The 71,236-nt window shown below is 39.2% G+C and overlaps 4 protein-coding genes across 8 annotated transcripts in view; 1 reads left to right on the top strand and 3 right to left on the bottom strand.

Moving 5' to 3' along the window:
- Window positions 1–2,649, bottom strand: part of COQ9 (coenzyme Q9) — an 11,169-nt gene extending 8,520 nt beyond the window's left edge. Inside the window, exon 1 of the mRNA XM_001373608.4 lies at window positions 2,527–2,649. Within this exon, the coding sequence (XP_001373645.1) occupies window positions 2,527–2,596 (70 nt within the window). The 5' untranslated portion in view covers window positions 2,597–2,649. The remainder of the gene's footprint in view (window positions 1–2,526) is intronic.
- On the top strand, window positions 2,615–16,822 carry CIAPIN1 (cytokine induced apoptosis inhibitor 1). Of its 5 annotated transcripts, XM_056812347.1 has the most exons (10): window positions 2,953–3,074; window positions 10,001–10,043; window positions 10,536–10,710; window positions 11,234–11,386; window positions 11,653–11,729; window positions 12,373–12,541; window positions 13,343–13,416; window positions 14,479–14,594; window positions 14,908–14,989; window positions 15,563–16,822. In XM_056812347.1, the coding sequence occupies exons 3-10, from the start codon at window positions 10,554–10,556 to the stop codon at window positions 15,671–15,673; spliced, it is 939 nt and encodes a 312-aa protein (XP_056668325.1). In that variant the 5' UTR covers window positions 2,953–3,074; window positions 10,001–10,043; window positions 10,536–10,553; the 3' UTR covers window positions 15,674–16,822. The 5 variants fall into 5 exon arrangements, with proteins under 5 accessions (XP_001365650.1, XP_007474964.1, XP_007474965.1 ...); XM_001365613.5 differs by lacking the exons at window positions 2,953–3,074; window positions 10,001–10,043 and adding an exon at window positions 2,615–2,715; XM_007474902.3 differs by lacking the exon at window positions 10,001–10,043 and having other exon boundaries at window positions 2,839–2,976.
- Window positions 16,823–34,770: 17,948 nt separating this feature from the next.
- Window positions 34,771–39,163, bottom strand: CCL17 (C-C motif chemokine ligand 17). Its single transcript, XM_001373589.4, has 3 exons — window positions 38,732–39,163; window positions 35,604–35,721; window positions 34,771–35,178 (listed from the first exon to the last, which is right to left on the bottom strand). Exons 1-3 carry the CDS (start codon window positions 38,784–38,786, stop codon window positions 34,887–34,889), a joined length of 465 nt encoding a protein of 154 aa, XP_001373626.3. The 5' UTR covers window positions 38,787–39,163; the 3' UTR covers window positions 34,771–34,886.
- Window positions 39,164–44,710: 5,547 nt separating this feature from the next.
- On the bottom strand, window positions 44,711–47,088 carry LOC100021456 (C-C motif chemokine 2-like). The gene is made up of 3 exons (XM_007474901.3): window positions 46,884–47,088; window positions 45,584–45,701; window positions 44,711–45,158 (listed from the first exon to the last, which is right to left on the bottom strand). Exons 1-3 carry the CDS (start codon window positions 47,086–47,088, stop codon window positions 44,867–44,869), a joined length of 615 nt encoding a protein of 204 aa, XP_007474963.2. The 3' UTR covers window positions 44,711–44,866.
- Window positions 47,089–71,236: the final 24,148 nt, after the last annotated feature.

Raw genomic sequence — 71,236 nt, 5'->3', positions numbered from 1 at the left:
CTGCCCTCTGTGCTTCACCCTCATGCAGCATGTGAGTCCCACCCCCCCCACCCCCCAAGCACCTTACTCCAGACAGGGGAGGGAGGAAGTATTCCTATTGACCTGCTGGGTAGAAAGAAGGTCAGGTAAAGTAAGGACTGTCCTTAGGCACAAGAAGACGGGGAGGGGTTTTCTAGTATCCAACTCTGGTGGGTGACTGCAGGTGTGCCCACAGAGAGGGCTTTGTGTGCCCTTTTTGGCATGCATGCCATAAGTTTGCCATCACAGGACTAGGCAATCTTTAAAGCTTCTTCCACTTCTGGTTCCTATGAAGTCTACAGATAACAACATCTGTACTTCCCTACTTAGAAGGGTTTAATGTGAGAATCAAATGAGACTTTTGCTTTTGAAAACATTTTATAAACTGTGGAGCATTATGAGTCAGCTATGATTTTTTTCCTCTGCAAAAGTCCTACTTGGATGGCTTATAGCATAGAAATGACCCTGTATTCTTAAAAGTTCTGTTATGGTCTACCATGTTGGAAAAGCTTTATGTAGTTCTGTAACTGTGTCTTTTTTGAGGAACCTTGGTAAGGAAATTTTTCAATAATAGGCTGGTCTTTTGTCCATGTATTTTTTGGGCTGTGGCAAACAATTAAACAAAAAATATAAAAAATATATATAATAAAAATATAAAATCATTCTCAGTCCTACACAGCTTCCTTCCTCTTCTGTTATGATTGTAAAAGCAACTGGGAAACAAATGATCTATTTAAAGAAGCTACTGATACCATCATGTATTGGGGAGGGGGCTATCCTTGGAGTCAGGATACTTCTAAGTTCAATTCCTACTTCTGATGCATATTATCTGTATAACTATGAGTAATTACTTAACTTCTCAGAGAATCAGACAACTATCTCAAATAAGATAAAGATGAATTGTCAGCCTACACAGTAACTATCATATACTATCCATATATTGCTTATTTTTGTTGAACTTTTTTTTTACTTCTAAAATCTTTATCACAAAGAAAGCTTGAGGAAAATGCTACCCAAAGATATTTTGTCACCATCATGAGCGATATTCAGTACAAAGTCTAAAAGGAAGATTCCTTATAGAAAGGTTCTCTATAGCCTCCTATTTGTGGATGACTTTATATATTGATTGCTTCAAGTTTTAGAACACTGTAGAGCATTTAAAATAAGAACTGGGGTCATGAAAGTTTTCTACCTACATCGGAAAAACCAAGTGGATGAAGAATTTTTTTTGTCTACTTTATGATAAGAAGTTGAATGGTTAGCACATAGACTTCATCAATACAAAGATTCACCAAAGGCAATTTTGTTGTTCAATTGTCTGACTCTTCCTGACCCTCATTTGGGGTTTCTTGGAAAAAAAAATACAGGAAAGATTTGCCATTTTCTTCTCTAGCTCATTTTACAGATAAGGAACTAAGGCAAATAAAGTTAAGTGATTTGGCCAGGGTCACACAGCTAGTGTTTGAGGTCAAATTTAAACTCAGATCTTTCTGATTTTAAGCCTAGTGCTCTATCCATTGAGTCACCTAGCTGCTAAGACAATGGATGGGATCAAGTGTGAAGAGATGGAAATGGTTTTAAAATCCTAAAATTCAACTTTGGGGGATAAAGGTTGTATTTTTAACAAGAATATTCTTCTGATGATGACATTCAGAGGTAAATCATGGATTTTAAGTTTTAGAAGAATTCAAAATCCAGAGAAATGGCAATATAGAAACAAAAGGTGAGTGTAAAGAACCTGGAGCATATTGCCAACCAAGAATTCTCTACCATAAGCTCATAAAGACTATCCTAGAGGAAATGTAAGGAAAAAGTAGAAGGTGGTCAAGTAGTGAGAATGTTAGATAACAAAGGAACAGCCCATATGCTCCAAGTCATGGTATCTTTGCAAGGCTAAGAGACTGGAGAGATGGCCTTCTATAGGTTTTCCTGTGGAGAAACACAGACAAGGTTGCAGATAGCTTGTGATTTGCAGCCTTGGTAGGATTACCTACATTGATGCACCTTTTACTGAAACATAAACAGAAGAACCAAAACAGCAGCTCTGCACACACTCTGACTCCAGTCGAAGTTGGGTTGGAGTTGACTCAAGGACTCAAAGTCCTAGTCAGGTCACACTCAGAGTTTGAGTCAGATTTGGAACTGGGAGTCAGGATGGCAGATCAAGAGTTGGGGACCAGGCCTTGACCATGGATAGAAACGAAGAAAAAGGACACAGGCAAAATTGAAGGCCATGTTTGGGACTGGGTATTCAAAAGTCAGGGTCAAAGTCAAGGGTCGGGGTGCTGTCAAGACTAAGCATTGGTTCTTTGGTCAAGTCAGAGGAATCCAGGTTCAGACCTATTGGAGATAGGGCAAGAAGCAAGACCCCAGTGCCCTTCATTTCACCTTGTCAGCAGCCCAAAACCTGGGTCCCTTCTGCCACAGTCGCAAGGATTCCCTCCAGTTCCCGCCCTCGTGCCCCTCCCAGGCCCCGAGGGTCCCGGCCCCGCCCGGCCGCCCCCTCACCCGGCCTGCACTGCAGCCGCAGGAACTTCCAGCCTGCCCGACGGAGGCACCCAGCCACCGCCGCCGCCATCTTGGAAGTGGGCACGGCCCGTGAAGAGTCTCCACGTGACACTGTCAGATGCCAGTGTGTTCGCGCGCGCGCGCGTGCGCGAAGAGAGGGGGGCGGAGCGTGAAGAACGCCCGAGGACGGTAAGATCCTGTCTCTCCTTAGCGTCTATAGCGGGTGTGCGCACGCAGGTTCCATTCACTCCCTCCTCTCCCCCTTCCCTTTCCCCTTCCCCTTCCCCATCCCCATCCCCTTTTGTCCCCTCCCCTCCCCTCTCCTCCCCTCCCCGTCCCATCTTTCCCCCCGCATCTAAGAGTCTCCTCTGCGTCTCTGGGACGCAAATACCTTATTCTCTCGCGAGAATCCGACGGTGCTGAGCCGGCTGCTGAAGAGTAGGCGCCTGGGTGAGCGTTAGCCGTCCCTCAGTCGGGTTATTCTACTTTCTCTTATCCAATTGCCTCAACACACTTGGGGATCCCAGTTCCTTCTCGGAAGAACTCTGGTATCTTCTATTGTCCTTGATTCCGTTCCTCCGATCCCCGCCAGTATCTTCATCTTTCTTTCACTCCCCTTACTCTCTCACCCCCTCCTTTCTTCCTTCACCTTCTTCCTCTTCTCCCCTCTTTTTCTCCCCCTCTACTCTTCCCTTTCCCTCCCCTTTCCCCTTAACTCCTCTCGCTTCTCTCCCCCATTCTCCTGACCTAACCCCCCTCCCTTTTCCCCTTCTCCCCTCCCCCCCCTTCTCCTTCTCCCCTTGTTTCTAATAGATTCTACTTCATATCTACTTCCCACATGGCCTTTGACAAGTAATTTGACCTCTCGGGGCCTAAGTGCCTCTTCTAGAAAATGGATTCTTGCCTCCTCAGAACTCCGTCTCAGCTCCTTGAGCTCATACATCAGGCTCAGCGTCCAGGGAGCTTAGGTCTGGCTGGAGGGGGGTGGATGGGAGTGGTGGTAGCGGCGGCGCGGGAGGGGGAGGGGGGGAAAGAAGGGGAGCATAACAGAAAAGTATCCAAAATAATCATCATCTTGACTGGGGTGAGAATTCTAACAATTGGAGAGAACCAGAGGGGCCCCTGAGGGTCGTGACACCTGAGCTGGGTCTTGAAGAAAACTGGAGTGGGGTGGGCGGTGGAGCATGGGAATATTCCTCTTTGTACAAAGGCTGAGAGGTGGGATTTGCCCTGTATGGGAAAACAGTAAGTAGGTCAGTTTAGCTGGGATATCTAAATCAGGAGACAAGCCATGAAAAATTGTAAGAGGCTTCACATAGCAAAGAAGTTTGTCTTTCCCAGGCTCTTACATCACACGTCCTTGCCCTAATGGAACACAACTTGACACAGCATCTATTAAATCTGAGGTCCTATACGGTTAAATATGGAGGTTGGTCAGATCTGAGGTTTGTATTTACCACAGATTACGGGTAGACAATCTGCTGAGCATCTTTTGAAGTCCAACAGGTTACTCCTCTGCCACCTACAAAAGGTTGACTATGCACCCTTTGAATTGTGGACTCGCCTGCTAGAGACTAAGCTTGATAGGATGAATTTGTTTTTGTCTATGGGTGATTTCCTCTAGGCAAACTAGAATCTTCTCTCCTCTGTCTCACAGATCTCTGTGAACAGAATTGTTCTGTGTTTTACAGTTATTCAGGGCAAGAATTGTATTATATTTTTGTGGATGAAAATAAAAGGTCTTCCCCTTGTTAGACCAGTAAAAAATAGTAACCAGAGAGAGTAGTATTTTTGAATTCTTAGTTGCTCTCCAAGATGCGGCATCATCACAGTCAGTACTGATCTTTGAAGTTAGAGATCTCAAATTTTGTCTTAGTTGTGTCACATGAATAGACTAGATGGAAACTATACCACATGGATATTATTATTGAAACTGTTTACTTATACCCTCAAACTAGTTCTGACTTCACCTCATTACGTCTGGATGCAAAGATTTTGATTTATTCCTTTGCACTTTCTCTTATCTTTTGATCCCTTTCCCTAACTACTTATTTCTGTCATGTCCCTTAAAAAAAAATCTCTTTCTGCAGTGTAACTGCCATTGTTCTCAGAATTTTTCATCAACCTGGTTTATAGAATTAGGCCTTAGGTTGAAATTGAAAGCCTCTAACTTTTATATGTATTATTTCTTCGTGTCCTCATTGACAAGAGAGGTGTAATAGTTCAGGGTTTGCTGTCCACATGAAAGTAAATATATACTGGGAGGACATGACTTCAGATGCCACCAGCATACCTTGTAGAAGTAACTAGGTAGAGAATGTCAGAATTGGAAGAGAGGTATCTTAATATCCAAGGTCAGTAATGTCAACTTGGAAAAACACAGAACCACTAAAGTAGTCATAAAAACAAAATCTTTAATCAGGATAAGAGACAAGTCCTTAATAATCGGCTGCCACACAGAGCCAAACACTAAATACCACACAGAGCAAAAGCTCTGAGGGTTCTGGGTACAGTGTCTTTGGGAGAACACCAGGACTGGATCATCAGGGAGAGACTGATGCTTTACAGTGGATACAAAAGGAAGATTCCAGCTGGGTTACCTAGGAAGAGGTCTCTGATACAATGGGAGAAACTTCTAAGACAAAAAGAGTACTTAAGATTTGATTCTGGCTACTAGTCCCAATTAAACTGGGATCATTAAGTACTTTATTGGTTAGTTTACTGTCCAGCATGAGTCAAGGTCAGTCTGGGACTTCCTTTAAGATAAGTTTCCAAGGGACAGGGGCAAACTTGGGGTTCCCAAAATAAAGCTGATAGGAACATGACTGTAACTTAGAAATTATAAGAGGTGAAGTGGAAATAATTCAAAGTTAGCTTGAGTTAAAGCTTCTAAGAAAGCTTACTTAGTTATTTGCTTTTTTCCCCCCTATTGTGGGAATGGGTTTTTTGTGCTTTCAGGACAGATTTATCAAACTCAAAACTTTTTGATTGAAAGTATCACATTTTCATATTTGAACTTTTAAGTATTTCCTCTTACTAAGAAAGCTGAGCCTGTGTCCTTCTTTTCTAGGATTGATATTTAGCATGCTTTTTACTGCCATCCTCTAGCCATTAGATATTAATTTGGGAGGTAAGAACACAAAGCACTTTTAATATCTTCTAAATTAGTGACTTGTTCCCTTTGGAACATTGAGACATTGTAAAGTGCAGATCTAATACTCTCATTCTATCGTTAGAGAAGGAAGCTTCAAAGCCAGCTCCATTCTCCACACTAGGGAGGCTTCCCACTAGGCAAAAATGGATATTAAGAACAAAGATTTTATATGCCTGTTTGAAATTGAGAAAGGAGGATAAGCAGTGGCACTCTTAGAATTTTCTACTTTTGTGATGCTGAAAAAGACCTGGCATATTATTTCTACCTTAAAACAGGATACAGTACATACAATAGAATTTAGCAGACTTCCTAGATCTCCTAGTTTTCTTTATGAAAATTATATTGGAATGTAGTTGGTAAAAAAATAGGAGGAAAAAGTCTTTTTCCTGATTTACTGAATAGCCTTTTCCACTGTCCCTGAAAGCAATGAAGCATTTTTAGTATCCCTGAAGATAATCAGTATTAATTTCTAGCAATTTAGTATTTTACCCCGAATACTCTTTCCTGTCTCCATGTAGCAATTCAGTGCTTCTAAATTCTTGATCGATTGGCTTTTATGTGTGAAACAATGATATTGAATTTCTTATTAGCAGCCAGATTTCATTGTTAATCTCTTATTTATTCATGTTCAGGAATATTTAGCCTTAAAATTTCATACATCAAATATGCCCTTTTAGGATAGGAATTTAAAACCTTTTTAGATTAGTGGCTGGCTAAGAATATTCTTTTACTACATATATTTTAGTTGGGAGTTTTGAAAAATGTGGGTCTTTTTTTTGGAGGGTGTTTTTTGGTTTATTTTTTTAAAATTAAAAAAAATATTTATAATATTTTTCCATGGTTACATGATTCATGTTCTTTCCCACCCCTCTTCCCTCCCCCTTCCTGAGCTGATAAACAATTCCACTGGGTTATATATATATCATTGTCAAACCCTGTTTCCATATTATTAATATTTGGAATAGAACGATCATTTAAAGTCAACAGCCTCAATCATATGCCCATTGAACTATGTGATCGATCATATGTTTTTCTTCAGCATTTCTACTCTCACAGTTCTTTGGATGTGGATAGCATTCTTTCTCATAAGTTCCTCTGGATTGTCCTGGGTCATTGCATTGCTACTAATAAAGAAGTTCATTCCATTTGATGGTGCCACAGTGTATCAGTTTCTGCTCTTGGTTCTGCTTCTTTCACTCAGCATCAATTCCTGGAGGTCTTTCTAGTTCACATGGAATTTGGAGGGTAAACTCCTGCTATGTTAATAATACCTCCTACTCGTTTCTTTGCAAAATCCTCACAATGATATAGTAGTATAAGTACTGTTATCCCCATTTTGTAGATAAAGAAATAAGGTTAGAAAAGTTTAATGACTAGGGATCATAGGATCATAAGTTTAGGAATAAATTTCATAAGGAAGGGACCTTAGAGGACATCTTAAGATCACATGGCCAATAAGTGGCAGGATTTAAACACAGGTGTTCCTGACATCAAGCTGCTTCAGGAGCTGGCAAAACCTAGATCTCTTTTCAGCCTTGCTGTTTCTAATCAATCATCAGGAGAGCAGATGAATTTGAATTGTATTTCTAGTAGTGGTCATGTTGTACTAATCTAATCCATATATTCATTTGAATCTACCTCTTTTTAACCTGAGGTTAGTGAACTTGGTTTTTTGTTTTTGATAAAATTATTTGAATATAATTGCTTTCCTTTTTAATCTTAAATATTCTATTTTATGCATTTAAAATATTTTGAGAAGGAATCCATAGGCTTCATCAGACTACCCATGGGGTCAAGTGACTTGCCCAGGGACTCATAGGTAGTGTCTGAAGCTACATTTAAACCTTGGACCTCTCTCAACTTGCCCGACTATCTGTTGAACCACCTAGTTGCCTCTTTTTTTTTTTTTAAAGAGAGAGGCAGGGTTGCTCAGTGAAAAGAGCAATTTAAAGTTGGTGAAAGCCCAAGTTCAAGTCCTGTGACTGCTCCTTATATGTATATGATGAGAATCTTCTTGGCTTCTTTGAGCTTTTGATTCCTTACTTGCATCATTTTCTTTAGAGGATTGTTGTAAAAATTTTTTTTTAAATTTTGAAATATGCTACAATTGAATTGCCATTGTTTATAATAATACCTGGCCTTTCTGTAGGTCAAACCCATCACCTAGTACCTTGCTCTGACCAATTTGACTTTTTTCTCTCTTTATTCGCAAGCAAGTCATAACTTTCCTTTTTTTTTTTGAGTTTATGGTGGTTTAATCACAACGGGAGTAAGAAAGGAGAGGGAGAGAAGGAGAGAGGGGAAAAAGTAACTCAACCTGGCAGAGCCAGAGGGAGTTTAGGCCCGAAGGCCAAGGTAGAAAGGAGAATCAGTCCTTGACTCACGTGATCTCAAGGGAAGCTGTCTGCGGACCTCCTCCCTGCTCAAGTTCCTAGCACGAACTGCCGCCTAGCCCTGTCCACAGGAAGTGAGCGAATTCCAGAGGCTGTTCCCTACCTCACTTCCTGTGCCTCACAAGTGCCAATGGTGACTCAAGCTTGGCTTAGGACAGCCCAGGTGGGCAGTTAGTTATTTCTGATTTGTCATTGACTAGCACATGCCCATGTAGTGTGGGTGTGCACAATTTTGGGTGCTAGACCAAGCAAGATGGAGATTTTAAAATTCACAAGATAAAGTTGTAAAACTCCTTACTGAACAATGAAAAGTACTTAACCCATATTTATAGTAAGGCAAAAGCCCTTAAGCTAGGTCTATTTTTAGATCTAATGCTAAAGGGTTCTAAGTACCTATGAAGGTCAAATTAATCACTAAAAGGTCAGGCAACTTACAAAGGGGCAAGTTTAGCAAAGAGGTGTGAAATACTCAGAAGATATAATCTACCCAGAGAAGGTGAGAACTAAGAATGGGCAGTCCTAGGAAAAGCGTCTACTGTGATTGGTAGATGTGAAAACTTAGGGGAGGTGACACAAGAGAAAAATTCTCTTTGAAAGGAGGTCAGGAGCTGAGAGCTGGGTCTCTCTAGGTGGCTGAACTTAGTTGAGCTCAGGAGCTGAACTGGAGGGCCTCTGAACAATGGAGTTTTGCTTGGAAGAATCTTGTGGTGAATGATTAAAGACTGACTTAGCTTTCTCAAGGAGAAAGGGGGCAGCTGGGTAGCTCAGTGGATCAAGAGCCAGGCCTAGAGATGGGAGGTCCCAATAACTTTCCTACTTCTAACAGGGCAATAACTGCCGAGCATTTGACCAAGATTATAAATTCTTGAATTTGACATGATCAGCAATCTGCTTGACTAGAAGAAAAGATGGTTATTACAGAAGGAGATTTAAAATTACTATTAATTCCTGAGTTGTAGTTCAAAGAATATCTTAAAAAATTAGCTGAAAGCATTTTCAAATATATTTTAAATCTCAATGTACCTTTCCTGTATAGGTTAATAAGTCAGATAATTATCATTTGGAAGAAAAAAGACTAATGGCCAAATTCTTTCCACAGGCCCAGAAGTTTAGGGGGTCTCAAGTATTTTGAGAGATCATAAAGGGAGGAATGTTTTCTTTACTCATCTTTGATTAGAATAACAGATTTAGATCACAGGGGAAAGAAGGAAACAAGCATTATTAGATACTTATATGCCAGGCACTGTACTAAGCCTTGTATATACAAATACAGGCAAAAGAAAGGACAGTGCCCTCAAGATGCTTACTTGGCCTGAATCCTTTCACAAAATAAAGTCTTTAGGAAGAAGTCACCACAAGGAGAAGAGGGTCAGGCCTTGTAGAAGGATATTTCAGGGTAAGTAGGCTGCAAACATAGTAGGATGTTCAAGGTTGAAGAGGCCGCAGGGACTGAGAATTTTTCAGTGAGGCATGATTTTGAAGTTCAGAAAGTCAGGAACAGGGCTGAAAGGACCTAAGTAAGAGATTTTCTAGCCCAAATATCCTTTTTTTACAGCTGAGGAAACTGAGGCCCAAAAGGTTTGTGACTTCCCTAGGGCCAATCAGATAGTAAAAGAGCTGGGATTCAAACTCAGATCTTAAGTTACTCCCAAATTCAGTGCTCTGGGTACTAAATTGACCAGAAAGGTTAAAAATTTTGCCTCTTCCCCCCACTCTATATATTTCTTAGTGGACTACCTAAATCATGTTGAACTTTCTATCTCAATATCTTATTTTTAGGGCCTGGTTTTCAGAAACTTGGCAGCATCCATATTTGAAAAAAGAAAGAGAACACTAGAGTAGCTAGATAAATGTCTCCAATCTCATTTTTGTGTGTGTGTGTATTTTCTCCACTATACTACCACAAAATCTCATGGGACTGTCGAAGATTGACTTTCATGGAAAGAACTTTTTGAATCCTACAATCCTAGGTAAAACCGAGTTTTTGTTATTTGTTTTGATGAAAGGGGGAAAATTATTTCATTAAACGTTTGATCTTAAAAAAATAAGTTTGTGTTCAAGGGAAGTCTGCCAATTTCCTTTGTTTGCTGACTCGTTTATAACTTCTACTTTGTAAACAATGACAAGTGTGTTTTAAGTTCTCTGCTTTTGCTTATGATCCAAAAGGAAATTAATCTTGTCTTCTCATATCCATCTAATTATATTTTTCTTGGCTTTTCTTCTAAAAAGACCAGAGATCTCCCTAGAGAAGTTAGTGCTTAGTTTAGGAATTTGGGATTATGGAAATCTGAAATAATAAGATTATTTAGGCCATCTCATCAACAATATGATTCTCTAATGTCAGCATCCTTGGGTGGCTGGTCTAGACTGCACCGAAATGCTAATTGTGTTTATTTTATTTTTTAGATTAAACTTTTTATCTCTTCTCAGCATTTATTTATCCTTTGGTCATTAATTTTCAGGTTGTTGACATTGCAACAATGGCAGAATATGGAATATCAACTGGGCAGCGTGTGGCAGTCATCTGGGATAGGTCATCTCCAGTAGAGGCTCTAAAAGGTCTGGTGGATAAACTACAGTTACTAGCTGGTGATGAGAGTCACGTGTCTGTGGAAAACATCAACCAACTGTTACAGTGTAAGAATTTACCCTCATCTCTTCTTTAACTGGCAAGGGGAATGGGGAGGCGGGACTTGATAGTTGGGGTTTCATGCTTTGGCTGACAAAAAACTGGTATGCTGTCAGATGATCTGCTCTTTTTCTGTAAAGCAATAATAAGAGTATGTTTACTCATCAAAGTATATCTTATAACTGATATAATAGCAGAGGGTTATATAGCAGAAGAGGATAAAAGCCCTCATAACCACATACTTTCTTTCTAATTTATTCTGTACCTGAGCATATAGGTGGATCTAGGTGCATTGGTGAGAAAAATATCAGGGGGAGCATATATAGAAGAGAGAATAGGATAATAGCTACAGAGAGGAATACAATAACATCTCTAAGATCTACTGAACCACCATCATACTGGGGAAGATAGATGTCTCTTTTTCTATGTGAGGCCTGTGGCCTTTCTAAAGCTCCTGCTGTTTGGAGAAGGGTGCTGCTGCAGGAACTCACATCCTGAGTGATGCCTGATGTCTTCATTTTGTCTTCTCAGCTGCTCACAAAGAATCTAGCTTCGATGTTGTTCTGTCGGGTCTGGTTCCAGGAAGTACAACCGTGCATAGCACTGAGATTTTGGCAGAAATTGCTAGAATCCTTCGACCAGGTGGGCAAGTCCTTCTGAAGGAGCCAGTGGAGACAACCTCAGGTATGGAAACTGTCCCTGTTCCTAGAGTCTTCAATTGAAGCATTAAGCCAGGGTTTGAAAAATAGGAACTCAAGATTTCTGTTGTTCCTCTTGAGATGATATGGAACTGTGAACCTTGAGATGAATTGCAACAGCACTTTGAAAATTTAAAAACATTAGACAAGCATAAAGTACTATTTTAATTGTGCTCCTACTCCACATATGATGTGACTTTTAATCATCATCTTATAAATCTATGATGATTAGATTTCTTTTCTTTTTGACAGTACATGAAAGCAGAGTGAAGACAGCTGCTAAACTGTGCTCAGCTCTGACACTTTCCGGGCTTGTGGAAGTGAAGGAGGTATGGTTATAAGTGAGCTGGAATTTACCTTACCAAAACATAGTATAGAAGGAATCCATGCCTTAGAACTCCCCTCTATGCTTCCATATTGTTTCTACCCCAGTTATAAAAAGTTCCTGAAATGTGTCACTAGAGTGTCTGTTCTTTAAAAATGATATTTCTGTATTTTGTGAGATTTCTCTTAGAGATTATGTGACTAGAACTATACTTTTAAAAATGGTTGTAGGTATGACTTTGATTTCTCACTAAGTCATTGATTTACTTTGTGATAGAGGTCTTTGAGGTTGGATTTGTGTTTATGTTTATGTGTGCATACCCTTTCCCCCCCTTTAAAATGGTAATTCTGTTTTTTGCCAACACGAGAAGAAAAAATGGTAAGAAAAGAGTTAATGTTTGCAAAGCACTCTAAATTTTTAAGGATAGGCATTAGCAGAAAGAAAGTTGAAATCTAGTCATGACTGACCAGAAAAAAGTTAAATATGAAACAAAGAAGTAGATTCAGTTTATAGAGGTTATGTCATTAATTTCTGCATATTCTATCCTTTGGACCTTTGGTATGCTGAAAGATCATACTATAACATTATAAGCATGAGTGAGTTTTGTTCTCAGTGAAGACCAAACCTTTTTGTGCCTTGAATTTCAGTTGCAGAAGGAGTCCTTAACCCCAGAGGAGGTACAGTCAGTACAGGAACACCTGGGTTACCAGAGTGACAGTCTGGTCTCTGTTCAAGTCACTGGCAAAAAACCAAACTTTGAAGTAGGCTCTTCTACTCAACTTAAACTTTCCTTCCCTAAGAAGACTGCTGTTTCAGGTAAGGGTTACCTAGGATTATTACCAACCCAGTACATTTTAATTCCATACTGCACTAGTGTTAAAGACTGAACTAGAGTCCAAATGGAGAAGTAAAGCTTCTAGTAAATTAACCTTTCTAATACTTATGTTTCATTTTTCAATAAAAAGAGCCTAATTAATACTAGTGTACTTAAGAATTCATTCAGTTTCTTTGTATTCTTATATAGGCTAAGAAAGCTAATTTTTCCCATATAATGTTTCCCCTAAGATTATGTCACTTGTAAGATTACATTCATTTACCCAGTTGTATACAAGAAAATATTTCCTTATCCTGCTTCTCTTTCTCCCATCATTACTATTCTTGGGATTTTAACAAAGAAAATTGATGCAGTTGTGCTCATGCTAATTTGGGAATAGGTTACATTTGCCCATCTGAACATTTGTCCCAGAATGAGGAATTAGCTTGTTTTATTCAATTCCTCCTGATCCATATTGTTAATTCTATGGCCTGCCCAAAAGCAGCATTTCTCTGAAAGATTCAGAATCAAAAGCCCTGAGATCTATTTCCAGTTCTGCCATTAACTTGTGCCTTGCATGTTCTATCTTGGGGCAGATCTTTTGGGGTTTTTTTTACCCCTGTTTTTCCATCTGTAAAAAGAGGATGAAGCCTTCCTTGTTCACACTGAGTGATATAAGGGAGGCTGAGTGAGTTGGTATCTATAAATTCATTGTATTGCTAGGAAGAAAGAATTTTCTGGTGTCACATATACTGTTTGGCTGCTCTCTAGATCTTGCTATTTCTTTTGTTGGCTGGTTTTAGAGAAACCTGTTGTGGACCCTACTGCTGCCAAGTTGTGGACACTTTCAGCCAGTGACATGAATGATGATGGCATGGTGAGTTGGTCCCAATGCTGAGCCAAGTGATTGTTTGATTGTACCTCCAGCAAACTTTTCAGGACCTCAGTGCTGGGTATGGACAATCATATATTAGAACCATACCTGCTAGAAGTATCTTTCATGCTTTTGGGTGGAATTTCAGCAGTGAAGTTATCATTATTTTCTACCCTGTTATTTGATATAATAGACCCCAAACAAAATGAGTGTATTCACATATAGACTTTTTGTCACTGAAAAAAATCATTTTGGCTAATTTTTCAAGGGGAAAATTCTGAATTGTGGAAAAGAGTTGCCTTTTTTCCCTTCCATCCTCATTGAATGCTCTTCTTTTAACAAAATAAAACAGGTGACACTACATCTGGCTGTGGAAACAACATCATACACTTAGATTCTAGAAATTCTCAAGTTTTAACTCTTTTTCTGGGCATTTGATTTTACTCATTCTTTAACATAATCATCTGCTTGTGTTTTCCTACTGACAATATGGAAATCATATTATATCTAATCTATGATATGTGCTGATGATTTAGCTATGCTTTAATAAAGTGATCTTTGTTTTTGGAGGCAATTCATGATTATCTTCTGTGACATTCTTTTGGGTATCCTTCCCCTGTTATCAACTTGTGGGTATCAGGAAGTGCATGATAATTTTTTTAATCCTTACCTTTTGTCTTAGAATCAATACTAAGTATATTAGTTCCAAGGCAAAAGAGCAGTAAAGGCTAGGCAATGGGGGTTAAGTAAAGACTTGCCCAGGGTTATATAGCTAGGAAATGTCTGAGATTAGATTTGAACCCAGGACCTCTTATCTCTAGGCCTAGCTCTATCAACTGAGTCACCTAGTTGCCCCCATAATGATTTTTAATGTTAAACTGAATTTAATATAACTAGGAAGATAAACCTATCAAAAAAAGTTACCTGTAAGTTGTATGTGGAAAAGCTAAGTATAAATGATTTTTGTATTTGTATACTACTGCTTCCCTCCTTCAGTATTACTATATGATAGCTTTCTAATTGAGGTTGCTTTTTAGTAATTAGATTAATCTGAACATCTTCTAGGATCTCATTGACTCTGATGAACTCTTGGATCCAGAGGATTTGAAGAAGCCAGATCCAGCTTCCCTACGGGCTGTTTCATGTGGAGAAGGGACAAGAAGGAAGGCCTGTAAAAATTGGTGAGTATTAGGGAAAGATCATTACTTTCTCTCAAGGAATGTCTAAAACAAATAAGAGCTTAACTCTTAGAAGTATTGTCATGTGATGGGGGGAAGGAAACAACATGTAGAGCTTTAAGTCTATCTTACTGGTTCCATTTTTTTATGTCTCCTTCTTTGTGTATTAAAGTAATTCTGTTGGGACCAGTTCTAAATAAAGGATGGCTGGAAAGCTGATGAAAAGAGAGGGACCTTGTATCCACCAAAAGCTGTAGAAGCTATTTTTCAGGATTTGTGGGTTTCTAGTTCTTATAGTATTTTATCTCTTATTCAGCACGTGTGGCCTAGCAGAAGAACTGGAGCAGGAGAAAGCAAAGGAGCAGAAGAAATCCCAACCCAAGTCAGCTTGTGGAAATGTAAATATTTTGGTAGATTTCCAGAATTCAGAGAGTACCTCAATTATATTATTCTTTATCCTAAAGTTGCACATAAACTATTTCTACCTCTAACTATCTTATGATCCAAATAATTACAGGTAAGATAAAGTGAAACAGAACTCTGTTGGGGAAGAAAAGCCCCCTCTCTTGAGGACATTAAGCATTCTCAGAGTCTATTTAACTGTCTTATTATAGGGATTTCTCCTGCCTCTGCCTTTTTTCTTTTCATTTTTTTAATAGACTTGGTATTTCACATGTGCATTTTCTTGCTTATTTTCATTTCATTATTTGAATTATTACCTTTGACTTTGTCTTGAATTTCTAAAAACTATCAGGTCGTGAACTTGTTAATTGCCATTTTATTAGATTTTCCTGGTTTATCATGGGGAGACTATGAAGTTGTGGCTAGTGAGCATGAAATCTTAGCTAGCTGTATTACCTGAGGGCCAATGGGAGGGGAGAAAGGCACAAGTTCAGGGATTACTTCTTGGTCTTTCAGTGTGGATTTCCTTAGTAGACACCTTCAACTTCTACTTCTCTTTCTCTCAACAGTGTTATTTGGGCGATGCCTTCCGCTGTGCCAGCTGCCCCTACCTTGGGATGCCAGCCTTTAAACCTGGGGAGAAAATCCTTTTGAGTGAAAAAAATCTTCATGATTCCTAAAAGGCAAAATCACTGGGACTTGTGGAGATTATTCCATTCCAAAAACTGACTCCAACACTCATTTCAGCAATCCTTCAAGTCCTGCCTGTTTGTCTCCTGCCTCCCTGATTCTGCCTACACTCTGTGTTGGGATCCCAGATGGGGTTGGCTTGATAGACATGCAGAAATTGAGGTATATATGCTGCTACGAACCAAAGGATTGAGATATAATCAGCCAGGTTAATTTGCATTGGGCTGTCTAATTCCTCAGTGGGACTTGAATTGAAGGTATAGGGAGATTCCATCTAATCAGTGGTGGCAGAGAGGAGTTATATACATTGGAGAAGTCACCCTCTCCATGTTAGTATTTGGGAACCTGATCATACGATTTAGATCCTGAGCCCATCCTCTCTCTATGGATCATATTGTCTTTGAACATAGTTATCCCTTAGTGTTAATGCATCTACAGATCCCAGATCTGTCTCCTAAATTTATTGATAACAAACTACTTGTTCTATGAGCAAGCACATTGTTATTATTGAAAAAAATAACCAAGTGGTATATAATCTCCTTGGAGTATCCAACTTCCAGTCCAAATGGATTCTTGAAAGCTTTTGATCCATTCATGTTTTTGAATCAAAGTCAGCCTCACTGCTTCAGACTGTTATTGTAATCTGACCATTTGGCAATTAGCATTGGAATTGTATCCATTTTCCAGATCTCTGAATTTGTAGGTGATAGAATGATTCACTCCTATATACTAGCTCCAGGGTGTGTGTGTGTATATATATATATCTGTAAGAGAAAGAACTGACCCTGCAGAAACCAAGAAAACGCTTTCACCTAAATGAAGGGCCTAAGCTCCCTTCTTTCTTTAGAAGAGTACATTCATACTTATTATCCTAGCTGATGGCATATCAGGGGAGTCAGTGTCATAAACCACCCTTCAGTTATGGAATGGAGTGTCCTTTCTTCATCTCCTCAGAAGTATTCTGTGTGGGGATCTACAGATCAGGACTTAAACTGGCTATAATTTACTTTGTGCAAGACTCACTTTTTGTCTTTCTTGCTATTGATCTGTAAGGACTGGGATCTTGTTTTGACAAATGTGTGGATTTAGGGAACTGAAATTTCAGTTGTGTGACTGATAAATAAAGTATTTTAAGTGGTCTTAGTCTTTGAAATGTATACTGATTCTCTTGCTTACATTCCAGTGTTCTGTACCCTGCATATAGTTCTTTTGTTATGCTCCAAGGAAATTATAGTCCAAGTCAGTCTCACTACATATATAATTTTATTGTCTTCCAGTATTTGATAATGTTGAGAGCAGAATGTTTGTCATTCCATTTGTGCTGAGAAGTCCATTATATAATGGTCTTTATGCTCTGTTGAAGGCTTTCCTCATTTGCTACTTGCATTACGTCAATTAGGAATCAGATAGGTGTGATTTTGCTTTCTGTTGCATTTGGCTTCATTAAGGGTATTTCAAGGGCAATTGCCCAGCCACCCTGTTGGGTTCAGAAGAAAGCAAACTAAATATGGGAGTACCAGTGGGTCAGGGATGCTTGAGAAAAGTCCTCTTAATCTTCAGGGCTAAATTTGTCTTGGGACCTTGTTACATCTCTAGCAGAGAGTAAATGTCTAGAGGAAAGGAGGATGTTTATTAAACTTCAAAACCTGGGAGGCAATGGTATTAGGAGTGGCTTTTGAACTTCAGTTAAACCCTCTTTTTTTCTGATGCTGAATTCTTAATCTTTCCAACCTTGTGATGCTGAAAAGAAGGTATATTTTATATCTTCCTCTTCTTCTAGTACTTTCCCTGTTCCAGCCCCTTCCCTGCTAATCTTCCCATGGAACTTTCAGTTGGTTCCTTTGAATAGGATCAGCATAGGAAGAAATCTTATTGGTCATCTAGTGCAATCTCATTGCAATGGATATCACTTAGGGTAGTGGACAGATGCTAGATGGAAATATGATCTCATCAACATTATAAGAGTCACAGAATTTCACTGTTGGAAGTGACTTCCATGGCAATCTAGCCATCCACACCTGAAAAATTTCTACTACATGCTGACTAATGATTACCTTTGCTTGGAGGCCTCCAAAGAGGAGGAGTCCATACCTTTTGGGGCAGCAGATAACAATTTTGGAAGATTTCAATTTTTTTTCCTTACATCAAGCTTAAATCTGCCTGTGCACTTTCCACCAGTTGCTCCCAGTTCTGCCCTGGGGTGCCAAACAAGTAAAATATATTCTGTTATAACCCCCTTCAAATCTGTGAAGAAGTTATCATATATCCCACCCTCAATTTCCATATCTAAGCTAGACTTCCCTGTTCCTTTAATTGATCTTCACATGGCATGAACTCAAGGCCTTTCATCATTCTAATCGGCCTTTGTATGCTCAGTGGCCTTCCTAAATTGCATTACTCAGATTTCAATAAGATGTCTTAGATTAGCATTGGTGAATCTTTTCCCAATTCTAGTGCCCAGAGAGCAAATTCAAGCTGTCTGTGAGTGTACCCTCCCCCACCCCCCACCATTACCTGGGTGACTGGACACAAGGACAGGGCCTGGGAAAATTGTCCTCAAGCACTGGGAAGAGGGGGATTGGAGCAGCTTCCCCTGTGCCAGCTCTGCATGCATGCCACATCTTTGCCAATGCTGTCCTTGATGTATGGCCAGACTAAAGTACACTAGGATTTTATTACCCTATTCCTGGATTCTAGACTTATCTTAATGCAATAAGGGTGCCATTTCCTTTTTTTGGAAATGTATCTTGTTGACTCCAAGTGAGCTTGCATTCCACTAGGATGCCTGGAGCTTTCTTAGTAAAACTACTGCCTAGCCATGTCTTTCCCAGTTTAACCTTGTGAAACTGATTTTTTTTTGGAAGCTAAGAGTACATTTATTCCTATTTGGTTTTATTTCACTGTATCATCTGAAAATTTGAGAAACATGCCATTGATATCTTTATCCAAGATATTAATAAATGTCAAATAATAAAGGGCCAAGTAAAGGTCATTGGGGACATCACTGAAGACTTTTAAGGTTGGAGTCAAATGATTAATTAAATTTTCAGTACTCAAAATCACCTTGGAGGTCAAGGCTAGCTCACTTCAAGCTGTGTCTCATAGAAATTAAGTGACTTACTTAAGATCATAGCCAGGGGGTAGAGGGGTGGCTCAATGGATAGAGCCAGGCATAGAGATGGGAGGTCTGTAGGCTCAAATCTAGCCTCAGACACTCCCTAGCTGTGTGACCCTGGGCAAGCCTCTTAATCCCCATTGCCTCTTCTGCCTTGGAACCAATACATAGTATTGATTCTAAGGCAGAAGGTGAGGGTTTAAAAAAATAAATAAAAATTTAAGATCATAGCCAGTTGCAAAGCTAAGATTTGAACCTTTGTCCTCTGGCTCCAAATCAAGTGCTTTTCCCACTGTACTATGAATTAGACTGGAATTTGGAGAACCTATGGTTTATTCTTGAATCACAAATCCTTTTTCCTGCTTTAGATTTTTCCTCTGTTGTAGCTTCCAGTAGTGAGAATAGACTCGTTGACCCATGAGTAATTTGTCGAGCAGATCTGACACTGTTAAAGAGAAATGGAATGTGGGACAGGTAAGTGGCTCTGTGGATTAAGAGCCAGGCCTAGAGACAAAATTCTGGGTTCAAATCTGGCCTCACACTTCCTAGCTGTGTGAACCTGGGTAAGTCACTTAACCCCCATTGCCTAGCCCTTACTGCTCTTCTGCCTTGGAAACAATACACAGCATTGATTCTAAGATGTAAGGAAGGATTTTTTTTTTTAATGGGGTGATGTTAGTCATAGAGAAAGAAACATAATAATACTTTCCATCCACCTCAGAGATTGATCTTGAAACTTAAGCTGCACTTCTGAGCGAAGACTGGATAAACCTGAGGTTTAAGTAATGGTGAGAAGGTAGTTTTGCTAGTCCATGGTGTTCCTGCATAAGTGGACTCTAACGAATTTTGATTTATCCCAGTCTAAAATATCTGACCTTTCTTAGATGGAAAATAGAAATTCTCAACATTCTTACCCTTGTTTATTTCATTTTTGCCTCCATAAAATGAAATTAATTAACATGTTATGAGGAAATACCGATAATTTATTCATAAAGGGGTCACATCAGCACACAGGCTGGTTACATGGGGTATTTATAGACATCATCGCCCAGCACACGCAAGACGATGAATTGTTAATGAAGCCACTATTAATGCTCCTTTAGTACCCAGGCAATATGTTAATATCTATAAATTATTGAAATAAGACTGATTATTAAACCCTGAGGTTTATGATTATTTACTTGTTTCCCATTAATACTCTTCAGGTTTTTGTTTTTGTTGTTGTTTTGCCACTGCTTTAATTAGTATCTCTTCAGAGCTGCAGACTGGGTAAGTGTGCTGGGTGGGCTCTGCAGATCTTAGCACTCTCCCTGGGGTTACCTGTCTCTCTAGTAGAAGTTTGACTTCCTGGTTGGTGATGTGGTCCAGTGGCTGATTTGATTGGGGGTTAGTAATCTGGAATCTTAGCCCTCCTCCAAATGGTTCATTTTGTGACACTCAGGTCTTGAATGCTATTCTGCACATTAATCCATTAATCAGGTAGCATCCAGATGGGTTTCTTTATACAGAAAACCCAGATAAAAAGGCTATGCTTTAAGGTGATTGTAAACTACAAGTTTCAGTTCTTCCTCCTCCAAGTAAGGATGCTTTCAGGTTGTTCTCATCATTATGATATATAGGTTGACACTGAAACAATTTCAGTTAGGTTTGAGTTAATTTCATTTTCAACAGCAAGAAATTACTGATTTTCCAAGACTCAATAGTAGGAGTTAAAATATGTATGTGTGTATAACCCAGTGGAATTGCTTGTCAACTCCCATAGTAGGGAGAGAAGAGGGGAGGGAGACAACATGAATCATGTAGTCATGGAAAAAAAATTTAAGTTAAATTTTAAATTAAAAAAAAAATATATATATATATGGGGGGGGTGCGGTGTAGCTGGTGGTTCAGTGGATTGAGAGCCAGGCCTAGAGATGGGAGGTCCTGGGTTTAGATCTGATCTCAGACACTTCTAGTTTGTGACCCTGGGCAAGTCACTTAACCCCCAATAGCCCTTACTGCTCTTCTGCTTTGAACCAACACACAGTATTGATTCTAAGATGGAAGGTAAGGGCTTACAATTTTAAATATTTATATATTTAGGTGCCTACTATGTGCAAACACAGCTAGGGCCTGGAAGAAAAATTATTCCTGCATTCTGGAAACTTACATGTGGGGACCTTTATTCTTTGTATGTGTATCTTCAGTGTCTATACATATGGAAATAAATCACATCTTATACCTGATTCTTATTGTACAATGTACCATTCTTCTACTCCTTTTTGTGGAATTCTTAAAATGTTAAATACAACCCAACTTGTAAATAAATTTGTACCTAGAGCCCAAGGATGGGGATATAACAAGTTTGAGTGCAGCAAACCCAACGCCTGTTCTCCCTGGGTCTGAACCCAGAACAGACCTCGTGCTGGGGCCCAGAACCAGGAGCAGGAGAAGTACCCCCAGCTCTAGGGGGCCCTGCAGAAGTTTCTCAAGGTCAGAAAAGTAATTATGATTTCAAGAGGGAAAATATGCTAAGAACTAGGAAAATCAGGAGAGGTATCATGGAGGAGGTGTCCCCTGGCCATGCCTTGAAAGAAGCTGGCAATTCTTTGAGATAGGAATTGAGGAACAGGGAAATAAAAAGTGAGGAACAGCAAATGGGCCTATCTGATTAGAATAGAGACTTCATGAAAGGAAGTAATATGAAAGTAGACTAGAAAGAAGGGTGAGGGGCCTAATTGTGAGGGAGTGTTGGGTTCTGCAGAGCTCCCTCTTCTGAAGAAATGGGCAGTTGGAATTGGATTTGGGGATGCTCAGCAGCTTCAAGAGTTCTGGGTCATCAGGTCTTAGATAGGTTTTCAGCTTCATGGTCACAGCATCTATAGGCAGGAGTGCCCTCTGGTGCTTTGTTAAAAATCAGCTTAGTTTTCATTTCTGCTGCTGAGGCTTCAATTGGTGATTATAGCAGAGTTGGTCTTGTCTTTAAATTAAATTCAATAAATATTAAGCACCTACTATGGGTCAGGCACTGGGCTAAGCCCTAGAGACACAAAAAAGAGGCAAAAGACTGTCCCTAACCTCAAGATGCTTACAGTGTAATGGAGGAGAAGGAGACAACGTGCAAACGAAAATATACAAATATTCAGGATAAATAGGAAATAATGAACAGGGGGGGGGCAAGGGAATTAAGAGAGTTGGGGAAAGCTTCCTTTAGGACTTGGGATTTTAATTGGAACTTAAAGGAAGCCAGGGAGGCCAGTAGTTGGAGTGGGGGCCCTGGGGGCCGGCCAGAGAGAATGCGTTTCTGTGGAGGCGTGAAATGTCTTCTTCATGGAAGAGCCAAGAGACCAGTGTCTCTGGATGGAAGAATATATGCTGGGGAGTCAGGAATAAGAAGACTGGAAAGGGAGGAAGGGACCAGGTTGTGCTGGACCTTGAATACCAATAAGAAAGGAGTCAGTAGAGAGGGAGAGATTGAGGTTAAATAGCAGAGTGGGGATGACAGAGGGGGCAATTTGTTGGAGGAGACAGGATGGAATAGGATCACTTGAACAGGCAGAAGGGTTAGCTTTGGGAAGGAGTAAGAGCCATTTCATGTGAGATGAGGAAGGAGGAATGAGTGATGGGAGATGAGGAAGAGGGGAGAAGGAGCTTTTCCTGTAAAATATGAGGCAAGATCCTCAGATTAGATAGTGGAAAGTGGGGGAGCCAAGGAAAGTGTGTGGAGAGATGAAAAGGTTTGGAAGAGCTACTGTGGAGACTGGGATAGTGAATTGATAAAGGAGGTATAGTCAGATTTCCTAGCAGCAGTGAGGACCCAGTTGAGGTTAAAATGAGAGTGCTGGACTTGGAATCAGAAAGACTTGACTTTGAATTCTTCCTAAGACATCTACTAGCTGTGGTACCTTGGACAAGTCACTTAATCTCTCAGCTTCAGCCTCCTTATTTGTAAAGTGGGGATGATAATAGAATTTACCTCCCAGGGTTATAGTGTGATTTTATTAGACTAAGTAGGGTGGAGTAATTTAAAGTTCACAATAGTTAGTTTCAAAAGAGATAACTTACATAAAGTACTTTGCAAATCTTAAAGAACTATATAAATGCTAGTTATTATTATCAATAAAAATGGTAATTTCCATAGAAATTGTGTTATGCAACCTTTATATTTGCTCTCCATTTTTTATCTTTGGGAGATCCATACTGTAAAGGATTGCTTAGGTAGCCCCGAGCTTAACTCTCATTTCAGTTATTTCCTGACCTGGGGAAGTACAGAGAGGAACTGAGCCCCATTGGTAATCCTGCCTATAAACAGAAGAGCAATCAGGGGAGATGAATTGTAGAAAATGTGTCAGACAGTTTTTAGCATTAATAAGCTCAGATTGCTGTATCTCCTTAGGTTGATAAAGTGTTTTCTTCACAACAGTCCCATGACTCAGATGTGGTAAATGTTTTCACTTGCATTTTAAAGATGAGGAAACTGAGGCTCAGAGACATTAAGTCCACTGTCACACAGCCAGTAAGCAATGAAACAGGATTCATATCCAATTCCACTCTTTTTTTCTACTCTATCAGGCTACTTCCTGGTTGGTATGTCAAAATGTCAAACCCTAGGACCAACTACATACTGGAAGAATGAGAACTGGAACCTAATTGTGGTTGCATCTAGAAAAGGCACCTCCTCACAGTGAGAAATCACATAGTCTTGGGAGATAATGTCATGGCACAAAAAGGCGTCTGCATGTGCCAGCAAACACAGATTCAAAAGCAACATTTCTTAACCACAGGAGCACTCCAGCCCCTCTCTTACTCTGTTTTGAAAAGAACAGTACTGAAGGTTTTTTACTGTCAGTTAGAGTTTTGCCCTTTGCTGGGAGCACACAGTTGACCTAACAAAGACCCATCATTTCTGACCTCAAAAAAGGTCATGAAAAGTATATTTGATTTTGATTTCCTATCTTTCAGACATATACCTCAACACAAATGTCCTTTGCAGACCCATTTTCCCCCTGTGTATATCTGAATTTGCACCTTTAGTCCATACTTATCTGTCATGAAGTAAGTTACTTGCTTTATCATCAGTTAGTGAGCTAGTTAATATAATAATTATTAGAGCATTAATGCAATTTTTGCAGATAGTTTAGGATTAGTTATTTGCAGAAATTAGAAAAAATATTCTTTGAATGCTTTATGGAGTTTACTTGTAAATCTTGGGGGTCCTGGATTCTTTTTTGCTTTATAGCTCATTAAATTTATTTTTCTGAGATTATTTAAATTTTAAATTTCTTATTCTCTTTAGTCTGAGAACATATCTTATATTTTTATAAATATATTTCATTTATTCATTTTCTTGTGATATAATTGAACAAATTGAACAAATATGTCTAATATTTTCTGTTACATCCTCTTCATTTGTCGTGGATTCTCTTATATTGACAATTTGACTATCTTCTCTCTGAAAAACTATATTGGCTAAATGATTTATTTATTTTATTAGTTATTTTAATAAACTAGCTCCTAATGTTTTAAAAATCTGTTCAATAGATTTTTGCTTTCAATTGTGTTGATTTTTTAATTTTCAGAATTTTAATTTTGGTGTTCAGTTGAGATCTTTTTATTTGTTGGTTTTCTATTTTTATTTAGTCGCAGCTACAATTCACTGATATATTTTATCTTTTGTTAATGAGTGTGTACACACATATATGTACACATACTTACATTTAAATATATGTATACATTGTAAAAATGGATATTCTTGATGTTACAATGTATGTATCAGTAAGGGGAGAAATGGGCTTTAGGAACAGGAACAGTGTGAGAGAGAAGGCACCCAAGCTAATGTAGATATGGCTGCTGTCTCTCTCCCTCTCCCCTGTGATAAAGGTTGTCAGTTATCACACTGTGCCCCTCGAGGAAGTGGCTGAGGGGCATTTGATGACAAACTCCCCTTTCAGCTCCACTTGTGGGTGTCTTCAATGCCTCTGCCTCTCCCTCAGAGAGGATGTGGAGGTAGGCCCCAGCATGAGGCCTTGTTTCAGAGGGATTGGCCTCAGATACTCTTATTGAGATCTGACCCTAGTTCTAGAAGTATCCCCTTTAGCTTGTGTTGAGAACCTTGATCAGAATCTGACTGCTTTTATGAAAGGGTTTAATAACAAGTCTTAGGGAAGATGGGTGAAGGAAGGAGGGATATAGGTTGTCCTGGTGCTCCTACACGGTCCTTGATCTATATGGGGAAAAGTTTCCTTTTTACATGCAGTGTTCTCTGTCCCTTCCCAGCTAAAATAACCCCTCATTTAACTTATTTATCTATTTGACCTAAAAGATTGCAGAAGGAATAGGTCCAGGTAAGCAGGAAAGGACAAGGGAGTTATGCTGTCCTTTTCTGAGAGTCCACAGTCCCCCTTAAGGGTCTCAGATGTTTTTCCCTCATATTGAGAGAGGTTGGAGATACCTTGTTTGAAGGAAGGTCAGTTAAAAGCTTTGAAGGTAGAAACAGGATCCTCTCAGGTGGCTTCGGTGATTCCTCAGCCCCCCGAACCAGTCCTCTCAGGTCTATGTCTCAGACCAGAAGTCCAGAGGCTCCTCAGAATCCACTCAGATCCATTTTTTTCTTCCCAGAAACTTTTGCTCTCTCCCTGTTAGGATTCCAAATCTTTCCCTGCCCCCATCCTTACAACATACACAGACATGCATAGATACATGTGTGTATGTGTATACCCCCCCCCCCCCAAAAGATTACTTTGATTACATGAGGCAGGGAGTTCTTTGAGCCATGCCTGCTTTTAGAATTGATACAGTGGGATGCTATAAAGGTTGGGCAATTTGTAAACTTGCCAGGAGCAAAGAGGTGAAAACTTACTGGTTCAGACTTACTGAGGGGATTAGTCGACCCAGCAGTGTTTTTAGAATGGGCAGTCCTTTGGAAAACGTCTACTGTGATTGGTAGATGTAAGGACTTAGGGGAGGTGACATAGGAGAAAACCCCCTATATAAGAAAAAGCAGAATCTCTTGAAAGACAATCCTTTTGGAGGATCTCTGATGAGGATCGCTTGGGAAGAAGCTCTTGAGAGAGGCTCTGGAGAAGGGAAGCTCTTGGAGGACAATCTCTAAGGAGGTCTCGCTGGAGCTCCTCTGAGGGGACTCTGTCCCTCTGGAGGCTCTTGAGAGAGGCCCTTTGAAACAATCTCTGGCTGGAAGGCTCTTTGAAGAGGACTCTGGCTGGAACTCTCTGGGGTGAAGTCAGCTGAGATGGAGCTGGCCTGGTGTCACTAGAATCCTTGCTTAGACAGACCTTGTGGTGAGTAATAAAAGACTGACTGACTGATCTCTCTCTCTTAAGACTCAGGTCTAGGCCATGTTGGCTTAAGGCCCTTCATACTTATTTCCTTTTTCTCTCTTTCCTTTAATTACTCATTGTATTATTAATTAAAATCTCTATAAAACCCAGTTGACTTGGGTATATTGAATAATTGGGAATATTTCCCTGGCAACCACTTTATATATTGATTTAAAAACAAGACACTGTAGTGGAAACATAATTTCTGCGGTCACAAATTTACTCACCCACTCTTATATTTATCATAATTTATATCTTCCACTATTTTAACTCACTACAGTTTACAACCTCAACAATTTTAATTATTACACATTCCAAAAGTTTGAGCATGTTGTCTTATTATTTTTTAAATGAAATACTCTGTCGTTACTGTGTTTTGATTTTTGACTCACCAGTTCTTTAGGATTAGAATTATTTAATCTCCATTAAGTTTAAATACTTTCTTCAAAGACCTTTTTTTGGTGATACTTGTTATTGTATTATATTCAGTAGAGGATATATTTAATATTTGTTTTTCTGTATTTATATCCTAGGCATAGTCAATTTTTAAAAGGTGCTATGTGAAGTTATAAAATATGTATAGTTTTTATTTCCATTTAGTAGTCATAAAAATTTATCATATCTGATTCTCTTCCTTCTCTTTCCCCTACTTTCCATAATAGAATCAAAACCATATACCATGTATTGGTTCTAAGGCAGAAGAGCAGTAAGGGCTAGTCATTGGCAGTTAAATGGCCCAGGGCCACACAGCTAGGGAATATCTGAGGTCAAATTTGAACCCAAGACCTCTCATTTTCAGGCCTAGATCTCTATCCACTGAGCCACCTAATCCTTCTAAAATATTATTGCCACTTAACTTCTTTTTTGTTTAACTTTTCATTAGATTTGTCTAGCCTCAAAAGAGGTACATTGAAATTTCCAAGTATTATAGTTTTGCAATTTGTTTCTCTTTGCAATTTAATTAATATTTCCCTTAAGTACTAAAATGGCATTCTATTCAGTACATATCTCTTAAATATTGATAGTATTTCATTGTCTATTATATATTTAAGAATAATATAGGTTTTTATTTGAGGGAAGAGGGAAGTCAACATGGCAGAGCAAGAAGACATATTTTTGTCAAACTTGCCCAACCTCTTTTCTTTTTTTCTTTTTAAACCCTTACCTTCCATCTTGGAATCAATACTGTATATTGGTTCCAAATCAGAAGAGTGGTAAGGACTAGGCAATGGGGGTCAAGTGACTTGCCCAGGGTCACACAGCTGGGAAGTGTCTGAGGCCAGATTTGAACCTAGGACCTCTTATCTCCAGGCCTGGCTCTTATTCCACTAAGCCTCCTAGCTGCCCCCTATCTTCTGACTTCTTGGTGGGGGAAAATTGGCTGTGTTTGGGCATAAAACCACAAATCATTGCATAAAAGCAGAAATATTAAATGAATATTTCCCCAGCCATAATGCAATATATTTATATTCAATATGAGACTTTTGAAGAAAAGATTAAAAATTAATTGGAAGCTAAATAATTTAATTCTAAAGGATGGTTAAGGTAAAAGAACAAACTATAGCAAGAAATATTCCCATCATAGATAAATTATAGCAAAGGACAACTAGGTGACTCAGTGGATAAAGAGCCAGGCTTAAAGACAGGAGGTCCTACATTCAAATCTGACCTCAGACACTTCAGAACCATGTGACTCTGGGCTAGTTGTTTGGCCCCCATTGCCTAGCTCTCACTATTTTTCTGCCTTGGAACTAATACACAGTATTGATTTTAAGGGAAGGTAAATGATAACAATGAGACAACATACCAAAATTTCTTGGATATAATCAAAGTAGTACTTAGGGGAAATTTTTTATGTCTTTAAATATCAAGAAAGAACAGATCAATAAGTAGGCCTTGCACCTAAAAAACACACACATACTAGAAAACCAGAAAATTAAAAAACAAATGAACACCAAAATAGAAATCTTTATAAAATTAACAGTAGTAAAAATAAAAATGAATTCACAACCAATGAAAAAGAAAAGTAATTATAAGGAGCAATTTTGTCTAACTTTATGTTAATAAGCCTGATAATATAAATAAAATGGATGAATATTTACAAAAATATAAACTGCCCAGCTTAGGAGAACATGAAATGGAATACTAAAATAACTTTATCTTTGAAAAATAAATCAAACAAAACATAAATGGACTCCCAAGGGGGGTGGGGATCTAGGACTGTGTGGAATTACAAGAAATTCTACCAAACGTTTAAAGAACAATTCCAGTATTACATAAATGTTTTGAGAAAAATAGGTAAAGAAGGGGTCCTAACAAATTCTTTCTGTAGCACAAATATGACCTTGATACCTAAATCAGGGAGAGTCTAAACAGAGTAAGAAAACTATAGGCTTTAATGAATAATGATGCAAAAATTTTAAATAAAATACTAGCAAGGAGCTTATAACAATAAATCACAAAGATCATAACCAGATGGGATTTAACGTAGGAAGGCAAGGCTAGTTTGATATTAGGAAAACTATAAACAGAACTGTGCATATTAATAATAAAAACAACAAACATGATTATTTCATTAGATGCAGAAAAAACCTTTGACAATACAACAATGTTTTTTGTTATAAAAATCAGAGAGCATAGGAATCATTGGAGCTTTCTTTAAAATAATAAAAGTATCACTCTAAAACCAAGAGCAAATATTATTTGTAATGGGGCTAAGCTAGAAACCTTTCTAATAAGATCAGGAATGAAACAAGAGTTTCCATTATAACCATTATTATTCAATATTATACTAGAAATGCTGGCTATAGCAATTAGAAAGAAAAAAGAATTTAGAAAGAAATTTAAAGGAATAAGCAAAGGCAAAGCGGAGGGGTGTGTGTGTGTAGGAAACCTATTACTTTTTTCAGATTATTTGATAGTTGATTTCAATAATCCTAAAGATTCAACTAAAAAACTAATGGGAACAATGAATAACTTTGGCAAATTTTCAGGATATAAAATAGACCCACACAAATTATCCATGTTTCTGTATTTTGGCAACAAAATCCAGTAGGAAGAAATGTAGAAACAGACAATAGAAAATATTTAGGAATCTACCTGCCAAGACACATACCCTTTGACCCAGCAATGCCTCTTCTAGGCCTAAGGACCCATATATTGAAAAAATATTTATAGCAGCTTTTTTTATGCTAACAAAGAATTAGAAACTAAAGGGCTGCCCTTAACTTTTTTTTTTTTGAGCACTTAGAAAACTTGCTAAATGCTATCTTGTTATGCAATGAGAGGTCAGTTCTGTTTCCAAGGTGGCCCTCCAGGACTGTCATATCTTCAAACCTCTCAAATTGCATCGAGGAGAAGATTGCTTTGATCAGCATTTTGTGCAGTACCTATGTTAACAACTCTGGACATATTGCAAATGAAATTGGCATAAACAAAGGGAACTGGTTCTTTTCTCTCCCTGCTGGATCTGAAACTTACTCCAGTTGGTTATAATAATTTTAACTTCTTGTATTATATATTCTCTTTAAAACATTTATTGGTCATATCCTCAGATTCTAAGCCTCCCTCCTACCATCAGATGATCCTTCAGATAAAGTAAGCCAATAATCATTGTCTTGCCTGGGACAAAAGGTGGAACTGAAAAGGAAGAAGAACATTGACTCCATCTTGGAGCAACCTTGACAATTAGAAATGATATGAGGAGCACATTTTTATGAAATCACAAGACACAGGAGGAAAAATGTCTTAGGAGGTATTGGAATTTGAGGATATTAATATAGAAACCACAAAATATTATTTCCATAACATTTTCCCACTCCAGCTGAATTCATTCCCCTTTTAAACTCTATGATAATATCTAGCAGTGTAGACCTGGAGCTGTAGTCAGAGCAAGATTTCTCCTTGTTTAAACAAGTAAAGTCTTGTTTGACTTGCATAACTGAAGTTGGTGCCTGGTTTATGGCCTTTCTTAGTCCCCTACTAGATATAAACATCGAAGGCAGTGATTGCGTGAATTCATTGAACACAAGAAATGCGAAACTCTTCAACTATTTTGAATGTCTAAGTTAGACGATAAAGAACAGAAAAAAACCTAATAATTCAATAGAGCAAATGTTTCTTAAGTGCTTACTCTGCTGGCGTGATGGGTGCGTGCGGGATGGGTATGAGGAACTGCAGCATTCAGATGAAGAACAATCCCAGGAAGGCAGCACCATATTCATCAGCAAATAACAAATGTTCATTAAACTACTCCTTTCTGCCAGTACTGTGCTAGACACTGGAGATACACAGGCAAAAGTGAAGTGCTGTAGTTCCTGCCTTCAAAAAGTTTACAATAGAGTTGGAAGAGGAAAACACACACACACACACACACACACACACACACAGAGGTATATTCCAAATATATAGAATAAAGACAAGATAATTTTTTGGGGAAGCATCTAATAGGAACACGAGAAGCTTCATGCACAAGGCGATGTGAGATAAGCCTTGAAGGAAAATGAGGATTCTAAGAGGCAGAGATGAGAAGAAATACGAGTTGGGCATGTAGGACAGACAATGTCAAATCTTTGTGACTTTAGGCAAGCCATTTAACCTTCATGGGCTTCAGTTTTCTCCTATGTAAAATGGACTAGATGGCCTCTAATGTACTGTCCAGTTCCAAATCTCTGCCTATATTCAAAGAAATTAATATCTCTCTAGGAAGGAGATAAAACACCCCCCCCCCCAAAATCAACAAATAAAAAACCCAAACAAGGAATGTCTACGACCTAAAGAGGAATAATTATCCTTCCGCACCACAACTTTCTCCATCTCCATTTTGATGTATCACAGCCCAGCAGAAGAATTTAAATTAGAAATTACTTTTTTCATTCTGTAACTTTTAAAAATTTGGATTTTTTATTTTAATAGCAAATTTCTGCAAAAGTTTTCTGAAGTTATATGATCCAAATTGTCTTCCCTCCCTGATTCCCTCTTCCCTCCTGGATCTGACAAGCAATTCAATCTGGATTATACATGTATGATCACACAAAACACATTTTCATACTATTCATTTTGTAAATGAATAATATTACAAAACCAAAATCTCAAAACATATACCTGAATAAACAAGTGATTTTCATCTACATTTGTACCCCAACAATTCTTTCTCTGGGGGTGGATAGAATTCTGTTTCTCAAGTCCCTCAGAATTGTCCTGGATCACTGTATTGCTGTTAGTGTCAAAGTCCATCCCAGTTGGGAGTCCCAGGATATTGCAGTTACTGTACATAATGTTCTCCTGGCTCTGTCTGAAATCCTCCCAGTCATCACTCCTTATAGCACAAAAGTATTCCATCACCATCATATACCACAATTTGTTCAGCCATTTCCCAGTTGAGGGACATTCCTTTAATTTCCAATTCTTTGCCACCACAAAAATCGCAGCTATAAATATTTTTGCACAAATGGATCTTTTCTAAATGGGAATTTGGGGGGAGTTTTGCAGAAGCTGCAGACGGAAATTTTTTAGAAACTCAGAAATGCATACTTAACCGGAAATATACTCAGATTTCTTTTCTGGTATGAAGGCAGAGCCCAAAACTTTTCCATGGACTTTGCAGGTCCGAATCCTGCAATGTGGAAGGAATATCTGCTTTGCTTTTGCTTTGAGGTAAGAAGGGGTGCTTGGCTGCAATCTCGAGGAGAACCAGCAGAGGGAGCTCCTAGACCAAGCTGGAGCAGCTATTTCCCTTTGCCCAGGGCAGATGGAGCCTGTAAGCACAACGCATGCCGACCCTCAGTGCTAACTCCTGGGCTCACCTTCGCTCCCAGCCTACCAACAGTCACTATGAACGCCGACCCCAAACGAGCGCTCCTTTGCGTGCAGGTTAGGGAATATTGACTGGATGAAATCCAAAGCAGAACATGAAATCGCTGAAGTAGCTGAGCCCCGCGGCGCCCCCCAGAATGCTTTGCATGTTGGACCTGGTCCCTTCTATCTTCATCCCATTTTCTATGTTCCTCAAGGTACAGCCCAAACGACTTTGTAAGGAAGAGGAAAAGAGCAGAGCTATTAATATAGTGCCCTGTGCTAAGTACTTTACAAGTATCTCATTTACTCCTAACTGCAATTCTGGGAGGGAAATACTGTTGTTATCCTCATCTTACAAGTGAGGAAGCTGAGGTAAAATAACTTGTCCAGGGTCACATGGCTAGCAAGTTATCTGAGGCTGGATTTGAACTAGGGTCTTCTAGGCTCTAGGCCCAGTACCTTAGCCATTGCACCACCTAATTGATGTGAGACAACGTGCACCTCTGACACAGCCTTGATATCTTTTCCCTTCTAATGGCTTTCTTATTTGGTTCTCCCTGAATTCCCTGTCTCTGCTAAGCATGCCATTCCACTGGGATCCCTGGGTCAGGTCCCCTCTTCATCTCTGTTTGCCTAGAGCTGACACTGTTTACTCCTAGGACTATCTCTACTGATGGACAGAACTTCTGCTTCAACTGATTCCAGAATTAAGAAGCTTGCTTTTCATTTTTAATTTAAAAATAATTATACTATTTATTAAATTTAATATTAATTATTTTAAAAATCTTACCTCCTGTCTTAGAATCAATACTGTGCATTGGTTCTTAGGCAGAAGAGTGGGAAGGGCTAGGCAATGGGGGTTAAGTGACTTGCCCAGGGTCACACAGCTGGGAAGTGTCTGAGGCCAGATTTGATCCTAGGACCTCATCTCTGGGTCTGGCTTTAAATCCACTGAGCTTCCTAGCTGCCCCCTGCCTTCTGACTTCCTGGTGGGGGAAATCATAGTATAGGAGTTACTAATAGGATAAATCTAAATCTTTCTTACCACTGGTGACCATTACTAAAACACACACACACTCTCTCTTCTCTCTCCTTTCTTCTCTTCTCCTCTTGTTTCCCCCATCCAATTTATTTTTTAGAGCTCTGATTTCAAAGAGATATATTCTCCAGAGATATCATTTCCCACCAGTAGCCTGTCCATCCCCAGCCCCACTGCAAACCCCCTTTCATTTGTACTGCTATTAAGTCTATAAGGTGCCTCTCTGCTGCCAGGACATAACCATTAAAAAATACGATTTCTGTCTCTGGTTGCTGAATGTTTACAGATGATTTTTTTTTCCTTTTTCTGTACTGGCAATCTAGATTTTCTAGGCTCATTAATATTAACCAAGAAATATTTAATCTGGTATCACCATTATTCCCTATGTCGATCCTGGTTAGCACCCATTGGGCTAATTCCATCAAATGAATAGGGGTCTCCTCTTTGTCTTATTGAACAGACTCCCCACATAAGTCTAGAAAGGCAATGGCCACAGGGTGCCAAGCTGACATATCTGGCCATTTGAGATGCTTCCTCTCCCTCAATTCAACCATGATGTGAGCCATGAGGTCATTCTATTCTAGTTCAATTCTACTAATACCAAATATTTTAGACAGGTTTTGGCTTCAGGTTTGGGATTGTGTTAAAATTAAATACTTCTAGACCATCTGACATCTATCAAAATTTTACTTAACAGTACTATGAAGGAACAGCTGGGTGGTTCAGTGGATAGAGAGCAAGGCCTAGAGATGGGAGGTCCTGGGTTGGAATCTGGCTTCATACCCTTCCTGGCTGTGTGACCCTGGGCAAGTCACTTAACCCCCATTGCCTAGCCCTTACCCTCTTCTGTCTTGGAACCAACATGTAGTTGTGATTCTAAGATGGAAGGTAAGAGTTTTAAAAAATCAATACCATGGAGAGAATATCATGTAGGGATATAATACTAGTTCAGTGGCAACCACACCCCAATAAAACTGTCCCAGCAGACAGGCTAAACCAGTTTGAGGATAACCAAGAGGCCTCAAACACGGAGGTGAGTTAGTGGGATGTCTTACCTCAGACATTCCCTGGCCAAATGGGTGGATGAGAATAGTTTGTTCCAATGGCCCTAAAGGCAGCTGAAGCAGGCACTGTGGAGCTTAGAGCTCGGTCAGACATGGAAGAAGGCAAGATCATCCACTGCCTCCTGGGCCATCACTGGTCATCCTGACTTTTGTCCTGCCACTGGACTTGGATGACTGGAAGAATTAGTGAGGTCGGTGACTTTGGGCAGCTCTGTTTCTCATAAATCCAATTCACATACAAGTCAAGGCACCCCTTGTGACATGATCGGATCTCTTCGAAAACAAAGGATGAACAATAACAATAACCATCCTTCATGACTCAGGACACCTTCTACTTCCTCTGGGAAGTCTTCCCTAATGACAAAGCCCTTGTTGTACTTCCAAAGGTAGTACCACAAACTCTTCACTATCTCATGTCTGTGAAGCCTGACTCCCTCAAGTCTTCTCCTTTCGCAGTGCTAGGAACACTGCATGGTCAGCTGCACTAAGAACAATGGACATTTAAAGAATGCTCTAAAGTTTGCAAAATTCTTTACATGCAAAATTACTCCCTGCTTTGTTGCTCTTTAATGGAGAGTTCAATATCTCTGAATCTCACCCGAGTTCCTTCCCACATGCCAATCCTGTCTCACGAACCTTCTCAGTCTTCATTCTTCCAGACCAGCCCTTTCTAAACCAAGGTCTCCTTTAGCTGGTTCTTCGGCTGTTTAGTGATTATTCGAACACAAGAGAGATTGAACACAGATAATTTGTTGAAAGAAACAAAACTTTAATATGTAGAGAAGAGAGGGTCCCTCCCCCTCCCCACAAATCTCCCCTGTCCCTATAGACCCCAACTCATTTAGATTTAATACAATAGTTAAGGTGTTGAGTTTAGTTTTTGAGATGACTAGAGCTAGTGAGAGATGTTGAGTTGACGTGTTGAGTTGAATTGGTTTGCCAAGTGGAGTTAAGTTGGCTTCCTGAAGGGAGCTGAGCTGAGTTGTTGAATGGTGTTTGGGAGCTGGCTGGAGTTGGGTTGAATAGACTCAAGTTTTGTGGATCTGAGTTAGTTTCAGGATTAGAGTCAGCCCTCTTCTTGCCTTTGGCCAAGAAGCTGATGGCCTTCTTCACCCACTTTTCATTGGGGTTTGCACAGATGGATTTCTTTAGAACAGTAACAAACCTGTGTGAAGAGGATCATAGAATCACAGAATTTTGAGCTGGAAGAGACCTCAGAGAACATTTATTCCAACACTTCCATTCTACAAGAGGTGATAAGTTTTTTGATCTCTTCCTCTGGTCCAGGGCCAGAGATGTAAATTGGGTTGGGGGGAAGTCTGACAGGATTAGGCTGGAAACTGTGCCAGAAGAGGGAGGGTTTGGGAGTCAAAGGGGCAGGGCCTCTTCTTTTTATATTAGGGATGTACCTGTGAACCTCTGAGATGCAACTGCAAACAATCCCCTCCCCTCAGAAAAAGCTCCCTGTCTGCTTCCTCCCTAACCCTGAGATTGAGTGACAGCTCATGGCTGGTCTTCCCAGTTTTGCCTTTCCCACTTTATCTGCCCCCCATCCCTGGAGCTGAAGTTCAGGAGAGAGTATGAACTTACACAATGGCCTCCTTGCGACAATCTGTTGGAGTCTTGAACCATGCCACCAACTTAGAGAAGGGAATGGCTGCCTTTGTATAGGTGATACAGCAATCGTGTCCCAAATGTGGTGTTCCAGCTGAGGAGAGCAAGGGAAGGAAACTTAGCAAACTGAGGTGGCCTGAGGCCCCAGAGTGCAAGTGTTTTTCCCTCTTGCTTTTTCTTTTTCTAAAATGTCTATCCTGAAATCATAACCCTCTCTGGCTTACCATTCAGTATAAAAAAGAAGATGAATTAATAACAATATATAAGTGGTTGAGATCTTTTTTATTTAATTAAAATTTTTCCAGATTACATGTCAATGCAATCTTCAATAATTGTTTTCTGACATTATGTGATCCATGTTCTCTCTTTCCCTTCCCCCTTCCCTAAGATAGCAGTTAATATGATACAGGTTGTATATGTGTTATTATGCAATATATATTTCCATGTTCGTCATGTTAAGAAAGAAGATGCCTATTGCTTATACTAGAAAAAATTTCATGGAGGAAGTGTTTGAGATCTTAATATCTCTGGGTTCCCAAAAGGTGATATGAAATCAAGTTTGACTACAGGGCAACCCTAAGAATCTGGTAAGGTCAAGGTTTAGCAGGAAGATGACTTTAGTACCTTAATCAATGATTTCCAATTTATCCTCTTTTTTTTAACATTCATTTTTAAAAGAAAAATCCTTATTTTCCACCTTAGAAGCAATACTAAATATTCGTTCCAAGGCAGAAGAGTGGTAAGGGCTAGGCAATGGGGATTAAGTGACTTGCCCAGGATCACACAGCTGGGAAGTGTCTGAGGTCAGATTTGAACCCAGGACCTCCCATCTCTAGGCCTGGCTCTCAATCCACTGAGCTACCCAGCTGCCCCCTCACTTACATATTATGACTAATTAAACTTATTTTTGTTTCATATTGGGGTTAACTAAGTTGCCCAGGGTCTCATAGCCAGGAAGTATTTGAGGCCAGATTTGAACTCTCATCTCTGGGTCTGGCTTTGTATCCATAGAGATACCTAGATGTTTCCTTTAACATACATTTTTAAAATTGGAGTTTCAAAGTCTCTCCATGAAATGCAAATTAAAACAGTTCTGAGGTACCACTTCATACCTGTCAGATTGGACAAAATAACAGTAAAGGTTAGTGATAAATGTTGGAGGGCATGTGGCAAAATTGGGACACTAATGCATTGTTGGTGAAGTTGTGAATTGATCAAACCATTCTGGAGAACAATTTGGAACTCTGCCCAAAGAGCTAAAAACTCCGCATAGTCTTTGATCCTATAGTACCATTAATGGGGCTGTATTCCAAAGGGATAATAAAAGAGGGGAAAGGACCTACTTGTACAAAAATATTTATAGCAGCAATTTTTGTAGTTGCAAAGAATTGGAAATTGGGGGGATGTTGAACATTTGGGAATGATTGAACAAATTCTGGTACATGTTGGTGATGGAATAGTATAAGGAATGCTAAGCAAGATAATTTCAGAAAAAGCTGGAAAGATCTGCAGAAACTGATGCAGAGTGAAACAGGAAAACATTGTAGACAGGAACAGTAATATTCTATGATGATCAACTCTGAAAACTTGACTACTCTCTGTAATGCAATGATCTGAGACAATGCTGAAAGATTTATGGCAGGAAATGCTATATACCTCCAGAGTAAGAATTGTTGGAGTTGTTTGAATGTGGATCAAAGTATACTGTCTTTCACAATGGTGTAGTTACAGTTTTATTTTGGGGTTTTGGTTTTGTATGAATGTGCTCTTACAATAATGACCGATATGGAAGTGTGTTTTGCATGATAATAAAATAAAATAAAAATTTTAAAAAGTCTCTCTGGCTGTCCAGTCCTTCCTTGACCCATTGAAAAGGCAAGCAATATGATACTCATTTTATCTGTGAAATAATTCAAAACATATTTTCCATATTAGTCCATGTTGCAAAAAAAAAAAGCAAGAAAAATATACATTAATCTGCCCTCAAGTTCATCAGTTTTTTCTCTGGAGGTGAATAGAATTTTTCATCATAAGTCCTTTGGAACTGTCATTCATCATTATATTGATCAGAATAGCTGAGTTTTTCACATTTGGTTATATATTGCTATTTACTTTAATTAGTGTATCATTGTAATATTGCTATTATTGGGTCTGTTCACTTAACTTTGCATCAGTTCATTCAAGTCTTCCCAGGTTTTTCTGAAACTATCCCCTTCATCATTTCTTATTCCATTACAATCATATATACCAAAACTTATTCATTTTCTCAATTGATGGGCATCCCATAAGTTTCCAGTTCTTTGCCACCACAAAAAGAAGTTATAAATACATTATATATAGATATATCTGTATATACATACATACATACACATTTATTTATTTAACCTATAGGACCTTTGGTCCTTTCCCTTTTTTCTTTGATGCTTTTGGGATATAAACCTAGTTAGTGGTATTTCTGGGTCAAAGGGTCCCATTTTATGGTCCTTTGGTTATGCTTCCAAATTGTTCTCCAGAAATGATTGAATCAGTTTACAACTTCATCAATAGTGTTTTAGTATACCTATTTTTCCATATCCCTTTCAGCATTTGTCATCTTCCTTTCCTGTCATCTTAGCCAATCTGATAGGAATAAGTATAAGGTGTTTTAATTTGCATTTCTCTAATTATTAGTGATTTAGAGCATTTTTATGTGACTATCGATAGCTTTGATTTCTCCTGAAAACTGCCTATTCTTACCGTCTGATGTACAATTAGACAATGGCTTTTCTTTTCTAAGTTTGTAAAATTACCTAAATATCTGAGAAAAGCTTTAGGAAAAAGTTTCAGCCTCCATCTCATTATCCATTTTACGTCCCATTATCTTATCTTGTTTGGTCACAAAGTCTTCTTTTATTTATAGATCTGGCAGATAATTTTTGTATACTTGTCTCTGCTTATGCGATTACCCTTTATGTGTAAATCATGTACCCATTTAGACCAATCTTGTTATACAACGTGAGATGTTTTTTTTTTTTATTTGATTGCTGCTGATGTCCAACATCCCCAGCCCTTTCTTAGTCCTAAGGGCCTGGCACCCCACTTTCATTTTCCTCTTAGTTCCTTACCTGAGTGGTTGTGCTGAAGAAACATCCCTAGGAGAAAGATGATAAAAAGAGCCATCTTCAGGGTTTTCTTTAACCTGCTCCTGGAGTTGGAGTTGAGAATTAAGAGGTAGAGCTAGCTTACTTAACCTGTTTGGTAGACTATTCCACCCTTTTCCTACCTCCTACGCTGTCCCAGTCACTTGCAATGGAGCAAAATTGATATCAATATGCTCTATTTCAGTTTTTTTCTCCATAAAAATTTGGGAATTGAACTAAATGATTTCCAAAGCCTTTTCCACTCTAATAATCTCTATTTAATGTCTCTTTCAGAGACTATAACATGCTTTTCACCCCCAGACCAAATCTGGAAGGTTATGCAGAGCTGAAATGATTTTATTTATTTTGTGGATGAGCCAAACAAGAGAGTGAGAAATTAAGCCACTTGCCCAAATCATGTAGTAAATCTTGGGATCTGTCTAGAAGGCCAATCTATTACACATTTGTGGTTGTAAGCCACTCTTCTAGTACATAGAAAGAATGTACCAACCTCTGCCTTTTAACTACAGCTCTATTTTGTTTGCATAATAGATACTTGCTATTCTTTGCCTCTGTACTACAAAGAGGATATTATCAATTGTTGTCCAGAAAGCAATCCAACTCAACTGGTTAGATTACTAGAATTTTAATTATGTTCATGAATATGCTAGAACTTCTAGCTTCTCTTCTCTGGGGTAATGCCCTTTTGTGATGCTACCCCAAATAGAACTAGAATTAGTATGTCTGGTCCCCAGAGGTTGACTGCTAACCTTCAATTCTAGGTATAACCCTGTGAATCAACTGTACTTCAAACACTTGAATTCATGAGCTCCCACTAGTGTGCTTAATCAGTTGGTACACTCAGTTCCCTTTTAGCAAAGCCTTTTACTGCAATGGCATAGCAAGAACAGTAGTTCTAAAACATCCCCCACCAAATCTCCCACAAGTATACATTATATCCATGGGAAGAGTGGAATCAAACTTATTGTACAATGGTAGTAAGACACACATGTAGGGTATACACACGACAAAGGCATATTATTGCCCATTTCAAGAGCATTTGTCACTGAAGGGTGAAGTACCATGCAAGTAGAGAGAATTTGTTATTGAGTCATAGAGAGAGACTTATTACTCCTCTGGCCCCCCAAAATAAGGTCCTCAAATCAAAAACAGTGACGGGAAAAGAAGTGGAATAATGTATGAAAGGAGGTTGGGAATGTGCTATATGTTAGAAAAAAGAGAGGAACACTGACACATTATTAAATGCAGAGAACAAAAGGATATAAATTCAGAAAGACGTCTATACATGCTGGACAATTTTGAAAATACAGAATGAAAGTAAAGAAAGTATAGAATATACACACATACATGTATGTATATATACATACATATATATATACATATTTAATTAAACCCTTACCTTATGTCTTAGAATTGATAATAGGTATTGGTTCTAAAACAGAAGAGCAGTAAGGGCCAAGCAATTGGAGTTTAAAAGACGGGCCCAGGATCACACAGCTAGGAGGTTTCAGGGTCAAATATGAACTCAGAACCTCCCACCCCTAAGCCTGGATCTATATCCACTGATTCACCTAGCTGCCCCTTCTATATATAAGAAAGCAGGTTGAAAAGGAGATTCATGGTTTTTATGGTTTCATATTTTTGTGTTCTGCTATCTGCATAGAATTTGTATATATGTATACATTCAGAACTTTTTTAAAGTTAAGAAAAAGAAAAGGGTAGATGCAAGAGATATTATGGAGATAGAATCAGCAAAAGTGTGCAGTCAATTGTATGGGGAGGGAGTATTTATGTGGGGATAGCAATAGAGAAAGAATGCCATTTTTTCCCTCATTTATGATTTCTAACTCTGTATTTCTCTCAATCCCATTTCCCCCCAGTTTATCCTAGTCTTTTGCCACTTTCACCCAATCCATTTTCAGGATTTTTGCTTCTGACTACTACCTCTCCCAATCTACTCTCCCTTCTATTAGAACCTACCCCAGTTCCCCCTCCCTTTCTCCTATTCCCTTTCCTTCCTACTTTCCTGTAGGGTAAGATAGATTTCTATGCCCAATTAAGCACATATGTTATTCCCTCTCTGATAATTTTGATGAGAATAAATTCAAGCACTCCCATTTCTCTCTCCCCATCTTCTCCTTCACTATAAAAGTTCTTTCATACCTCTTTTTTTGTGAGATAATTTACCCCTTCTAGCATTCTCTTCTCCTCCCAATGCATTCTTTTTCTCTTCCCTTTATAAAACATGTTTAGATATCATCATTTTAGATACCATTATATTCAACTCATATCCATGCCTCTGTTTATGTATATTTCTTCTAACTGTTCAAATAATAATAAAGTTCTTATTAGCATATAGCATCTTTCCATATGAGAATGTAAACAATTTAACCTTGTCAATTCCCTTATGATTTCTTTTTCCTGTTTTCCTTTTTTATGCCTCTATTCTGTCTTATATTTGAAAGTCAATTTCTCTATTCATACCTGGTCTTTTCATTAGGGGAATATGTATAGGTTTCTATTTCACTGAATGCCCTTTCTTTTCCCATGGAGGATTATACTCAGTTTTGCTATGTAGGTGATTGTTGGTTATAATCCTAGCTTCTTGGTCTTTGAGAATATCATATGCTAAACCGTCCAGTTTTTAAATGTAGAAGCTGCTAAATCTTGTGTTATCCTGATTGTGGCTCCACAATATTTGACTTGTTTCTTTCTGGCTGTTGACAATATTTTCTCCATGACCTGGGAGCCCTGGAATTTGTCTATAATTTTCCTGGGAGTTTTCATTTGGAGATCTCATGCAAGTGGTGATCATTGAGTTACTTCAATTTCTATTTTGTTCTCTTTAATAATTTATTTTTTATTTAAACCCTTACTTTGTCTTAGAATTGCAATGGCTACACAATCAGGGTTAAGTGACTTCCCAGGGTCACACAGTTAGGAAGTGTCTGAGGTCCAGTTTGAATCCAGGTGAGACCTGACTCTCCAATCCATTGAATCACCACATTGCTCTGATAATTTTTTGAAGTTGATGTTTAGGATTTTTTAAAAAATCATGGCTTTCAGGTAGTCCAAAAATTTTTTAATTCTCTCTCCTTGATCTATTATTTTCTAAATCAATATTTTCCCAGTGAGATATTTCACATTTCCTTCTATTTTTCCTTCTTTTGATTTTGTTTTATTGCTTCCTGATGTCTCTATGGAATCATTAGCTTCCACTTGCCCAGTATAATTTTTATGAAGTTATTTTCTTTAGCAAACTTGTGTACCCCCTTTTCTATTTGGTCAATTTTACTACTCATAAACCCTTGACAGAAGGTAATTCTGTGAGGAAATATCATCCTCTTTATCTAAGTTTTGGAGGGAGTTTACTGTGTTATACATGATGAACAGGAATAATACAGAGAATCATGGAAAATTTTATATGAATTGATGCAGAGCGAAGCAAGCAGAACCAAGAAAACAATATACACAGTGACTACAACCATGTAAATGGAAAGAACAACCACAAAACAACAATTAAATTGTAATGTTGCCACATTACAAAGAAAGATATTTGTAAAGATGAGAGGTTCACACTGCAGATATTTCCAGACTTTTAAAAAATATATTGATCAGTTTTGATGACATTTTCACCTTTTTTGTTGTTTAAAAATATTATTTGTTATATTGAATAGTTATCTGTGGGGAGGAAGGAGGAGGGAGAATTTTGGGAATGAAAAAAACCAAGAACCATCAATGAAAATTGTATTTTTTAAAAGAAATAATATGATAAAAAGGAGCTATCCAGAGTAAAGTGCCAAGGATGGTGAGAGTCCTCAAAATTGTCTCATACAAGGGTTAGTCAAAGGATTAGAGGAGGTTTACAGTAGCTAAAAGGAGATTTAGGAAGAACAGGATAGCAGCCATCAAGCACTTGAAGGCCTGGCATGTAGAAGAAATAGAATTGTTCTGTTTGGCCCCAGAGGAATGAAATAGGAACAAAATGAATTAAAGCAACAGAGTTAGATTTAGACTCCTTTACTTTCCATCTCAACCAAAATTATACCTGACTCCTAGAGGATCAAGCCATGCATGGCTGTCCTTTTGGATTCCTCTAGGTCTTTGGAAACTCTTCTTGGCATTATCATTAGAAATGGGAAAGTGTTGAAATGATTATTTGTGAGTGGATTTCAAAGTCAAGGATAATCATGCTCATTTCTCTGCTGGAGATTCCTAAACTCTCAAACTATAGTTTCCCAGGAAATCTCCTTTGTTTGACTAGAAACCTCATTTCTAGGTTCATGTTAATCCTTCAGGATTAAAAATGTTCCTTCCTGATTGCTGATGGTTGGAGTTCAGGAACATTATCTACTAACTATCTTTTTCAGCTGTTTGCAAGTTCATCTCTACCTTCACCATATATTTCTCTCACAAATTTTCATGAATAGCCCTTGAAAAGCACTTCAAATGGAAACAAGTTTAACCCTTATTGAAGATTGAGGAAGACTTAGGGACATCATCTCTCAACTTGTTTTTGTAGACCTAAGGGAGGGACAGCTTTTCTGGTAAGTTTCAGTCATTTGGAGTTTCCTGTGATCTAGCAGCAAGGCAATAATGAGTATGCCTAATCTCCACAAGGAGGTGCCCTTTAAATGCCTCCACCAAAATGTTTGCATCCTACATGTAGTATCATTGAGTTGATTAGAGGATTCAGTAAATTGATCAAGAACTCCTTCAATTGACTCTTTCTCTCTTTACAAGTCAAGAAAAAGGAGGAGGAAGAAGAGGTGGGGAAGAGGAGGAAGAAGAGGAGCAGAAGCAGATGGAGGAGGAAGAGGAGCACTGTTTTGTTGCTTTCTAAAGGGAAGTTCAGAATGGTAAAAGACTTGTCCATGAGAATGGATATTTCTTGCCAATCAGCATCCCTTCATCTCATATGAGTGTTCCTTCCCACATACCTATCTTGTCCCTAGGGCCCCCTCAGTCCCTATTCTTCCAAACTGTAAAAGGATATTTGTTAATTAAGAGTTGATTAGGAAATAGAGTTGATTGCAATAGATAAAGATAGAAATTTGAGAAAGCTGGATTTCTTTAGGCCAAAATAGAATTTTCAAGAGAGGATCATGGGAAATAAAAAGAATTTCTCAGAGGTTCTTGAAAGGGACAGTTGAGACTAAGGAATTCTCACTCACTCTCTCTTGGTCCATCCTGACTCAAGGAAGGAGGTCCAAGCGGTTTTGGCTTGGAGAGTTGGAAGTTGAAGAAGATCTGGTGAATTTTCTACTTGAGAAATATTTAAGTAAGAAGGAAGGAGATTGTGGTGCAATATCACTGCTTTGCCAGTGGTGGTAGAAGGGAGCAAAGCTGTGAGGATTCTGACTGGCTGGTTTTTCCCATCTAAACAGCAGGAAAAGAAATTCAATCTTTCTCATTGTGATAAGTTATATATATATATATGTTTTACTTTTAGGGTAGTAAGTTAGAATTGGGTTAATAGAATAACAGAATAGGGTTAATAGGAAGATGCATTAGCCTTGATTTCTATCAAGGGGAAGAAATTCTTTTGAACCCAGAAATTTGGGGTTTGGGTACAGTTAGACATTTAGATTTAGGGTAAATATTATTCTTACTTGTTTCCTTTTTCTTAACCTGTTTCCTTTTTCTTAACCTTTTTCCTAAATTTTAATGCTTCCAATAAATAGTTTTTTGTATAAACCTGGCCTGAGCTGGAATCTTTTAGACTGCTTGGGAAGCCATCTTTTCCAATAGTCAAAATAACAGCCTGTCCTCTCAGGACACAATTATTGGTAATACTATACCAATACCAACAATTTATAAGGGTTAAGAAACCCTCACAACAAAACCTAGGCTTTTCCAAATTGGAGTTTCCGTTTGCCTTGCTCTTGGTTATTTTATGAGCATTTTAAAACAAGGGGAATAGAATACATGCAACATGTTGAGAGATAAAACTTTAATACAGAGAGAAGAAAGGGCCTATGGCCAGAACAATAATAATAAATGAAACGGTTATTTCCCCCATCCCTCTCCCCACAAATCTCCCCTGTCCCTATAGACCCCAACTCATTTAGATTTAATACAATAGTTAAGGTGTTGAGTTTAGTTTTTGAGATGACTAGAGCTAGTGAGAGATGTTGAGTTGACGTGTTGAGTTGAATTGGTTTGCCAAGTGGAGTTAAGTTGGCTTCCTGAAGGGAGTTGAGCTGAGTTGTTGAATGGTGTTTGGGAGCTGGCTGGAGTTGGGTTGAATAGTCTCAAGTTTTGTGGATCTGAGTTAGTTTCAGGATTAGAGTCAGCCCTCTTCTTGCCTTTGGCCAAGAAGCTGATGGCCTTCTTCACCCACTTTTCATTGGGGTTTGCACAGATGGATTTCTTTAGAACAGTAACAAACCTGTGTGAAGAGGATCATAGAATCACAGAATTTTGAGCTGGAAGAGACCTCAGAGAACATTTATTCCAACACTTCCATTCTACAAGAGGTGATAAGTTTTTTGATCTCTTCCTCTGGTCCAGGGCCAGGGATGTAAATTGGGTTGGGGGGAAGTCTGACAGGATTAGGCTGGAAACTGTGCCAGAAGAGGGAGGGTTTGGGAGTCAAAGGGGCAGGGCCTCTTCTTTTTATATTAGGGATGTACCTGTGAACCTCTGAGATGCAACTGCAAACAATCCCCTCCCCTCAGAAAAAGCTCCCTGTCTGCTTCCTCCCTAACCCTGAGATTGAGTGACAGCTCATGGCTGGTCTTCCCAGTTTTGCCTTTCCCACTTTATCTGCCCCCCATCCCTGGAGCTGAAGTTCAGGAGAGAGTATGAACTTACACAATGGCCTCCTTGCGACAATCTGTTGGAGTCTTGAACCATGCCACCAACTTAGAGAAGGGAATGGCTGCCTTTGTATAGGTTATACAGCAATCGTGTCCTAAATTTGGTGCTCGAGCTGAGGAGAGCAAGGAAAAGAAAACTGTTCTTAGCAGATTGAAGTGGAATGAGGCTTCGGTAAGCTTCAAAGGTGGCATGTTTCTCTCATTGACTTTTTTCCTTTTCTGGAAGATTTCTTTCTAGCCCACTACTCCATCCAACCCTGCACAGTGCCTGGCACATATTAATAAATGCTTGTTTCCTCCCCCTCCCCAAAGCATTGCCTTCTTTGACTTGGGAATCAACAGATACAAGGGACATAAATGGCTGAGGTCTCAGTTTCTCTGGGATCTCAAAGGGTGACATGATCATCCATAAACTTAGATGATATTGAATCCAACCCCCTTTTTATTTTATTTTTTAAAATAAAACCCCTACCTTCCGTCTTGGAATCAATACTGTGTATTGGTTCCAAGGCAGAAGAGTGGTAAGGGCTAGGCAATGGGGGTTAAGTGACTTGTCTAGGGTCACACAGCTGGGAAGTGTCTGAGGCCAGATTTGAACCCGGGACCTCCTGTCTCTAGTCCTGGCTCTCAATCCACTGAACCACCTAGGTGCCCCACAACCCCTTTATTTTACAAATGAAGAAACTGAGATTTGGAAAAGTTAAGTGACCTGTCTAAAGTCACACAACAAATAGCAGAGCCAGGATTTGAAGCCAAGTGCTCACTCTCATATCCATCACACATTTTGCTGTATCAGGCTTACTAGACTGGTATACCTTCCTTTCTATTGAATGGAGCTGAGCCATTGGGTCATAGATAAAGCCCACCTGTACCCCACAGATCTAGACTTGTCATCTCCATTTGATGCAGAGCATTATTGAGACCAAAACTGAGAACAGTAATACAGACTAGATTCCTCCAATGGAATCTATGGAAAGAAACACAAACCTTTCTATAGAAGCAGAGGCATGGATGAGATACGGATGCCTTGATTGATGATGAGGAACTTCATAGACTAGCACCTAAACACTCAGCTGCTGGCACTTTGTCCCTCACCTAGAGCTTTCCCTCTCCCCATATATCAATAAACAGTCCACTCATTTGGACATCTTGACTAGCCCCCAAATTTCCCCTGCTGCTGTTTTCTCACTACTCGTCCCCCTCCTCCCAACACGTATCCATCCATCCTCTGTCCTATGCTTGATAGTGCACAATATACCCCTTTCAGTTTTTTCCTTGGGCTGCTAGTTCCTCACCTGAGTGGCTGTGCTGAAGAAGTATCCCTAGGAAAAGGGCCACCAGGAGAGACATCTTCAAGTCTTTCATCATCCCAGTGTCCAGAAGATGCTCGTGCTCTCTCTCTTGCTTGTGCCCTTCCAGCTGTGGCTGAGAGCTGAGAGGCAGAGCTGGCTTATTTATCTTCTCAGGTGGACTACTTCCCACTTTCAACTCCCACCACATCTGGGGTAATTCAAAGAACTTGCAGACAGATTCAGGAAAAGTCTGGAATTGGAATATTTGCGGCTTTCTAGAGAATGGGCTGAATGCAGAAGACAGGGTAGGAAAGAAATGACAAAGATGACACACTTCTCCTTTTGAAAGGGAGGCTCTTGATGCTTCATTAGCAGAACTGAAAGTCTATGTCTAAACTCCGTGGGGTTAATATAGTTTTAAAATCTGCAGTTAGACTCAGCAGGGGATAACGATGAAGGAAGCACAACCTCGGGATGTCAAATCATGATTCCATTTAATCTAGTAAGTATTGAATGACTAATCATCTGGCCCTGTTTTGAACAGGGGAAATAATTTGAACAACCCAATTTGAGGGCACGCAAATCAAGGAAGCCTAACGGAATTGACTCCCTATCTATCAGCAGAGCAAAGAGTATCTCAAGTCACACCTGTCTTTTAGATTGTTTTATTTTCCCCTTAGCAGACACACCCCAAATCTACTTGAGGGTGTGTGGAACAGGGGTGGAGAGCACCCCTCACAGAGGTCCCCTTTCCACAATGAAAGTTCAGTCACAAGTTATGAGCAGAAAAGGACAGTTTATTTCTCTTTCATGAAAGAGGGCAAGGCCCCTAATCACAGGGCAAATGCACCCTCTTCTGGTTGAACCTAGCCTTTTATTGACTGTAACCACAAGCCCCCCACTCCTCTTCTCTGTCTGTCCCCCTGAAATCGGAGAGCCAAAACTTACAGGCTAAAGTTTTACTCAGTCAGACAATAGTACAACCACAGCTTTGGCCCCTATAGCTTGGCCTAGAAGCTTTTGATCCCGATGCCTATAGCCCACTGGAACCTACTTGGGGGCACAGCTTAATAGAAGCAGGGGGTCACAGTTAGACTGATACACTTATCAGCAGGTTTTGAAACTTGTCAGGGACTTTCAGAAAGTCTATTTTGAGAGCGACACAGAGTCCACTCTTCACAAGAGTAAGGCTCCCCTCAAGTGATTCCCTTTCAATCCCATCATGCTTTTGGCCAGTGGGGCTATGCAGATGGGCTTGGAGCTTCATTCAGCCACCCTGGAGGGGCCAGGTGGAGCTGCAGACCTTTGACCTGCATTCCTGCAGCTCTCCTCAAATCACAGGTGCTCCCTCAAAGGTAAGAACTACAGGTTTGCCCACTGCCTTCCAGCCAACCATCTGATGACGTTGAGGAGAATGGAATCCCCTTAAGAAGAAAAAGCATTTGCATCCAGCTCACCCACTAGATAATGATGTTCTGGCTTAGCCCTTCTCTCTGCAGCACTAAATATCCCTCTCACTGTCTAGGGGTTGCTGATGAAACTATTGTTAATATTATTTCCTTCTGGAGAGGCTCATCGTCTTCACCAATAGAGGCCTGCCTGAGTGTCATGAGAAAACCTCGGTAGAGTCTGTAGACTATGAATGGAGTCTAACCCTGCTTGGCCTAGTGAGTTTAAGCAGTAGAGTCAGAACTAGTCATTTGGCATCTGGGCAGGTCAGCAAGAACCCACGAATGAACTTTGTCATTTGTGATAAAAAATAATGAAAATGTAAAAGACAAATTTGGGAGCAGGGGATGAGTTACTGTGGTGGTTTCTATGCGGCTGAAGAAGTGTGTACTTCCATTTTGGTATCCTCTAATTTTGTCCCTGGGGACAAAGCACCCCCTACCACTCCCTAATTACAGCTCTGCTGAGCAGCATCCCTGGAGGGTGCCAGTAAGCCTAAAGTATAGGTGGAAAAGAAATAAGTGATGAAGTGGTTAATTGAGTTTTTTTAAACCTTTACCTTCTGTCTTAGAATTAATGCTAAGTACTGGTTCCAAGGCAGAAGAAAGGTAAGGGCTAGGCAATGGGGGTTAAGTGACTTGTCTAGTCACTTAGCTAGGAAGTGTCTGAGGTCCCATTTGAACCCGGGACCTCCCATCTCTAGGCCTGGCTCTCTATCTAATGAGCTACCTAGCTGCCCACTTTAGACTGAAATTTAATTGAAGATGGAGCAAGATTGAAGAAACTTACTCTTGGTTGGGGTGGGGGGAGAGGGAACAAGATCATTAGACTGGAATCCAAGAGTCTTTGGTTCTAGCTCCAGGTCAGCCAATGTTGCTGTGTGAACTTGGGTCAGTTAATGCCCTCCCTGGGCTTCAGGGCCCCCTTCTGTAAAATAAAAAGGTTATCTCAAAGGTCCCTTCCAGCTCAAATATTCCATGATTCTATAACAAATATAGAAGCTGACCTGGCTCTACTGAGCTGTATGCTTTCTCAGGTTCAGTCTCACCCTCTATCTATTTTCAGTCAAAAGCAAAGTAGATGAAGTAGATGAAGGACATCCCCTCTCTTATTCCTGGCTTCCCTTTGAACATAACAAAAACCCATTGCATATAAGCCTCTGTTTAGGTGCTAGGAACACACATTTGGAAAATGAAATGGTCCCTGACATTAAGAAATTTATAATCCTTATTCCCTAACATGTACTTTTCAATCCAGTAACATGGACCTCCTGGCTATTCCATCATACCAAGATTCCAAGATACTCCATCTCTTGGTTCTGGGCATTTTCTCTGGCTGTCCCCATGTGCCCAGAAAGCTCTCCTTCCTCTGCTCCAACCAATGACCTCCTTGGCTTCCTTTGAGTCCCAACTAAAATCCTACTTTCCATAGGAAGACTTCTCCAACCTCTCTTAATTGCAAGTTAGTTATTCTCCATTAACTACCTCCTTATCTCTCTCTGTTAATTATGTCCTATTTATCCCGCCTATAGCTTGTTTTTTTTTTTTTTTGCATATTTGCTTGCTTGCTTTCTCCCCCATTAGATTGTAAGCTCCTTGAAGGTTGGGACTGTTTTTTTGTATCTTTTTTGTATCTCTAGGGCAATGAGAATACATAATGCATATCAGGTATTTACATTCCGAATCATAACTGTAGCAAAATTACAGTTTTGAAGTAACCACCAAAATAATTTTTTGGTTCGGGGTCACTGTAACATGAGGAACTATATTGTGGGGTCACGGCATTAGAAAAGTTGAGAACCACTGGTCTAGGGCTTAGTACCATGCTTGGCACATGGTAGATGCCTAATAAATGTTTGATTTGATTAATACACACATAATGTCAGGAAATGTTTCCATGCTTTAGAGTAGGGAGATGGGGAGAAGAGAAAGGGAAGGGGTGGTGGTAGGGGGGATCTCAACGAATGATCACTTCTGGTTGGGGTGTCAGGAGAAGCTTCATGAAGAAGGTGGCACCTGAGTGAAGTCTTGAAGGAGAAGACTATTAAGAGGGTGAGATATGGAGAAAGTTTGTTCCAGGCATGAGGAGGCATTGGTATATTTGAGAGTTCTAGCTACATGTTCCATGGGACATTTATATGGGAGATGTCAGGATAAGATGGGGAGACCATGACTAATATAGTTTGATTGGAGCAGAGCATGCCCCAAAGAGAGGAGTTGGAGCCATGTTGTAGACAGCCTTTAGTGCCTGGCTTCCAACTTTCTATTTGGTTCTGAGGCAATAAAGAACTACTGGGATGATTTTTGAATAAGCAGTGATATCACAAGATTGGACACTTAGTGATGATGACCTTGGTCACTGTGTGAAGAGGGGACTGGAGAGAAGAGTGGAGGCAAGGGGTCCATCAGAAGGCTATTAGAATGTGTGTGTGTGTTTTTGGTGGGGACAGCAAGGTGGCTCAGGGGATTGAGAGCCAGGACTAGAGATGGGAGGTCCTGGGTTCAAATCTGGATCAGACACTTCCCAGCTGTATGGCCCTGGGCAAGTCACTTAACCCCCATTGCCTAGCCCTTACCACTCTTCTGCCTTGGAACCAAGACACAGTTTTGATTTTAATATAGAACATAAGAGTTAAACAAGAAAAGAAAGACTATTGTAGGTAGAAGGGGATGAGTACCTGAATATGAGTGATAGATGTGTGATTTGAAAAGCAGGGCGGGATGAGAAATATTGACCAGGCTTGATAGACAGGATTTGGTAAAAATAGATGTGGGGAATAAGAGACAAGAATCAAGGCTAACAGAATTTTTTAAGCCTGGGTGCCTGGGAGGTATGTTTATCATAGATGAGGAATTCATTCATTCATTCATTCATTAATCACCTATTATTAGTGCACCTACATTAGAGAAATGGATTGAATCTGGACTTGGAGTCAGGAAGACCGGATTTTAAATCCTGCCTCAGATACTTCTTAGCTGCTTGATCCTGGGCATGTCATTCAATCTCTGTCAACTTCAGTTTTTTCTCATCTGCAAAATGGGGATAACAATAGCACAAGGCTATTGTGAAGGTCAAAGGAAATAACATGTAGAATTCTTTATAAACTTTAAGCACTACAGAAACATTAGCTGGTAATTTTATGTGCTGGAGATACAAAGATGAAAATTAAATAGTTTCTGCCCTTTAAGAGCCAGGAGAACAATTTGTGCTCTGCAAAGAAAAAGTAAAGGCAAGGTATTTTCCAGGGGAAAGTAACTGGGGAATCAGGATTGTTTTCCTGTTAAGTCCATGAGCTAAACTTTGAAGGAAGCTAGAGATTCTAAGAAGAGGCCTTGAGAAAAGTGGGGAATATTCAAACAATGGCAGCCTATCTATGCAAAGGTATGGAAATGGGAGACAGAATGTTGGATCTGTCACATGTACAAAAGAGCCAGTAGTCCAGCTGTGCTGGAATATACTTCCTTAGCTTCAAATGGCACTAAGATTTTTGGGACACTTGGCATAGTACATGAAGGAAATGAATGTCTAATGAATCTAGAAAGGTAGGCTAGAGTCAGATTAGGAAAGAATTTCCATTTTATCTCAAAGGAAAGAGGGACCCAAAAAAGCTTCTTGAGTAGAACAGTGACCTGGCTAGACCTTAAAAATATTAATTTTGCATCTGTATTGAGGCAGATTGGAGAAGGGAGAAACTAGAGGAAGAGAGGAAAATTAAGAGGCTTTTGATATGGTTCAGGCAAGAGGAGATGAGGGCTTGAACTTGAGGGTCAACTGTGGGGATGGAGTGACTAGAAGAGGTACAAGAGATATTGTACAACTGACAAGACCTGGCAAATAATTAGATATAGAGGGTGAGGGAGAGGGAGAAATCAAGGATGATACTCAGGTTGTGAACCTGGGTGATGAGAGGAGTAGTAGTGACTTCAGCAGAAATAGGAAAATTAAGAAGATGGAAGGGTTTGAGGGGACATATTTGGATGTTGGACATGCTGAATATGAGATGGATATGGGACATATAGTTAGAGATGTCCAATATGTATTTGGTGATATGGAACCCAGGTTCAGGAGACTAGGGCTAGATAGATCTCTCTCTCTTTATATTTATCTCCAACTCACCTATATCTATATTTATATCTGTCTTCATATGAAAATAATAATCACTAACATGTATATTGCACCTATTATGTGCCAGGCACTGTGCTAAGGGCTTTACACATATCTTATTTGATCTTACAACAATCATGGGAGGTAGATGCTATTGTTCTCTATTTCTAGATGAAAAAATGGAGCTAAACAGGGATTAAGTAGCTTACCCAAAGTCACACAGCTACTAAGTGTCTGAAGCTGGATTTGAACCTAGGACTTCCTGACCCCAGATCCAGTACTTTACTCACTGTGCCATCTATCTCTCCCTTATCACCTGTATTTCTATATGTAGATCTATCCTCTCTCTAGTTCTCTATTTTTATTTCGATATAATATCTATCCCTATATGTTATCTATAGCTATTCTTATCTATATATGTATTATTGTGTATTGATAATAATACATATGTATATATTATATATTCACATACACATTTCTCTCTGTCTCTGTCTCTGTCTCTCGGCATTGCTGGGGAGCCTCTCTGATCTTGTGCTTCACAAGAGCAATATATAAAGAGTCTTTTGCTTAGAAGTGATAGTTCAATCCATAAGATATAAGATTCCCAAGAGAGAAAGTTGAGAGACAGAAAAGGACTCAAGACAGAAACCTGGAGTCCACCCCTGAAAAGGGGGTATCACCTGGATGAAGATCAAACAAAGGAAATGGAAGAGTAGCCAAACAGGTAGGAACTGAACCAGGAGAAAGCAATGTTGCACACACACAAAGGTGCACACACACAAAGGCGCGCGCACACACACACACACACACACACACACACACACACAACCAGAGGAGAGAGAATCTAGGAGGAGGAGGAGTAACCAATGGTGTCAAATGAAGTGGATCCAAAAGGATCAGGACTAAGAAAAGATCATCAAGATCTGTCAACTAAGAAATAGTGCATAACCTTAGCAAAAACACTTTTAAAATCCATATTATGAGAGCCTGAGGCGTGGTAGATGAGAAAGTAGAAGAGACAATTATAGATGGTATCACTTTCTCTGGGTCCAATATAGGGCTTCCTGTCCCCTATCTTTATAATAAGCAATCGTGTGTGAGGGAACAATCACCATCACCCTCCACTTTACCTGTGGGTGAGGACACACACACGTGCATACATACATTGTATGCAGTATGCAGATATATAATATTTATGTATAATTAAAGACATTTTGAGTTTGAGGCATCAGTAGGACAAGCAGACAGCAAGAAGTCCTCCAGTGATACTTAATCTTGTTTTTGGTTGTCCAGTCAAAGGAGGATCATCTGCAGATAGCTGTTAGACTCAGGGGTCAATGGAGATGGGTGACTGCCAGGCTCCATCAGAGCTATCCTCAGGACTTCCATTCCTCTTCCAGTTAAGAGTGTGAGGAGACCAGGCTGTGCTAGAGGGTACCAGATGACCCTGGTGATCACTACAGCCTTTGGGGGACCATGGCCTGAGCTGGATGCCCCTAGTAGGTGGCAACAGACCCTTGGATGAACATCCACAGTGCTGGAGCTTTTGCAGGATTAGAGCAAAAGTTGTAAGCCCTGGTTTATACACACACACTTCCTCCTTGTTTTCCATAGTGAAAATTCCAATACTCCTAGTACACTATGCCTGCTGTCTATAGGCAGGGACCATCTATTCTTGCTTAGGCAACTATCCTGCAAGGGGCTTATTGTGCAAGGAGAGTCCTTTTCTCCCTTCAGGTCAGTGGATACAGGGGTTGCCATCTCCAGAGGGGGGGAAGTTTGAAGAAGACTTTAGTGAGTTCCAGACTGTCTCCATGTGAAAGTACATGGGGGGAAAGTATAAATTCTCTACAAATGAAAGATATTATTATTTTTAGCAGTATTACTATTAGCATTCTGAAGGGACCACAGTGTCCTCCAGTTCTAGGGAAACTCCCCAAGTTTAAGTTCCCCTTCATTCTCATAACTTAAAGTCTTTTCACTAGAAAGACCCAAAATTCCCCAGTAGTTCTACCAAATTTTTTTTCACAAGAGAGGGGAGATTCTGGACCAACCTGGGGTTGGGAGGTTGGGGGGTGGGCACAGAGGGAAGAAGGCAATTCATCATCATAAAACAAACCTCTTTTGAGCACCGACCTTGTATAAGGTTCCATTACAGACCTCACCAATATGACCAGAGGAAAGGAGGGTTGGGAAGATGTGGGAAAGAGGCAAAGAAGTTGGAGACTTGGTGTCCGCCCTCAAGGGGCTTGTCATCAGCCCTCCAAACCTCCAGCTCATCCAAGGCACCAAATTATCTTTAGCCAGTGTAGAGGAGGGATAGTGTTTTCCACTTTCAATTCAAAGGAGAAAGTTCATTGTACATAAAAGGCACTTAATCCTGTTTGCTGAATGAAGGAAATGAGTCCAGGAGAGTGAGGAATTTGCTACAAATGGGATGGAGTGGGTGTTGAACACTGTCTTGGTGACTAAATCAGGCCAGACAAATTGTACCTCTGCTGGTTCCTTCCCCAACCCACAAGCTATTTTTATTAAATCTGACTAGTTTTAGGAGCTACTGTCACTCTAGTGACCAACCCTGGGGGCAAAGAGACCACTTCAACTTGAAATAGTCCAGAAGAAAAATTCTTGCCTCACCCAGAAAGGCTGAAGTCAATAAATACTTATCTGGCAGACATGAGACTGGCTGCTTCTCCTGGCTTTGTATGTAGAATTCAGGACCCACAGGCCCTAGGACCGTAGGTTTCCAAGTTAGACTGCAAAGCACCTTAGAGGTCATTTAGTCCAACCCTTTTGTTTTATAGATGAAGAAACTGAGGCCCAGTGAGGTTTAAGTGACTTTTTAAAATTACATAGTCTAACCCTTTTGTTTTACAGATGAGGAAACTGAGGCCCAGTGAGGTTTAAGTGACTTTTTAAAATTACCTAGTCTAACCCTTTTGTTTTACAGATGAGGAAACTGAGGCCCAGTGAGGTTTAAGTGACTTGCCTTTTGTCACATAGTCTAACCCTTTCTTTTTACAGATGAGGAAACTGAGGCCCAGTGAGGTTTAAGTGACTTTCTTTTGGTAGCTGTGAGAAGCTGATCTTTCTGACCTAAGCCTAGCACTCTATCTACTATGCTAGATGCCTCCAGACAGGGCTACCCATCAAGCATTTTTTCCTCTTGACTTGCGATCCATTGGTATGAGAAACTGAAGAGGAGGAAAGCTCTTTTGAGATGCAAGTCAGCAGGTTCTCAGTATTAAAGTGTTGTCTAGAGCACTATGATTAAAGTGATGAGTTCAAAGGATAATATGAGTCAGGGGCAGGACTTGAATCTAAATAGCCCTGACACCAAGTCCAGACACTTCACAAGAACTGTCTATAATTCTGCTATCTTCTTTATTTCTCATCTCCTCAGACTCCTCCTGGGTTCTAATTGATAGCTAGATTTCCAAGCCACTTCGGGGCTATCTCATATTGTGCCACTCACTGCACGATTGCTCCCTTCCTCCTGTCCCAGTTCCCTTTTCTCTGTTGCCTTTCCCTGTCTTGCTTACTTCCATTTGCATCCTCAGGACTCAGATAGTTAGTGTCTATCTACCAGTCGGACTGTTTGTCTGTCCTTTTCAGTCAGACCCTTTTGTTTGTTTCCATAGAAATGTTTGAGTATCTTTTCATGGTTTCCAATGGGGGAATCTGGTTCATGTCATCACTGCCACTTCTATTCTTATGTATGAAAAAGGAAGTTCTAGAGAGCTCTGGGTTCCTCATGATCTCAAGCTATCTATAGATCAGTGACCCAGCTCCATGTTTATTTATTCATTTATTTTTTACACTCTTACTTCTTGCCTTAATAACAACTCTAAGGCAGAAGGACAAGGACTAGGCAAATGTGGCTAAGTGTCTTGCATGGATTGCACAGCGAGGAAAGTCTGAGGCTAGATTTGAACCCAGGTTCTGCAAACACCAGGCCTAAGGATCTATCTACTGTGTCACCTTGCTGTCCCAGCCCAGCTCCATTTTTAAGAAGGAGAAAGTGTTTATTATTATCCTATGATACTTCTGGTCAGCATAAAGATGTATGATTAACCTGTGGCTTAAACACTTGCTCAAGGATTTCGAGTCAATTTGAGGTCCAGCCTGGGTCTTCCTTCCCATTTGAGGAGGAATGACAGATAGATAGAATAGAACAACTTGATTCATTTGTTTTTTTTTATCCAGCTCTCTTGAAAATAATATGGAATAACAGCAGAATTAGAGAGCACTTTAGTGGCTTAACTCCTTTTCTCCACCTTTATTTACAAATGGGGAAATTGTGATTTAGGGAGGGGAAGGGACTTGCCCATGTTCACAGTCAACTGATGACAGAGCCAGGGCTAGAAATCTTATTTCCTCCTACTTCAATGCTCTTGTCCCTGTGATGGGTCCTAGATCTCCACACTACTACTGAACTTGAATCCTTCTGCCCCTCCTAAACACAGGTGGTCCCAAGATCCTAGGAGTAGCCCAACTTTTACTGGTGTGTTTAGAAATATGTCAGGAATGCCTCTTTATCCCAAAAGAATATTTTCTACCCACCTGGGCTGTTTATAAAGTTCCCACTGAAAGCTACTAGTCCTTCTAGGAAGTATATCCTTTAATAGGGCAGAAGCTTCATATATATGGGAAGAGACATTTCCTGATTATATGAGAGCAAGTATTAGTTTATCTGGTTTAGATAAGTGCTTAGAACACTTCATTTCTGAGAAGCCAGAACATCATAAGGTTTTTTAGGGAAAGGAATAAAGAAAGCTCTTTTGGGAGGATGACTGGCTAATTAGGGGGCATTGTGAAGGGTGCAGTAAGGGTGCCAGAGATAGTGAAGGACATGCCTACCAAAAATCGACCAGATTATTAATTCCATGGGTAGGGATTGGGGTCCCTTCTCTAAAGCTCCATTCCTTCACCTGGGCCTTTCATCTCATCAGTTTCAGATGTCTGAGGAATCTTGATGTCCTGATTATTCTCTACCCAGCATCTTCATTCTCTGTCACCTTGTCTTCAAAGTTCAACTCAAATATCACATCTTCCATGAAGCAGTCCAGAGCAGGAAGAATCCTATCCGTAATAACTAGCTGACAGATTGAGAGACTAGCTCCTTTTTTCTGAGTCCCAGTTCATCTCTCTACCTTTCCAATAGTCATTACCCTGATCTCCTTGCCCCACCCCCCCAAAATCACATACTTTTTTTTTAACCCTTACCTTCTGTCTTAGAATCAATACTGGGCATTTGTTCTAAGGAAGAAGAGCCCTAAGGGCTAGGCAATGGAGGTTAAGTGAATTGCCCAGGGTCACACAGCTAAGGAAGTATCTGAGGCCAGATTTGAACCCAGGACCTCCCATCTCTAGGCCTGGCTCTCAATCCACTGAGCCACCCAGCTGCCCCCGACATGCTTTTATTGTTCTTTTGTGCTTAGTATCATATCCTTGAAGAAGAACAATGATTTCTTTGCTACTGGGAAATCAAGGCAAAGCACGGCTCCCATTGATTTGCATGGACCAAGGCCAGTGACCTAGAGCCTGATAGGAGCTGAAATGGTCCCAGTTCAAAGAGTAGACTGGATTCAAAGAGTGGCAGCTGGGACAGAAGAAAAGCAGCTTTAGAAAACAAACTAGATTTAACGCATAAGGGCTTCTGATTGGTTAGCTGGCCGTGGCTGGCTATAGTTTTCAGTGTGAATCATAAATTAACTGGAAAAGAGGAAAGGCAGCAGCAATTCATTGGAGAACAAGAACTTCCACACAGCAGAGTCCAGTAGAGGGCAATTTGTCAGTAACACATACAAATGGTAGCACTGGAGAAAGAACAGACCCATAGAGGACTTGGAGTAGCTTTCACCCATAGAGAAAGCAGCTTGCAGGCAAATGACATCTCTGGACCAGCAGATGTTATCTATCAATGGCTTTGTGGGAACGTCTAATATCTACAGGAGATGCTGACATAAGAACATGAGTTGCTTTGGCTCCATATATTCTCTGGCCATATGTATTCTTATGTATGTGCCCCCTCTCATATGTATTCCCTGGACAATATTATCCTTATATGTTTCCCATTCCCAGATAATTATGTGGTAACCAGTGAGACCGAATACTCTGGGGGATGGATATAGATTCTCTTATTTTTAATTAATTTAATTAATTTTTAAAAATTTTATTGTTAATTACTAATTCATTTTATCATTCATGTATTATTCATTATTAATTCATTATTATTATTTATTAATAAATTTAATTTAATGTTTAATTAAATGATATTTGCTTTAAACTCTTGGTTGGTCTGATAAAAGGAAAGACATTGAAGAATCAGCTTTGGTTTTTCCATAGATAGATGCTAATGCAGGATTGGCCTTGAAACTGGAGTAGCCTTTGTGGGCCGTTGTAGAAGAAAAACCTGGAAAAATATATATATTACAATAATTTGTGTTATGTCTTACTCAAGAATTCTTTCCCTGGGGTTCATGAACTTTTAAAATTTTAACCCTTACCTTCCATCTTAGAATTGATATTGTCTATTAGTTCCAAGGCAGAGGAATGGTAAGAGGTAAGAAATTGGAGTTAAGTGACTTGCCCAGGTCACACAGCTAGGAAGTATCTGAGACAAGATTTGAACTCAAGACCTTTGGTCTCCAGACCTGGCTCTCAGTCCACTGAGCCACCTTGCTGATCTCTCAAGAACCTTTTAAAAACTATATTTTGACAACTATATTTTCCTTTTTTAAAAAAAGTTCTTATCTTCTGTGTTAAAATCAATATTAAATATCAGGTCCAAGGCAGAAGAGTGGTAAGGGCTAGGCAATGAGGACCTATGAGTTGCATAATTAGGAAGTATCTGAGGTCACATTTGAATCCAGGTCATCCTGTCTCCAAGCTTGGCTCTCTATCCACTAAGCCACCTCACTGCCTTGACAACAATATAATTGATTCCCTTTGTGATCCTACGTATTTTATTTTATTCATTTACAAACATTATTCTGAGAATTGATCCATAGGTTCTTCCTGACTGCCAAAGTGACAATCTGTAGATAGCCTCATGACACCAAAAAGATTAAGAACCCTTGATTAAAACCATAATCCCCCATGAAGTTAAGGACATCTTAAACAAACTTTATGCCAAAATCTGGGCCCACACCTACTACAATATTGGGTACTTTTCTTCTCAAAATCTGGACTTGTAATTTCCATAACACAGGGACTTCCCTGTCTGGAACTTTCCCTCCCATTGATGTAGATTGGAAATTCCTCTGCAACTTCTGGGATAATACTATATTAAGTGAGTTGTCCATTGTCACACAGTTAATTGAAGGTCTTAAGCCTTGGGCTTCCTAACTCCAAGTTCAGCCTTCTTTCCACTCCAATGCAATGCTCCTTTTAGCAGATGAACCGATTTTGAATTTAATGTGAATTGAATTCCTCCAGTCCCTTCAATGGACCTAGATGACTGCTAAAACCCTTTCCAGCTCTAGCAGTCTGTTACTCTTCAAACACACAAATTTCTCCTATTTCAAAATAACCTTCGTTTGACCCTGCAATACCCACCAGTTCTCGTCTTGTGCCTTTCCTTCCTTTTGCAGTCAAGCTCCTCAAACTGTGGTCTAGAACCACAGCTTCCATTTCCTCTTCACTCACCCACACCTTAACCCTCTGCACTCTGGCTCTCTCCACACCGCTGTTTGACTGAAGCCACTCACTCCAAGGGCACTGATGTTCTCCTAAATGCCCAAACCAATGACCTTTTCTGTCTTCATCCTCTGGCTTCTCTGTAGTATTTGACACTGGTGACTTGAACCTTTTCTTTCTTGGTTTCAAGGACACTGGACATTCTCTTCTGATTCTCTTCCTACCTCTCTGACAAAAGTCAGATTTACTCTGCTTGCTTTCAGCCCATGTGAACAGGATCAAAGAAGCCAGATCTAGGATTGGGAATGGGTAAGGCTTGACATAGCATAGAACAAGGAAGGGGACAAGGGATTCAGGAACAGAGGCTATGAGAGTGCAGCAGTGTTGCCTGGAAAAGAACTGAGGAGTAGAGAGAATAGGAGTTATTACAAGGAAGTTAAACAGGGTTAGACGTCATAAGGCATAGGCAAAGGCATGGTAAAAGATTATCAAAGAAACGAATATCAGTTTATGAACAAGGAAGTAGGATACTCGTGGGTGATGGCATCATTATGTGGGTGGCCATAATGGATAGCTGAGGTGGGAGTTCATAGAGGATCTGGGAAGTTAGTTACTTATTGAATATATTCTCCTAATATGTCCAAAATCACTACTGATTAGAGAAATGTAAATTAAAACAACTCTGAGGTACCACTTTGAATCTATCAGTTTGGTTAATATGACAGAAAGGAAAATGATTAATGTTGGAAGGGATGTGGGAAAATTGGGATACTAGTGCCCTGTTGGTGGAGTTGGGAACTGACCTGGAGAGCAATTTGGAACTGTGCCCAAAGGCCTATAGAACGGTGCCTATCCTTTGGTCTATCAATGTCATTTCTTGGTCTGTATCTGAAAGAGCTGAAACAGAAGGGAAAAAGACCTATTTGTACAAAAATGTGTATAGTTGCTCTTTTTGTGGTGGCAAAGAATTGGAAATTGAAGGAATGTCCATAATTTGAATGGCTGAACAAATTGTAGTTTACCATTATAATAGAACTATTGTGCTGTGAGAAAGGATGAACAGGAGATTTCAGAAAAACCTGAGAAGAATTTCCTGAACTGATGTAAAGTAAAGTGAACAGAACCAGAAGAACATTATACATAGCCAGAGCAATACTGTAAGATGGTGAACTGTGAATGGCTTCACTATTCTCGGCAGTAAAATGTTCTAAGACAATTCCAAAGGACTTTTGATGAAAAAGGATATCTACCTCTTCAGAAAGAACTGATGGAGTCTGAATGCAGATCAAAATATATTATTTTTCTGGGTTTTTTGTTTTGCTTTTGTTTTATTCTTCACAACATGACCAATATGGAAGTAAGTTTTGCAGGATCACAGATGTCACCTAGATCATATTGTTTACCATCTTAGGTAGGGGAGGGGTTGGAATGATGGAGAGAATTTAGAACTCAACATTTTAGAAAAAATTCTTGAAATGTAAACACAGAATTTATTCAACAACTACTTCTTAGATGTATATAAGATATTAAGTTGCTGAGTTCTTGTAGAAGAAATTCAAAATGGGACTTCATTTTATTTGAAAACAAATGGGACCAGCAATCTTGTCTCAGAGGACTTGGGCTGAAGACAGCCCCCAGGGCTCCCAACAGTGGTGGACCAGCAGCATGAAGCAATTGTGGGCCAGCCTAGAAGAAATCTTTTTCTGGGCCATGAATATATATTAAGTTTTGTATCCTTTTTTGTCTATTTTTTTCAGAGATAAATATTTGGTTTTTGAAATTCATGGCTAAATCACAGGCAGGTACAATCAAGACATAAAACCACCCCCTGATAAATGCCCATCTGATTGATTCTCCAACTTCTTGATGACCAGGAAAGATGAAGAGAAGACTTTCTTAGGCAGCACCATTACAAATCCAAGGGGCATAGAAAGGAGGAGGAAGGAGCCCCATTTGCACCCTTCCTGTTTCAGATTTCCTTTCAGCTAGGATGGCATGCTGCCAAGGACGTTACTTGTTCCAGTCTCCTGGTCACTGACTGAAATGATTGATCAGCCCTGCTCGAGGAGGGACAATCCCTCTCAGCTGAAATGAAAAATCTCATTTCCTCTTTTTGCCCTAAACCTCAAGGGCTTGTCCCCTTTGCTTTAGTGTCTAGGATTCTTGTGGCCCTTCAGAGGCTGGGATCCTATTTTGTCTATCAGAGATTGCTGTTCCAGTTCATGAGATGTATATTCAGGAAACCACCAGGTTGCCTGATATAATGTAGAAACAAATCTTGCTGTTTCTACTGACAAAAACCAAAAACAAATGAAAAATCCAACAAACAACAACCTAGATATGTAGAGGTGATGGACAAGAGAAAGATGGGAAGATTTTCTGTCCTGGTAGATAACTTTGCTTTCAAATAGAATAAAGTCCCATTTTGAATTTTTTTCTATAAGAACTCAGCAACTTAATATCTTATATATATCTAAGTAGTAATTGTTGAATAAATTCTGTGTTTACATTTCAGGAGAAATTAAGTTCATTTTAGGAAGCCCTGTTCTGGGGAGGGGGCAGAGGTGGGAATGAAATTTGGAGACTTCTTTCTGCCCATTTCTGTTTGGGTAAGCAGTGTGGTGGGTAGAGAGTAGGGAGGGTGTTGTTACTCCAAAGAGGGTAGCCTGAGAGAAGAAAAGCAGAAATTTTCAAAAGCAAAAGGTTGGGGAGGGGATTGGAAGGGAAATTACTAGTCTATAAAGAAATATTTAAAATATTATGTAATGAAAATATGTACATCTATGGGCAGCTAGATAGTACAGTGGATATAGCCAGACCTGGAATCAGGAAGACCCATCTTCCTGAGTTCATACTTATTAGTTATGTGACCCTGGGCAAGTCACTTAACCCTGCTTGTCTCCGTTTCCTCATCTGTAAAGTGAGCTGGAGAAGTATATGGCAAACCACTTCAGTATCTTCGCCAAGAAAACCCCAAATGGAGTCATGAAGAGTTGGACTTGACTGAGCCATATACACACACCTGTGTGTGTATATGTATATACCCACATATATGTATACGTATACAAACACACTTGTCAAATCATTATCAGAACAAGGAGAGAAATGAGGCATGTTCTGTCCTGAACTGTTACCTAAAGTGAGATATGGAAAGTCAAGTCCAGAATTCAGATTTTCATGTCCCTATAAAAGTTGCATCAAGTCTTTGACTACAAGTACAGGAAGTCCTGATTTGTCTACTTGAGGGAAAAAAAAAAACACTTACAAAATAACTAGACAGAGAAAAGATTTGGGTAACCTTGGTAACCATTTATTCAAGCCTACCAGGAAGGGGAACTGCACCACAGTTCCTCCCTCCCTCCCTTCCTTCCTCCCTTCCTTCCTTCCTTCCTTCCTTTCTTCCTTCCTTCCTTCCTTCCTTCCTTCCTTCCTTCCTTCCTTCCTTCCTTCCTTCCTTCCTTCCTTCCTTCCTCCCTTCCTTCCTTCCTCCCTTCCTTCCTCCCTCCCTCCCTCCCTCCCTCCCTCCCTCTCTCCCTCCCTCCCTCCCTCCCTCCCTCCCTCTCTCTCTCTCTCTCTCTCTCTCTCTCTCTCTCTCTCTCTCTCTCTCTTTCTTTCTTTCTTTCTTTCTTTCTTTCTTTCTTTCTTTCTTTCTTTCTTTCTTTCTTTCTTTCTTTCTTTCTTTCTTTCTTTCTTTCTTTCTTTCTTTCTTTCTTTCTTTCTTTCTTTCTTTCTTTCATTTTATTTCTTCCTTTCCTATTACAATGAAAAGACATTTAAACATTAAAAAAATAAGATTAGGTGTAAATTCCATCCCTCCAAAAGAAACAATTCATTCCTTTATAGGAAATGTCTAATGAAGTACAGACTAGTGTTTGAGCTATGGTTGGGCATCTAGGGAAGCATTACAGCAGCCTCCTGCTGTATTGATATAGACCATAATAATATAGCAGCTCTTTACTGGCTTTGCTGTCCCTCGAGACAGTGAAGATGAGATGAGGCATGCTGTCAATGACTTGGCATTTGGTTTAGCAATTACCACCCTTGCTGTGATTGATCAGTCTGCTGAGAAAAATTTCTTTCTGAGTGGTACCTACCCAGTAGGTTTTGCTCAGGTACTGAAATAGTCCATGTAGCAGCCTGTGGAAGGATCCTGAACATACACAGCTTTGGCTTCTTGGAGTCTGTGATCTAGCCCCTGTGATACACAAATGCCCCTCTTGAAAACCTTTTGGTGGCAATCATTCTTTTGCCTTTGACATCAATGAAGTAAGACATCTTCATGCCATTTTCCTTTCCACTTTCAATCAATTCAGCTAGTTTTACTTCTGCTTTGTTTTTCTGGGAGTGACTTCTCAGTGACTTTGTGATTCTATTGAGTTTTAACCAGAGTTTTTCTCCTTGAGGTCCTCTTGGTTTTGAGATTTCTTGGGAGAGGGTGCTTTACCCTGATGATATGAGCTATGGTGGGCAGCTCCATGGCTTTGGGGTTTCTTACAGCTATGGATTTGTGGTCTGGAAGGGCTCCAGAGAATCCTTCCTCAGTTCTTTGCCTTTCTGCTTTTCTGATTTCATAGTATTGCAGGTGCATTACCATTAATTCTTTTCTTTTCTCCTTTCTTGTACAATTCAGTTAAGGTTTTTCTCTGACTTTATGATATATTAACAGTTTTTCTCCTGGAGTGAAGGATGAATGCCAGAAGATTTATGGGGCTTCATGTAGGTATAGTTCTTGACTGGCCATAAATATTCTCTCCTATGATTCTGGGTCACACCAAACCCTCTCTGTACTCATTCTCTAGGGTAGGATAAGGACTGCTGCTCTTCCATTGCTCCCTACCTCCTCCTCTTGGGCCTTGGACATCTTCTTGCCTGGGAAAAGGGGCTGCTCAGGCTCAGGGCTAGGTGGGACAGCCTGGGGGGTGTCCACTGGGCAGGTTGGGTATCTCCCATTATAGCCTAAAGGATCCCAGAGCTGGCCCCCACAAGCTACAGGGTGAGAGTTATATCAGATCTTGGATGTAACCTTGAGCTCAAGCAAAGGCAGATCTCCCAGAGAGGCTGGCTCCAGGCTCAATAATCAGCACTCTAAATAGGGCCAGACTAGCAGTACTCTCAGAGAAGACTGAGAGCTTGGTCCTGGGCCCTAAATAGGGATAGGTTACTCTAAATCTGTTGAGCCTTTCAGCTAGCTGGCTGGGGATAATTAGTGTCTACTGGAGCATTACCCAAGGTCAAGTTCACAACTGTGTTGCCTAGACACAAACCAGGGTTTGGAGCTTGAAAACTCCAGGAGGGTTGTGTTAAGAACACATAGGCCCTTAATATAATCAGGGATTATATGAGGAAACAAATAAGACAGAAGGTCTGGAAGTGACTTTTTAGTTGTAAATATATTCTCCAGCTCTCTTTTCTAGAGCATCTTCTCTGACTTTTAAGGTTAGGGTATTCTTTTTTCTTCCATTGGCTCAAGACTCTACCAGTTGTATTCTCCATCTCCTACTACCATTTATTAGATGGCCGGCGACTAGCACCAGTATACCCTAGTTCTATTTAACCATTTAAGATTAGGAAGATTTTTCAAATGGTTATTTACTTCTAGGGAATATTCTCTGTCCCATATCCCTCTCTGGGAGAATAGGCTCAACACTTGGCTCAGTTCCTATATAACATCAATCCCACTAAATTCATGTCCATAGGCAATATTGCTGCCAGATAATTTATTATTTCAGCTTTTGATTGCATAGATCCAAAAGTCACTCTTAAAGATCATTCCTTTTTCCTTAGAACATTGATGCTTAATCCTGGATCCTTGTGGCTCACTGCTCCCACCAAGCTAGAAACTCTTCACCCAGCACCACCAACAAAGAAAAACCCCCAACCACCCCCTCTCCAAATGAAAAGGCCAAGGGCAAAGGACTATTTATTGGGGGCCATTTGGACTCAGAGGTAGAAGTCTTTATGGCATGTCCCCTTACAGCTTGCATGGCTTCTCAGTGGACGCCATCACACCCTCAGAGTACAGCTGAAGATAATGAGGCCAACTTCTGAAGCTGACTTAGACCTTTTTTTGAAGATCCCAACAGCTTGGGATTTACAGCCAGTAAATAAAAGTTTCTCCCATCCACATAGTTATCCAACCAGAACCATTCAGAAAATATCCACACATATTCCACAGTCTCTCTAAGGCACTTCCCTTACACCTCAGAATTTGTGTATTTTTTTAGTTTAAGACAAACCAATTTTATTGTGGGTTCCAGGGTTATCTTTCCTTTAATTTCTTCTCTTCAAACACTTTTACTGCTGTTTGAGCTTGTTTTGGTTTTCATTGTGTTACAAACTTTGGGAAGTTGGTGTTTCAAAGGCAAAGTCTGGCATGGAATATGGAAAATGGCCAAGCCTGTAGTGTTGTTTTTTTTTTTAATGGGGCTCTCATTTCGATGAAATACACATATGCACACCCCACACAAAAGGTGCAGAGTATGTGAATGAATTCATTTGGTCAGCCAAGCAGCATGGCCCCACACATACTACTCTCCTCAAGTTCCTAGGTAGTGTTCAGAAATTATGTTCTTTGCTGGGACACTTACAGAAGAAACAGATGCAGCCCTCTGCTCCTAGGTAAACACCAACCACCTTTGTTGTAACTAGAGTTGTCTCCATAGGCTTCCTTTGAGCTTTGTCAATGTGAATAATCCCAGAATCAGTGGCAGTTTCTGAGCTGCCTAGGACCTGAGAGATATTTTAGCTCCAATCCTTCCTTTTATTTATGAGGTCCAGAAAAATGAAGCAATTTACCCAAGGTTATATAAGCCATTACCAGAATTTGTGAAGTTTCAACTGGAAATCAGAGTTCAGAGGAAAGGAATTTGGGTTGGATGACAGGAGCCAACATGGCAAAATAGGAATGGCATTTGACCTGGAGTCAAAAGACTGCTCTCAACCTCAGATTTCTCCTCTGTGAAGGAAGGAATTGACTATCTGCCTCAGTTTGCTGAATTGTAAAATGGGGCTAACTCTATGATCTTAAATGTCCCTTCTGCCTCTACACCACATACTCACATCTTTTGGCCTCAAGGAAATTAAATTAACTGCAGAGCAATCAAAAGCATAGCTCAAGCTTTTTTCAGATCATGACAGGCAAGTCATCAATAATATTACTTGATACCCAGAACTGTCACTCACCAAATTATCAGGTCCCCAATCTTTAATTGTCTTGTCCCTAAAAGTTCCATCCAGTGGTCTAATTTCATGGAAAAGAAATGCCACTGTTGGGAGGAAATATAAGTCCAATTTTGAACTTTTCATCTCCTGGGCTTCTTCACACATTTATCTTTTCTAATTTTTACCTAAAGGCATTAATCCCATCTGTTTTTTTCTAGTTATGATGAATGAGAATATACTTTAATTTGTCTTTCTAAAATACCCATAGGTATTTTATCATGGTTAAGAGCTAGATTCTAATGCTGGCTGTATCATGTCTTAGATGTATGACCTTGGGCACACCATCCTATCTCATCTAGTTTCCCCATGTGAAAAATAGATAACAGTTGGACTCACAGCATCACCAATTTGGAGTTGACACCCGGAATTAGACCTCAAATCCATTTAGTTTAACCTGTTCACTTTATAGGTGACAAAGCCAAGGTTAGGAGGAGTGATATGAGTAATCCATCTCCAGCTTTGGTGTGACTCCAAATCTTCATGCAATTTTAAGCTTAAAAAACTGCATGGAGTTTTTATACACTGCAAATGCTCACTGGAATCCAACCACTAGAGGAGTCATCTAAGGCATTCTTCACAGATACCAGACCTCCATTATGTTGTTCTGATGATCTTAAAAGAAGAAAAGAAATGCCTATACTATAAATAGAAAAGGTAACTAAAAAATCTTTACGAATGAGGAAGGTTGGAAGGGTTTAAGCATCACTGGAAACTCTTTTTCATCTGAACTGGTCAAAGGAGGGCAAAATACACACATAAGCACACACAAAAAGTTTGTTGCAGAAATATAGTCAATTCAAAAAGGAAATAGGAGGGACAAGAGGAGAGAAGGAAAGTAGGAAATAACAGGATAGATTTAGGGAAGGATAAGTTATCAGCAAAATAAACTAAATTAAAAGAGGGAACTGTTAAAAGGAATTCAAAAGCAAGAAAGATAAAAGGAGTTAGAATTTATAATGGCAGCCTGGATTAAGGGGAACAGAGGAGGTAAGGAGAAACAGAAAACTGATGAAGAATAATTTCCTCTTCTGTGATCTTCATCTGTGTAAAGGGATAGCAGGGAACAAAGAGAGGAAAAAGTAGAAGACAATAGGATAAAAGGAAAGTCACAATTAAGGATCATAACTGTGAATGTGAATAGTATAAAGTAACTCATAAAATGGAAGAGGGTAACAGAATGGATTTAGAAAGCATAATCTAATGATATGCTCTTTACAAAAACAAGACTTGGAAACATAAAGACTCACACAGTCTTAAAAGAAGAGGCTGGAGTAAGATCAATAATTTTTCAGATGAATTTTTTAAAAGCCAGGGTAGTAGTCATGATCTGAAATAAAGCGACATCAAAAATATATTTGATTGAAAGGAAAACTGCAAAGCTATATTTTGTTGTCAGATACAATAGATAATACATTAATTTCAATACTTAAAATAAATGTACAAAATGACATTTCATCTAAATACTTAAAGGAAAAAGCTAAATAAATTACAGAGGAAAATACATAATAAAATTATAATAATGGGAGACTTCTTTCAGAATTAGACAAATCTAACTAAAAAAGAAAAAGAAAAATTTAAGGACCTGAACAGAATTTCTGAGAAGTTACTTATGATACACATCTGGCAATTATTGAATGGAAACAGAAAGAAATTAAGCCTATTTCTTGACTGTGTATAGCATATTTACAAAAAAAATTGATGTTGTATTAGGGCAAAAACATTGATTATATATATATATATATATATATATATATGCAAAAAGTATACATGCAATACTGAGCCAACAAATAAATAATTATAATTAATTAGAAAATAACTTGATACTAGAGAACTGGGAGGGCAAAAACCAAATACTATTAAGAAATAAATAATTTCACTAAAACTGATAACAAAACTTCAACAACATACCAGAATTTTTGGAATACAATCAAAGCAGTCCTTTAGAAATTGTTATATCTTTAAGTTCTTTTTTTAACAAAAGAGAAAGATGGGGGCAGCTGGGCAGCTCAGTGGATTGAGAGTCGGGCCTAGAGACAGGAGGTCTTAGGTCCAAATCTGGCCTTGGAAGTTTCCTAGTTGTGTGACCCTGATGTGTGAAATCAATACACAGTATTGATTTCAAGATGGAAGGTAAGGGCTTAAAAAAAAAAGATAATCATAAATTGGGCATACAAATTTAAAAAAGAAAAATCAACAAATTAAAAACTCCAAGTAAACATGAAAAAAGAAGTCTTAGAATTCAAAAAAGTTTAATAAAATTGAAAGTAAAAAAATTGAATTAATAAATAAAACTAAGAGCTTTAAAAATAATAAAATAGATAAACCAATAACTAATTTGATTTAAAAAAGAAAACCAAATTACCAGTATCAAAATAGAAACGAAAATATAAAAGAATAAAGAATATCATTAGAAACTATTTTGCCCAATAATATGCCAACAAAACTAACAAACAAATGAAATGGGGAAATATTTACAAAAATATAAATTACTCAGGTTAATAGAAAAAGAAATAGTTGAAACAATTCAGTTCAAGAAAAAGAAATTGAACTACCAAAGGGTAAAAATCCTAAGAACATATGGATTTACAAGTGAATTCTTTCAATATTTAAGGAATAATTTATTCTAATATTACAGAAACTTTTTGTAAAAATACAGAAAGAGATCCTACCAAATTCCTTCTATGATACAAATATTTTCTTGGTATGTAAACCAGAGAAAAAGACAGAAATTATTGACCATTATCTTAATGAACATTGGTTCAAAAGTTCTTAATTACTTGAATCATTATTTTAAATTATTAGGGAAAAGGCTATGATAATATACACTATGACCAGAAATGAAGGACTGGTTCAATATAAGGAAAACCACAAATATCATTGAATATACTTATAATAAGAACAATAATTACATGATTGCATCAAAAGATACCAAAAAATCTTTTGACAAATTAAAACACTCATATTTATTAAAAACACTAGAAAACATAAAAATAAATGGACCTTTCTTTTACACAATAAGGAATATCTATCTAAAGTAAAATCCAGCATTATATGTTATGGAAATTATTAGTGGCCTTTCCAATAATATTGATGGTAAAACTAGAATGCTTATTGTTGCCACTATTATTTGATATAGTGCTAGAAATGCTAGCTATAGCAAAACACAAGAAAAAGAAATTGAAAGAAGCAAAGGCAACAGAGAAACAAAACAACAGTGTTGGGGATGGTACCATGGTGTTCTTGGAGAACCTGAGAGATTCAACTAAAAAGTTAGGTGAAAATAATTTTAGCAAAATTTTAGGATATCAAATAAACCTACATAAATTATCAGCATTTAAATATAATATCAACAAAACTCAGCAAGAAGAGATAAAAAGAGAAACTGCATTTGAAGCTATAGAATATATAAAATACATGGGAGCCTACCTACCAAGATGACACACAAAGGAACTATATGACTATAACTACAAAGCATTCTTTATGAAAATAAAGACAGACCTAAAAATTGGAAAAATATGAACTGTTCATTGGTATGCCAAGGCAATATAATAACAATGACAACCCTACCTCAATTAACTTACTTATTCAATGTCTTAACAATTAAACTACCAAAAGATTATTTTATGGAGCTACAAAAAAATAATATTGAAATTCATCTGGATGAACAAAAGGTCAAGAATCACAAGGAAATAATGAAAACAACAAAGAGGAAAGGAGAGGGCCTAGCAGTACCAGATCTTAAATTATTTTACAAAGCAATAATCATCTAAAGAATTTGGTACTCATTAAGAAATAGAAAGGTTAATTAATAGAACAAATTAGGTATATAACTTACAGTCACAAATGGACCTAGTCCAAAGATATTAGCTTCTTGGGGAAGAACTTACTGTTTAACAAAAACTGCCAGGAAAACTAGAAATCAGACCAACAGAATTTGGGTA

The sequence above is a fragment of the Monodelphis domestica genome, chromosome 1 (assembly GCF_027887165.1).
Source record: "Monodelphis domestica isolate mMonDom1 chromosome 1, mMonDom1.pri, whole genome shotgun sequence".
Taxonomy (NCBI): Eukaryota; Metazoa; Chordata; class Mammalia; order Didelphimorphia; family Didelphidae; genus Monodelphis; species Monodelphis domestica.
This window is presented reverse-complemented; position numbering and strand designations above follow the sequence as displayed.

Excerpts from the sequence above, each read along its gene's own strand:
- CIAPIN1 (XM_001365613.5), top strand. The coding sequence starts at position 10,554 with ATGGCAGAATATGGAATATCAACTGGGCAGCGTGTGGCAGTCATCTGG. Across the intron at positions 11,387-11,652 it reads GCCAGTGGAGACAACCTCAG|TACATGAAAGCAGAGTGAAG; the intron begins GTATGGAAACTG and ends TCTTTTTGACAG. Across the intron at positions 14,990-15,562 it reads CCAAGTCAGCTTGTGGAAAT|TGTTATTTGGGCGATGCCTT; the intron begins GTAAATATTTTG and ends TTCTCTCAACAG.
- LOC100021456 (XM_007474901.3), bottom strand. The coding sequence starts at position 47,088 with ATGTGGTGGGAGTTGAAAGTGGGAAGTAGTCCACCTGAGAAGATAAAT. Across the intron at positions 45,702-46,883 it reads TCTTCAGCACAGCCACTCAG|CTCGAGCACCAAATTTAGGA; the intron begins GTGAGGAACTAG and ends TGCTCTCCTCAG. Across the intron at positions 45,159-45,583 it reads TGTCGCAAGGAGGCCATTGT|GTTTGTTACTGTTCTAAAGA; the intron begins GTAAGTTCATAC and ends CTCTTCACACAG.
- CCL17 (XM_001373589.4), bottom strand. The coding sequence starts at position 38,786 with ATGGCTCTTTTTATCATCTTTCTCCTAGGGATGTTTCTTCAGCACAAC. Across the intron at positions 35,722-38,731 it reads TCTTCAGCACAACCACTCAG|CTGGAACACCACATTTGGGA; the intron begins GTAAGGAACTAA and ends TGCTCTCCTCAG. Across the intron at positions 35,179-35,603 it reads TGTCGCAAGGAGGCCATTGT|GTTTGTTACTGTTCTAAAGA; the intron begins GTAAGTTCATAC and ends CTCTTCACACAG.